The sequence below is a fragment of the Ranitomeya imitator genome, chromosome 7 (assembly GCF_032444005.1).
Source record: "Ranitomeya imitator isolate aRanImi1 chromosome 7, aRanImi1.pri, whole genome shotgun sequence".
NCBI classification, from domain to species: domain Eukaryota; kingdom Metazoa; phylum Chordata; class Amphibia; order Anura; family Dendrobatidae; genus Ranitomeya; species Ranitomeya imitator.
This window is the reverse complement of record NC_091288.1, coordinates 45,684,731-45,756,819: the sequence shown is the minus strand read 5'-3', so window position 1 is coordinate 45,756,819 and position 72,089 is coordinate 45,684,731. Positions and strand designations below refer to the sequence as shown.

General features: G+C 43.0%; 2 protein-coding genes across 2 annotated transcripts in view; both read left to right on the top strand.

The window, feature by feature from the left end:
• The window catches only part of LOC138644604 (acetylcholine receptor subunit alpha-1-A-like), a 20,782-nt gene extending 1,064 nt beyond the window's left edge, over window positions 1–19,718 (top strand). Inside the window, exons 2-9 of the mRNA XM_069733181.1 lie at window positions 2,353–2,498; window positions 3,214–3,258; window positions 8,603–8,712; window positions 9,061–9,256; window positions 14,252–14,489; window positions 16,275–16,498; window positions 18,376–18,615; window positions 19,050–19,718. Of these exons, the coding sequence (XP_069589282.1) occupies window positions 2,353–2,498; window positions 3,214–3,258; window positions 8,603–8,712; window positions 9,061–9,256; window positions 14,252–14,489; window positions 16,275–16,498; window positions 18,376–18,615; window positions 19,050–19,181 (1,331 nt within the window). The 3' untranslated portion in view covers window positions 19,182–19,718. The remainder of the gene's footprint in view (window positions 1–2,352; window positions 2,499–3,213; window positions 3,259–8,602; window positions 8,713–9,060; window positions 9,257–14,251; window positions 14,490–16,274; window positions 16,499–18,375; window positions 18,616–19,049) is intronic.
• Window positions 19,719–28,492: 8,774 nt separating this feature from the next.
• Window positions 28,493–71,316, top strand: LOC138646081 (acetylcholine receptor subunit alpha-1-B). Its single transcript, XM_069735550.1, has 9 exons — window positions 28,493–28,609; window positions 32,843–33,043; window positions 33,131–33,175; window positions 52,522–52,631; window positions 53,190–53,385; window positions 60,993–61,230; window positions 62,786–63,009; window positions 66,959–67,198; window positions 70,233–71,316. The coding sequence occupies exons 1-9, from the start codon at window positions 28,493–28,495 to the stop codon at window positions 70,362–70,364; spliced, it is 1,503 nt and encodes a 500-aa protein (XP_069591651.1). The 3' UTR covers window positions 70,365–71,316.
• The last annotated feature ends 773 nt before the right edge of the window (window positions 71,317–72,089 follow it).

The following is a 72,089-nucleotide window of genomic DNA, read 5'->3' as shown; positions in this document are numbered from 1 at the left end:
GTGGATGGGGTTTTCAGAATCTCACACCCACTGTTTTTTTTATTTTTCTTACGCAGCGTGAACCTATCTGTGGTGCATGTTTCCTATCTGCAACATGTGAATTTCTCTTGCGGGTACGCTGAGTTTTATGTTCAAATTTTCCCCATAGAATTGGATTTTATTAAAGTCAAATACAGTCACTTAGCATTGTATGTTTTGGCCGTTTTCTCTTTCCTACTTGTGCTTCCACTGTTTTCATGCATCGAGGTGGGCTACGGTCCTTATTCTCGTTTCTGCTATCTACAGGGATCAATGTTATTATATTGTTTTGAGAAAAAAAATCAAAACTACAAAATCACTTTTTTTGGCAGCTGCAACATTGCGTTATAATGCAATAAGAGGAGATTGAAACATTGTATCTACCCCAAAATGGTATCAGTAAAAACATCAGATCAGGACGCAAAAAATGGAAACCGTCATAGGTCTCCAAAAATGGCAACAAACCCAATATTTAAAAAATAAAAATCCTTAATTAATAATAACTAAAAAAAAATTATACATGATTAATATCTGCATAGTCGTACTGATCTGGGGAATCATATTTCCAGCTCAGTTTTACTATATAATGAACAATGTAAAGAAGAAACTCAAAAAACAATTGTGGAGTTGGACCCTTTTTTTTTTTTTTTTTTTTTTTTTTGCAATTTCAGCACACTTGGATTTTTTTCCCCACTTTCCTGTACACTATGTGGTGTCATTCAAAAGTACAACTCGTCCTGCCAAAAAAAATGAGCCCTTATACAGCTATATTGATGGAAAAATAAAAAAACATGCTATGGATTTTGGAAGAAGATGAGGAAAAAAACAAAAGCACGAAAACAAAAATTCGCCATGAAGGGGTTAGTGGTAAGGAATGTGTTGGCTGATACACAATTGTGACTTTTCGTAACTTTTTACAAATCTATCTGGACGCCAGGGTTGTGTCGTGTGGAGCGTACAAGGAACCACTTGACGGGCAGCTGCAGGTGAATGCTCGGGATAGTTTTAGTCATCCGTCCTCACTTTGAAACACGAGTCGTTGGCTGGTTCTGCTATATGTAGAGTGATTGGGAAACATTCAGCAATGAGACAGTCCGAGTGCCGATCTCCTACTTGTGCAATGTTACACGTTTGGTCACACTGAGACCAATCTGTTGTGTTTTCCCGGATAGAACAATAAGGGGAACAATCTCCTTTCCTAAGAGAAGTGAATCTACAGATGGCTCCTTAGTGCTCTGTATATAGATGATCTCTGATGATCCACGTCTCCTCCATGGCACAGCTAATCCCATCTACACATGTGCATTGGACGCTCTATAATTGGCCTTGATTGCAGATGTTTCCAATAAATGCATTTTGTACTTAGTGGGGTCTGTCAGGCATTGCTGGTAACTGTTCTTCTACAGATTCAATCCTACGTTGCCTTAAAGTCTCCATACAAAAATAGATGAACGTCTGTCAAGCTCGCTAATTTTAGCAGGACAGGCCAACCATCCGATGTATACGGGGTCCTCGCCGCTCTCCCCCCACAGATGACATCAGAGGAGAGAAGGAGCAGTCACTTAGAATTTTAATTTCCGATAATTTTGTTTTCTGGGAGGATAATTTGCTGCCAGTTCGATGTAGCATAGCTTTCTCTATTCCCCCTGTTGAAAATTGACATTTCAGAACTGATTTTAATTATTTACTGTCTTTAGCTTCTGGCTTTTATTTGCACATTATATTGGAGTTTTGAACTGATATTTTTGCTTTAAAAGTATAACATTTTAATTGTATAAAACTTCCAGCTAAAAGAAGCTATGATTGCTCTAGTACAAAAGGTCTGAATATAAAATTAAAGGCCATGACTATTTTTTTTTTTTTGTACTAAGGTTGAAATATCAAACAGGCAGGTAGTTGCTAACAGGGGCAATTACCTGCCTATTCTACCAAGGGCCGGTTCGGCAATTCATCTGTCTCACGTCAATAGAGCAGATCTTCTTCCAGGCTGCTCTGTCGACAACACCTGACTGCTGACATCATGCTGATTCACAGCCGGCTCCCCGCAGTTAGGAAGCAGGGAGCCGGCTATCGATCAGCATGACATTGGAAGCCACGTCCCATCAACAGAACAGAGCGGAAGAGAAGCCGCTGCTCTGTCGACGTGATGTCAGTGGAATCCGCTGAGTCTCCAGCAGGAGCCGTCTGTGACCATTTCTGTGCCGGCAGAGGTCGGTGTCAGGTACAACAGGCAGGTAGTTAGAAACAATCTGCCTGTTAGTTCTTAGGCTCGTAGAAAAAAAATATAGTCCTGGATAAACCCTTTAATATTGCTATAACTTTCCTTCTGTGTAGCTGGAACCGTTCTCTCTTCAGAAGATGAATCTCGCCTTATTAAGGACTTGTTTCAAGACTACAACAGCGTTGTCCGTCCCGTAAAGAAGTTTAAGGATGCCGTTGTGGTGACTGTCGGTCTCCAGCTCATTCAGCTCATTGATGTGGTAGGAATATTTCTTTAAAAATACATTGGGTCAAAACAACTAGTCAGTGGTAAATGGTACAAAATAATAAAAGGTGGCTGTCTCTGGGGACTGTTTCTTCTTTACTTACATGCATTTATTGGGGGTTAAAACTCATTTTTCAATTGGGTTTAGTTAAAAATTTTACATTAATTAGATTTGACAGACTTCTTTTTTCCGCATATTCTAATGTGATGTGGTCTATGGTCATAAATCAACTAAAAGAAACTCAGAAAAAAAGATTGAAAAGAGTTACAAACTCCACATCAGACTGTCATAGCTGTGACAGATGGATTCTCAGTTAACTCATTCTGCAGCCAGCAATAATCAGCGTCATAAAGAGGCTATAGAATGCAAGCGGTTGCAACATTTTCAATGAAAATCAACAACAAAAATTATTTTTAGCACAAAATACATGAATATAAGTAAGAGAAGAAAATTTGTCCCGAAGGTGGACCACCCCTCCAAGCTTTTGGGCCCTAAAAAATAAACTATACCAGAGCTGTTTGTTTATATGACGGAGTGGCCTTCTTGGGCGCCAGGGTGAGAAAGCAATCTCTGCCCCACCTTCAGTTTTGCCCCATCTCTAGAGGATATTATTGTGGTAACCTCCAAGCTATTACTACATATAAAGGAATGAATGGAATCGATGTTTTATGTTCTCTTTATGTTTAATTTTCTGTTTTTTTATTTCAAGGATGAAGTCAATCAAATTGTGACCACAAACGTTCGCCTCAAACAGGTTTAACTTTTTAATATCTTTTACATTTGTGAATTTATAGTGTATTCTGTAAAATTTGGCAGAAAATAGTAGGTGTTACATCTCCTAATACATGATGTCTGATTTCTTCTATAAGCATCACCTCTTTTGTCCATTGGTCTAATATTTCCGTTCATCCCTATTCAACTGAATATATAATATAATATAATAGTTTCATCCCATGAAGTCATAACAAAAAATGTACAAGTAAAAAAAACCACAATTATGGAAAGACATTTAATGCATTGATTTTCAGTCATTATAGGGAATCTGTTAGCAAGATTTCTCCCCCAAAACTATATGTGCACATGGCTTTTTCAAAGACAAGTCCAGCAATACTTTTATATGGCCAGTGCGTTCCTCCATTACTGAGAAATCAGTATGCAAAATTAGGCTGAAGAGCTATCGTAGATCTGAAGCCTCAGTCACTCCAGCTCTATTCCCCGCCCACCCAGCGCTGCATCCTCCTGCATGACTGATGACTCCTTTGCCTGGACTTATACAGCATAAAGGATGTCTGTCAAGCAGAATTAGGTAGTGCTGGGCAGGCAGTAGAGCCGGAGTGACGCAAACTTCAGATCTACAATAGCTCTTCAGCTTAATTTGTATATCAATTGAAATGCTGAATTTTCCATAATGGAGGAACGGACTGTCCATGTAATGGTATCACTGGTCTTGTCTTTGAAAGAGCTGCTTACACAAATCTTACTGACAGATTAACTTTTCAGCAAGATTTATAAAAAATAATATACAAATTAGAATTTTCTCCGAAAGAAAGAAAACGACTACCTTGCAACTTGTTTTTGGCAGAAACTAACTACCGTATATACGTGTGCTGAAAACATCCCCCACCCCCCACATGAGTCACGGTACAGAAAGCCAGCAGGGGTGGGGGCCAGCGGTTTCCAGCACACATCATACTCACCTACCTGCGCACCTTCTGTGCTGGCACTGCATCTCGTTACAGCCACCGGCGTCTGCAGCTCTTCCTGCCGAATGATCACATGGTACCGCTCATTAAGGTAATGAATATGGACGCGTCTCCACTCCCATAGGCACATATTCCTTACCATAATGAATGATACCACGTGACCGCTGAGCACATGAAGAGCTGCTGGCAGGCACCGGTGGCCGGAACGAGATGCAGTGCCAGTACAGAGGGTGCGCAGGTAGGTGAGTATGATGTTTGTTTTTTTTCAATAGGAAACATGCACACAGGGATAGGGGATAAGGAGGCATGCATACAGGGATGGAACGGGGGAGGCATTCATACCAGGACAGGGAAGGGGGAGGCATGCATACAGGGACAGAACGGGGGAGGCATGCATACCAGGACAGGGAAGGGGAGGTATGCATAAAGGGACGGAATGGGGGAAGCATTCATACAGGGATAGGGAGGGGAGGCATTCATACAGGGGCAGGGAAGGGGGAGGCATTCATACAGGGGCAGGGAAGGGGGAGGCATTCATACAGGGAAGGATAGGCATGCATACAGGGACGGAACAGGAGAAACATGCATACAGGAATGGAACAGGGAAGGCATTCATACAGGGGCAGGGAAAGGGGAGGCATTCATACAGGGACAGGGAAGAGGAGGCATGCATACAGGGATGGAACGGGGAAACATGCATATAGGGGCAGGGAAGGGGGAGGCAATCGTACAGGGACAGGGAAAGGGGAGATATGCATACAGGGGCGGAATGGGGGAGGGATGCATACAGGGACAGGGAAGGGGGAGGCATGCATACAGGGATGGAACGGGGGAAACATGCTTACAGGGGCAGGGAAGGGGAAGGCATTCATACAGTGAAAGGGGAGATATGCATACAGGGGAGGAACGGGGGAGGGATGCATACAGGGAAGGGGGAGGCATGCATACAGGGACAGAACGTGAGAGGCACTCATACCAGGACAGGGAAGGGGGAGGCATGCATACAGGGACGGAACGTGAGAGGCACTCATACCAGGACAGAGATGGGGGAGGCATGCATACAGGGACGGAATGGGGGAGGGATGCATACAGGGAAGGGGGAGGCATGCATACAGGGACGGAACGTGAGAGGCACTCATACCAGGACAGGGAAGGGGGAGGCATGCATACAGGGACGGAACGTGAGAGGCACTCATACCAGGACAGGGAACCGGGAGGCATGCATACAGGGAAGGGGGAGGCATGCATACAGGGACAGAACGTGAGAGGCACTCATACCAGGACAGGGAAGGGGGAGGCATGCATACAGGGACGGAACGTGAGAGGCACTCATACCAGGACAGGGAAGGGGGAGGCATGCATACAGGGACGGAATGGGGGAGGGATGCATACAGGGAAGGGGGAGGCATGCATACAAGGACGGAACGTGAGAGGCACTCATACCAGGACAGGGAAAGGGGGAGGCATGCATACAGGGACGGAATGGGGAAGGCATGCATACAGGGATGGAACGGGGGAGGGATGCATACAGGGACGGAACGTGAGAGGCACTCATACCAGGACAGGGAAGGGGGAGGCATGCATACAGGGACGGAATGGGGGAGGCATGCATACAGGGATTGAACGGGGGAGGCATGCATACAGGGACGGAACGTGAGAGGCACTCATACCAGGACAGGGAAGGGGGAGGCATGCATACAGGGACGGAATGGGGGAGGCATGCATACAGGGATGGAACGGGGGAGGCATGCATACAGGGACGGAACGGCGGAGGCATGCATACAGGGACGGAACGGGGGAGGCATTCATACAGGGACAGGGAAGGGGGAGCCATGCATACAATGACAGGGACAGGGGAGGCATGCAGACAGGGACAAAGATTGGGAGGTATTCATACCAGCTCAGGGAAGGGGGAGCCATGCATAGCAGGACAGGGATGAGGGGACAATGCATACCCCGCTTATACTCGAGTCAATAAGTTTACCCAGTTTTCCATGGCAAAAGTAGGTGCCTTGGCTTCTACTCGGGTCGGCTTATACTTGAGTATATACGGTAATTTTAAAGGCTATGGACACCTTTAACATGGAATTTTTTTTACATATGTTAGTGGTTACCTACATTTCAATCCTTCATTCATTTTCAGATGCCCTGATGTGCAGTTTGCAGCTTGATCCACGTTTCCATTTTTTTTTTTAATGAGGGATTGTTCCTCTCAGTAATACAGTCTTGGATACAAGCTCTTTTTGTATTCTGAGTTCTGTTATCTTCACTTGCTTTCATACAGTTAGGGCCAGAAATATTTGGACAGTGACACAAGTTTTGTTATTTTAGCTGTTTACAAAAACATGTTCAGAAATACAATTATATATATAATATGGGCTGAAAGTGCACACTCCCAGCTGCAATATGATAGTTTCCACATCCAAATCGGAGAAAGGGTTTAGGAATCATAGCTCTGTAATGCATAGCGTCCTCTTTTTCAAGGGACCAAAAGTAATTGGACAATGGACTCTAAAGGCTGCAATTAACTCTGAAGGCGTCTCCCTCGTTAACCTGTAATCAATGAAGTAGTTAAAAGGTCAGGGGTGGATTCCAGGTGTGTGGTTTTGCATTTGGAAGCTGTTGCTGTGAGCAGACAACATGCGGTCAAAGGAACTCTCAATTGAGGTGAAGCAGAACATCCTGAGGCTGAAAAAAAAGAAAAAATCCATCAGAGAGATAGCAGACATGCTTGGAGTAGCAAAATCAACAGTTGGGTACATTCTGAGAAAAAAGGAATTGACTGGTGAGCTTGGGAACTCAAAAAGGCCTGGGCGTCCACGGATGACAACAGTGGTGGATGATCGCCGCATACTTAATTTGGTGAAGAACAACCCGTTCACAACATCAACTGAAGTCCAGAACACTCTCAGTGAAGTAGGTGTATCTGTCTCTAAGTCAACAGTAAAGAGAAGACTCCATGACAGTAAATACAAAGGGTTCACATCTAGATGCAAACCATTCATCAATACCAAAAATAGACAGGCCAGAGTTAAATTTGCAGAAAAACACCTCAAGAAGCCAGCTCAGTTCTGGAAAAGTATTCTATGGACAGATGAGACAAAGATCAACCTGTACCAGAATGATGGGAAGAAAAAAGTTTGGAGAAGAAAGGGAACGGCACATGATCCAAGGCACACCACATCCTCTGTAAAACATGGTGGAGGCAACGTGATGGCATGGGCATGCATGGCTTTCAATGGCACTGGGTCACTTGTGTTTATTGATGACATAAGAGCAGACAAGAGTAGCCGGATGAATTCTGAAGTGTACCGGGATATACTTTCAGCCCAGATTCAGCCAAATGCTGCAAAGTTGATTGGACGGCGCTTCATAGTACAGATGGACAATGACCCCAAGCATACAGCCAAAGCTACCCAGGAGTTCATGAGTGCCAAAAAGTGGAACATTCTGCAATGGCCAAGTCAATCTCCAGATCTAAACCCAATTGAGCATGCATTTCACTTGCTCAAATCCAGACTTAAGACGGAAAGACCCACAAACAAGCAAGACCTGAAGGCTGCGGCTGTAAAGGCCTGGCAAAGCATTAAGAAGGAGGAAACCCAGCGTTTGGTGATGTCCATGGGTTCCAGACTTAAGGCAGTGATTGCCTCCAAAGGATTTGCAACAAAATATTGAAAATAAAAATATTTTGTTTTGGTTATGTTTATTTGTCCAATTACTTTTGACCTCCTAAAATGTGGAGTGTTTGTAAAGAAATGTGTACAATTCCTACATTTTCTATCAGATATTTTTGTTCAACCCTTCAAATTAAACGTTACAATCTGCACTTGAATTCTGTTGTAGAGGTTTCATTTCAAATCCAATGTGGTGGCATGCAGAGCCCAAATCGCGAAAATTGTGTCACTGTCCAAATATTTCGGGCCCTAACTGTATATCAGCCCAGCTTTAATACTGTTTTTATCTCTTCTTTATATATTTTCCTCTTTTTCTACAGCCTGTTTTCTCTACTTTCCAGAAAATGTAAGATATTTCATCCTCTCGCTACTGTACAATGTGTGTACAAAACCCTACCTTCTGTGATCTCTAACACTGAGAACAGAGATTATTATATATTTTTTTGTAGATCACTCATGTAGATAAAAAATGTACAGACAATCTAAAGAAGGAAGATGGTAGAAAATTCATGTGGTCTCAAACAAAAGACTCAGAGCAAATAAGTAAAACTTAATATGCAGCCTCCAACTTATTAGAAACACCAATAGGGGTCATTCTGGTGCCAAGACAAAAAAAATTAGGACAGAATCATCAAATATATTTGTAAATCATAAATAAACCTGCCTGCAAATTGGTTTGATGATTTTATATCTTTTTGGTGGTCTTTGTTTCTTTTAGCAATGGATAGACGTTAATTTAAAATGGGACCCATCGAGTTATGGAGGAATAGAGAAAATCCGCATTCCCTCTGGTGGTATTTGGCGACCTGATTTAGTCCTGTACAACAAGTACGTTTTTCTTTTATCTTTTGCATGTACAGTATATATATAGTTCTAGAGCTGCTTGTCAGTGTTCTCTGGTTTATGGAAAGAGACTCTGATCAAGAAATTCATAATACAGTACGTCCACATAATAGAGCAAGCATAAGCACATGGTGCAGGGGCGGACATGCCATGGGGGCAACCTGTGCACCTAAGAAGTAAGGGGGCCATTACCACCTCCAAAGCAGCAAGTAGCTTCTATCACAGACACATAAAGAGGAACGTTATGATGAGCCTATTTAACTGTAAACGGCCCATAAAGTGTTCTTGCCTATCTGGGTCTCCGGCCCTGACATGGTGTTATCTCTTTTACAGTGCAAACGGTGACTTTGCAATTGTTCAAGAAACTAAGGCCCTTGTGGATTACAATGGAAAAATAGTATGGAATCCACCAGCCATCTTCAAGAGTTACTGTGAAATGATAGTCACGTATTTTCCCTTTGATCAGCAGAACTGCAGCATGAAGCTGGGGACTTGGACTTATGATGGGTCAGTGGTTGTTATAAATCCGGTAAGGAGTCAAAGTTAATTAGGTTGTAGTGTTAAAGCGGGGAAGACTTTGCGGTCCACATGCTTTATTCAAGCCGTATAGATAGTGGCGTAACTAGAATTCGATGGGTCTCGGTGAGAAATTTAGTTGTGAACTCCCACCCTTCCCTTATGTTGGTCACATGTATGGACCCTTGTAGCATTCTAAATCCTATAAGGACATACATGTTGTCCCCCCCCTCCTTCATTATTTAGTAGTGTTCCCCATCTGAACTAATGTTCCCCTTCCTGGGCTCCTTCCAGGTATATATATCCCCTATCCTGATATATATATATATATATATATATATATATATATATATATATATATATATATATATACATATATACATTGTATATATATATATATATATATATATATATATATATATATATATATATATATATATCCCATACTGGTATATATGACCCTCATCCTGATATATCTGTCCCTTTTCCTGGTATATATGTTCCCATCTGAGCTCAACCTGGTATTTACATCCCCTATCTGACCCCATCCTGGTATATACAGTGGGAAAAATAAGTATTTAATACACTGTCGATTTTGCGAGTTTTCCCACCTACAAAGAATGGAGAGGTCTGCAATTTTATCTTAGGTACACTTCAGCTGTGAGAGACAGAATCTTAAAAAAATATCCAGAAAATCACATTGTATGAGTTTTACATAAGTAATTTGCATTTTATTGCATGAAATAAGTATTTGATGTCATAGAACAACAGAACTTAATATTTGGTACAGAAACCATTCTTTGCAAGTACAGAGGTCAGACGTTTCCTGTAGTTCTTGATCAAGTTTGCACACACTGCAGCCGGGATTTTGGCCTACTGCTCCATACAGATCTTCTCCAGATCTTTCAGGTTTGGGGACTGTCGCTGGGCAACATTGAGTTTCATCTAAAGATTTTCTATTGAGTTCAAGTCTGGAGACTGGCTAGGCCACTCTAGGACCTTGCAATACTTCTTACGGAGCCACTCCTTAGTTGGCCTGGCTGTTTGTTTTGGGTCAGTGTTATGCTGGAAGACCCAGCCACAACCCATCTTCAATGCTCTTACTGAGGGAAGGAGGTTGTTAAACAAAATCTTGCGATACATAACCTCATCAATCCTCCTTTCAATACGGTGCAGTCATCCTGTCCCCTTTGCAGAAAAGCACCTCCAAAGTATGATGTTTCCCCCACCATGCTTCATGGTTGGGACACTGTTCTTTGGCTTGTGCTCATCATTCTACCTTAAAACACGGCAAGTGGAGTTGATACCAAAAAGTTCTATTTTGGTCTCACCTGGCTACATAACTTTCTCCCATGCCTCATCTGGATCATCCAGATGGTCATTGGCAAACTTCAAACGGACCCGGACATGTGCTGGCATGAGCAGGGATACCTTGCGTGCTCTGCAGGATTTTAATCCACGAAGGCGTAGTGTGTTACTAATGGTAATTTTTGAGGCTGTGGTCCCAGCTCTCTTCAAGTCATTGACCAGGTCCTCCCATCTAGTTCTGGGCTTATTCCTGACCTTTCTCAGAATCATCCTTACTCCACAAGGTGAGACATTGCATGGAACCCCCAACCGAGGATGATTGACAGTCATCTTGTGTTTCTTCCATTCTCTAATAATTGAGCCAGGGGTTGTTGCCTTCTCACCAGGCTGCTTGCCTATTGTCCTGTAGCCCATCCCAGCCTTATGAAGGTCTACAGATTTTTCCCTGCTGTCCTTAGACAGCCCTTTGGTCGTGGCGATGGTGGAGAGGTTGGAGTGTGATTAATTGAGTGTGTGGGGAGGTGTCTTTTAAACAGGTAACAAGTTCAAACAGTGGCGATTAATACAGGTAATGAGTGCAGAGTAGTAGGGCTTTTAAAAAAAAAAACTAAAAGGTCTGTGAGATCCAGAATTCTTGCTGGTTGGTAGGTGATCAAATACTTATTTCATGGAATAAAATGCAAATTAATTATGTAAAAATCATATAATGTGATTTTCTGGTTCTTATTTTTAGATTCTGTCTCTCACAGTTGAAGTGTACTTACAATAAAAACTACAGACCTCTCCATTATTTGTAGGTGGGAAAACTTGCAAAATCGGTGGCAGTGTATCAAATACTTATTTTTCTCACTGTATGCCCTGTATCTGGGCCAATCTTGGTATATATGCCCCCAAACCTGGTATACATATCTCCCATCCTGGTATACGTTACCCATCCTGGTATATTTCTACCACTGTTCTTTAACATACAAATAATCTATTCACCTATCCTCCACTTCCCCGCTGTGCAGCATCCTCTTCTAAAGCCGGCAGTTGACATCTGCGTGCAAGCGACAGGCAGCGTATGATGTCATTGCCATGCACAGCCTGTGCAGCCTGTGCCTGGCTTGCTGACTTCAGCTGCTGTCCTCTGATTGGCCCATCAGGTCTCTGCGCCTCAATACACTTCAACTAAATGTGCATTCTCAGATGGACATCCAGCTGAAGTACGCTCTGGTATCAGCGGGCCTCCCTCCCGCTCTGTTGCGACCTCTGCAATCGCGATCATTACATCCCTGTGTGCATACATACATACATACACTGCTCAAAAAAATAAAGGGAACACTTAAACATTAGACTATAACTCCAAGTAAATCAAACTTCTGTGAAATCAAACTGTCCACTTAGGAAGCAACACTGTTTGACAATCAATTTCACATACTGTTGTGCAAATGGAATAGACAACAGATGGAAATTATTGGCAATTATCAGGACACCCTCAATAAAGCAGTGGTTCTGCAGGTGGGGACCACAGACCACATCTCAGTCGCAATGCTGTGTGGCTGATGGTTTGGTCACTTTTGAATCTTGGTTGTGCTTTCACACTTGTGGTAGCATGAGATGGACTCTACAACTCACACAAGTGGCTCAGGTAGTGCAGCTCATCCAGGATGGCACATCAATGTGAGCTGTGGCAAGAAGGTTTGCTGTGTCTATCAGCGTAGTGTCCAGAGGCTGGAGGCACTACCAGGAGACAGGCAAGTACACCAGGAGATGTGGAGGGAGCCGTAGGAGGGCAACAACCCAGCAGCAGGACCGCTACCCCAGCCTTTGTGCAAGGAGGAACAGGAAGGAGCACTGCCAGAGCCCTGCAAAATGACCTCCAGCAGGCCACAAATGTGCATGTGTCTGCACAAACGGTTAGAAACCGACTCCATGAGGATGGTCTGAGTGCCCGACGTCCACAGATTGGGGTGGTGCTCACAGCCCAACACCGTGCAGGATGCTTGGCATTTGCCACAGAACACCAGGATTGGCAAACTCGCCACTGGCGCCCTGTGCTCTTCACAGATTAAAGTAGGTTCACACTGAGCACATGTGACAGATGTGACAGAGTCTGGAGATGCCGTGGAGAGCGATCTGCTGCCTGCAACATCCTGCAGCATGACCGGTTTGGCAGTGGCTCAGTAATGGTGTGGGGTGGCTTTTCTTTGGAGGGCCGCACAGCCCTCCATGTGCTCGCCAGAGGTAGCCTGACTGCCATTAGGTAACGAGATGAGATCCTCAGAACCCTTGTGAGACCATATGCTGGTGCAGTTGGCCCTGGATTCCTCCTACTGCAGGACAATGCCAGACCTCATGTGGCTGGACTGTGTCAGCAGTTCCAGCAAGATGAAGGCATTGAAGCTATGGACTGGCCCTCCCGTTCCCCAGACCTGAATCCGATTGAACACATCTGGGACATCATGCCTCGCACATCCACCAACGTCACGTTGCACCACAGACTGTCCAGGAGTTGGAGGATGCTTTAGTCCAGATCTGGGAGGAGATCCCTCAAGAGACCATCCGCCGCCTCATCAGGAGCATGCCCAGGTGTTGTAGGGAGGTCATACAGGCACATGGAGGCCACACACACTACTGAGCATCATTTCCTCATCTTGAGGCATTTCCACTGAAGTTGGATCAGCCTGTAACTTCATTTTCCACTTTTATTTTGAGCATCATTCCAACTCCAGACGTACGTGGGATATTACTTGTGATTTATGTTGATAATTTTTAGGTTTTATTGCTCTCAACACATTCCTTTATTTTTTGAGCAGTGTATATACACTATATTGAAAAAAGTATTGGGACACCTGCACATTACACCTACAGAAGCTTTTATGATCGCCCATTCTACAACCATAATATGGAATAGGTTCCCCTTTTGCTGCTATAACTGCTTCCACAATTCTGAGAAGACTATTTATAAGGTTTTGGATGTGTCTTTGGGAATTTTTTGCATATTTATTCAAAAAAGCATTTGTGAGATCAGACATTGATGTTAGATGAGGCGACTTGTATACTAATCTCCATTCTAGTGCATCATAAGTTGTTTGGTGTGAAATAGCTTGACCGGCCACATAGAGTCCTGACCTCAACCCCATCCAAATCCCCCAACCATGTCTTTATGGACAGAAACAGAAACAAGGCCCTCTCCAAACTGGAAACTTGAAAGCTACAAAAGTCGAAAATGTGTTGTATACTGAATCATTAAGATTTCACTTCACTGGAACTAAGTGTTCGAGATTGATTTCCGAAAAGCAAACCCATAGTATTCTTCCTCCTCTACCAAACTTTACAGTTGGCACAATGCAGACAGGTGGGTAACTTTTGCTTGACATTCCCCAAACCCAGACTTGTCCATCAGATGCCAGACAGGACATGTTACCACTGCTCCAGAGTTCAGCGACAGAGTGCTTTTACCTACTCCATCTGAAGCTAGTCAACGTGCTTGGTGATGTAAGGCTTGCACGCAGCTGCTCGGCCATGGAAACCCATGCCATGAAGCTCTGGTGCACAGTTTTTGAGCTCATGTTAATTGCAGAAGAGGTTTGATATAGTATGTACAGTATATATATGGCCATGGAATAGTGAGTATCTTATTCATATAAAGTTGTTAATTTTTAATAATGTATTTGGAATGTATTAAATGAATTGTATCTACATTTACCTCTTTTAGGAGAGCAACCGTCCTGATTTGAGCAGCTTCATGGAGAGCGGAGAATGGTTCATGAAGGATTACCAGTGCTGGAAGCATTTTGTGTTCTACGATTGTTGCCCTGATAAACCATATCTGGACATCACTTATCATTTCCTTTTGCAGCGCCTTCCACTTTACTTCATCGTCAATGTCATCATTCCATGCCTGCTCTTCTCCTTTCTGACCGGTTTAGTGTTTTATTTGCCGACAGGCTCATGTACGTAGACTATGACTTGATGTCACTAGGCAAGACTCTTCATAGGATTCCCATTCTCCTAATATGAGTGGGTCTCAGAGGTGGCATCACAATCTGTCAGACGTTATGACTAGAGATGTGCAAATTGTTTCCCAGGACCCTGATCCAGCGACAGCATCAGTTGTCCATGGCCACCAGAAAAGAGCTCTGCGAACTGCCTACTACCTGGTGGCATCCTAGTCATTAAATAGTGTGCGCGTCACATCAAAATGATGGCGTGATAACATGTCACAAGCAAAAGAGGGGCCAAGGATGCCGGCAGCTAGGTGATGGCTCACTGGGCTTGTGTCCAGTGGCCACCGAATACTGATGGTCCTGTGAATGAATTTGCTCATGTCTAATTATGACATACCGTATATACTCGAGTATAAGCTGACCCGAGTAAAAGCCGACCCCCCTAATTTTGCCACAAAAAAACTGGGAAAACTTAATGACTCGAGTATAAGCCTAGGGTGGAAAATGCAGCAGCTACTGGTAAATTTCAAAAATAAAAATAGATACCAATAAAAGTAAGATTAATTGAGACATCAGTAGTTTAAGTGTTTTTGAATATCCATATTGAATCAGGTGCCCCATATAATGCTCCATACAGTTTATGATGGGCTCCATAAGATGCTCCATATTAAAATATGCCCCATATAATGCTGCATAAATGTTGATTATGACCCCATAAGATGCTCCATACAGACATTTGCCCCATATAATGCTCCACAAATGTGGATTATGGCCTCATAAGATGCTCCATACAGATAATTGCCCCATACAATGCTGCACATGGCCCCATAAGATGCTCCATACAGATATTTGCCCCATATCATGCTGCACATGGCCGAATAAGATGCCCCATACAGATATTTGCCCCCATATCATGCTGCACATGGCCAGATAAGATGCCCCATACAGACATTTGCCCCCATATCATGCTGCACATGGCCGGATAAGATGCCCCATACAGATATTTGCCCCAATATAATGTTGCACATGGCCACATAAGATGCCCCATACAGATAACTGCCCCATATGCTGTTGCTGCGATTAAAAAAATTACAAACTCACCTCTCCGGCCCCCGGAACTTGCTATGCTCACCTTTCCCGTTCCACCGCTGACTGCCGCTGTGTCTTCCCATCCTCTGCGCCGACGTTCAGGCAGAGGGCGGTGCGCACTAATCGCGTCACTGCGCCCTCTGACCTGAGCGTCACTGTAGAGGGGACTCAGAAGACACAGCGGCGCAGACGGTGGCACGAGGAGCAGGTGAGTATCGCTCACTGCCCCGGTCATACTTACCTGCTCCTGGCGCTGTCGCTGCTCGTCTGTTCCCCGGCGCTGCATCTTCTTCCTGTATTGAGCGGTCACAGTTACCGCTCATTACAGTAATGAATATGCGGCTCCACCTCTATGGGAGGTGGAGCCGCATATGCATTACTGTAATGAGCGGTACCATGTGACTGCTCACTACAGGAAGAAGCTGCAGCGCTGGAAGAAGCAGGGACGTGCAGGGACTGCGCCAGGAGTAGGTGAGTATAATTAGATAGCCCCCGCTCCCCCTCCCCTGGATATGACTCGAGTATAATCCGAGAGGGGGGACTTTCTGCCCAAAAAAGTGGGCTGAAAATCTCAGCTTATACTCGAGTATATACGGTATGTAGTACCAAAGATGTCTTCTGTGTGAAATCACCCTTTAATTCTAGAATTACTCCATATCTATTTTTTATAAGTTACTTCTTAAATCTGTCCTTCATTGACAGGTGAGAAGATAACGCTGAGTGTCTCTGTCCTGCTGTCCCTCACCGTGTTTCTTTTGGTTATTGTGGAATTGATTCCATCAACTTCTAGCGCCGTGCCGCTGATCGGAAAATACATGTTATTCACCATGCTGTTTGTCATCGCTTCCATTGTCATCACAGTCATTGTAATCAATTTACATTTCCGTACCCCAAGTACTCATATTATGCCTGAATGGTTGAGGAAGGTGAGTTGCAAAACATCATACCTATTACAGAACAGAAAATCACCCTTAAAGGGGTTCTACTAGATTTGTAAGCTATCCCCAGTCCATGAGATAGGACTTATTATGTGCAAACTCTAGGACTTACAATTATCCTGAAAACATGCCCCTGCAGATCCACATCTGAATGGAGCGAAAGTCAAGCATGCACGACTCTTCTATATCGCAGGGGTGTTGAGAGGGTCCTAAACGATCAGGGGCCCAAGCCCCAAAGTGCATGCCTCCTCATGCTACATCCCCCCGAAATTCAAAAGAATATATGTACATATGTAATTATAGTATACCACTGTTGCTAACCTAAAATACATTATGCAAAGACCAATATTATCAAAATTACCATTATAAAAGGCCAAAATAATACGGCTACTCAATGCTCACTACCATCACCACCACACAGCGAATACATATATAATATGACCATTACCTCTACATAACAAAGCACTCTATACAAAGACCAATGATGCCACCATAAACCTGCTATATAATGACTGGAATAAATTAAGCGGTTACTAAATTCCTCCAAAAAATTAGTGTCCCATAGAAAGTATTAATGCCCCTAATGAGCTACCTAGAAAGTTATAAGACCCCGTATGCTCCTTTTCAATGTTATAATATCTCAAGTGCTCCCCTCCAGCAACAAACACTTTAAGTTGGCAGTCAAGGGTAACAATGCCCACCCTTAAAAATATAATAGTGCCATATGAGTGCCCCAATCAAAACTAATTATGTCCTCTAAGTGCCCCCACAGCTCTGTTTATACAGTATGATGGCCCCTAAAGCCCTTTATTCTACATCGAGGGCCCCAGAGCTCCCTATATATAGTAAAATGACTACAGAGCCCCTCCATATACAATATGATATACACACAGCTCTCTCTATATAGTATGATATCCCCACAGCCCATTTATATATATATATATATATAGTGAGGCCCTACAGTTTCCTATATATAGCATGATGGTGCCCACAGATCTTTACATATAGGATGATGTCTCCACAACCCAACAGATATAGTATGGTGGTCCCCACAACTCACTATTTATGGTATTATGTCCCCTAGAGCACACAATGTATAGTATCATGTCTCTTCAGCCTCTTATATGGAATATGATAACCCCACAGCCCCCTTATGATGGTCCCCTCAGTTACTCTATATATAGTATAGGAGGCCCCCACTGCCCCATACATATAGGATGACAGCCCAATTTCTCCACATATATGGTGGCACACTAAAGTTTGGTCCCCCTTGGTCATAATGACTGTTATTGTGAAAAGTAAAGCAAGTTGAAGATGAAATGATCTCTGAAAGTCCTAAAGTTAAAGATGACACATTTCCTTTGTATTTTACGGGAAAAAATATATATTGTATACTTGGCTCCCAGTTCAGTCATATAAATGATTTTAGGTAAGGGGGAGTTAATATTTCTGGTACTACAGCACCCGAATCATAAGGAATAGTGTAAGCCCTACTAATATAAGGTATGGGATGGTGCACTGAACCGTTCAGCTATGATAAGGTGGCACCAAGTTTCAACAGTCATTTTGTGCCAATCAGCTACTTTTCATTGTTAAACTCCCATGTCCTGCACGAATGATCTCAACCTGAATCTTCGTAATTTTTAATGGTCACCTTGAAAGCTCCTTGAAAGCCATCCAGGTACATGTGATTAATAGTTAATATCACTTTAACTGATCATATTTTTTTCTGGAATTAATGTATCAGCATCAACATTCTCTCTTTATATTGTAAGTTCCTCCTAGTCCTGAATGTACACTCCGTTAATTAATGGACACCCACGCGCACACATTCATGACATGCTGTCATATGTTCCCTTCATCAGGTTGTCATTGAAACTATTCCCAACATGATGTTCTTTTCTACAATGAAACGACCTTCACAAGGCAAAAAAGGAAATAAGATTTTCACTGAAGACATTGATATTTCGGATATCTCCGGAAAGCTGGGTCCTGTCGCTGACACCTACAAGTCACCGATCTTAAAGAACCCTGATGTGAAGAACGCCATAGAAGGGGTTAAATATATTGCAGAATCTATTAATTCAGACCAAGAATCCAATAAGGTAAAAGAAGCTCAAATCCATGATATATCCATTAAAAAAAAACAAACAAACAAACATAATTTGTGTTGAAGTGCTAATTATTATTATTATTTTTTTTTTTCAATATATCTTCATAGCATTTGGGGCTTATTTTTATGATGAAAACCAACAAATCCTCTGTATAAAGATTTAATAGTTAACATATCTGCAGCCACTATTTTTCACTTTGGAGAAGGTTATAAAAAAGCTTGATAAGTAATAATAGGCAGAGTATCCCCCAACGTCAAGAGTCCCTAAAGTGGCCTCCGTGCAATCCCATAGGATTTAACTGTATCGGTGTAATGTGGACGGACACTCACCTAGGGGGTCCATGTGGGCGCAGGTTGGCTTCCTTCCCTGGTAGCCGTGCTCCTGCACTGACCGAAGTCTACAATAATTTATTCTTGTACCTACAGGCTTCAGAAGAATGGATATTCTCCGCAATGGTGATTGATCACATTCTCCTAGCAGTCTTCATGTTAGTCTGTATAATTGGGACAGTGGCTATTTTTGCTGGACGGCTCATTGAGCTACATATGCAGGGCTAGGTTGCTACGAGTTGATCTTCTGAAGCCGTGAAGCTCTGGACCTGGATGAAGACTCATAATAATCATCACGATCAAGTGATATACAAGGAAACTCTCTGTAAATATTAAGGTCGCTGCCCATATTGATCATTAGAAATGTATTCCTGATTTTTCGCAAAACAAAAAAATTAAAAAAGTCTGATTAGGAAAATGTTTTATTCCTCTTGTGGTACCCTCAAAGCAAATAACAATTATTGCCCATTCTCGTTTTATAGAGTAGTTTGCATTTTATTACAGTTGTGATTAAACTCCAGTCGACACAATTGTTTCTTGTGGAAAAAAACGTCATATTCTTGATGCATATTAACCGTAGTCTTGAAATTATTATTATTTGTTTTAATAAAGTATTATGCATTTTTTTTATTCTATTTTTTGAGTGTACAAAATACAGAGTGGAGGAGAATAAAGCGCCTAAATAGCTAAAATTACAACATGTAATCAATGGAGTAAAGAGAATATAGCAGAATAAAGTGAGGACTAAGGTCCCAATTCATCGTTGCCTTTGAGCCTGTTTTTTTGTCTAGTTATGCACCTTTTTTTTTGTTTGCAAATAATTCATTATTCTATTTGCACCTTTTTTTAAGTCCATTTCATATGTACTCGCCTGTTTGTTTGTTTTTCCTGCTTTCTTGGTGAAGTTTGGCAGTTTCAGGCATTTTCAGCTGATTCATCAATTGTGGCTTTTTAAAATGTCACAAAATTTTGTGCAATTTCCCTCCAGTCCTCACCTGGTATATTTTCAAGTATACAATTTTTTCAACTTTTGGTAAAAAAATAAAAAATCAGGACAGGGAAAAAAAAGACCATTTTTGACTCTCAGCCAAAATCGTGAATCGAGTGTGCCATTTTGATTACCGTATATACTCGAGTATAAGCCGACCCGAGTATAAGCCGACCCCCCCTAATTTTGCCACAAAAAAACTGGGAAAACTTATTGACTCGAGTATAAGCCTAGGGTAGGAAATGCAGCAGCTACTGGTGAATTTCAAAAATAACAATAGATGCTCCATACCGTTCATTATTGCCCCATAAGATGCTCTGCACCGTTCATTATTGCCCCATAAGATGCTCCATATAAAGCTGTGCCGTATATAATGCTCCATACCGTTGATTATTGCCTCATAGATGATCCATATATAGCTGTGCCATATAGAATGCTCTGCACCGTTCATTATGGCCCCATAGATGCTCCATATAAAACTGTGCCATATAGAATGCTCTGCACCGTTCATTATGGCCCCATAGATGCTCCATAGAAAGCTGTGCCACATATAATGCTCTGCACTGTTCATTATGGCCCCATAGATGCTCCTTATAAAGCTGTGCCACATATAATGCTCTGCACTGTTCATTATGGCCCCATAGATGCTCCACATAAATCTGGGCCATATAGAATGCTCTGCACCGTTCATTATGGCCCCATAGATGCTCCATATAAAACTGTGCCATATAGAATGCTCTGCACCGTTCATTATGGCCCCATAGATGCTCCATAGAAAGCTGTGCCACATATAATGCTCTGCACTGTTCATTATGGCCCCATAGATGCTCCTTATAAAGCTGTGCCACATATAATGCTCTGCACTGTTCATTATGGCCCCATAGATGCTCCTTATAAAGCTGTGCCACATATAATGCTCTGCACTGTTCATTATGGCCCCATAGATGCTCCTTATAAAGCTGGGCCATATAGAATGCTCTGCACCGTTCATTATTGCCCCATAGATCCTCCTTATAAAGCTGTGCCATATATGCTCTGTACCGTTCATTAAAGCTGTGCAATATATAATGCTGCTGCTGCAATAAAAAAAAAAAATCACATACTCCCCTCTCTTGCTGCCCGCAGCTCCTCAGCGTCCCGTCTCTCCGCACTGACTGTTCAGGCAGAGGGCGGCGCGCAGATTAGTACGTCATTGCGCCCTCTGACCTGAACAGTCAGAGCAAGAGGACGGGAAGATGGAACGGCGCCCAGCGGGTGGAACGTGGACAGGTAAATATGTAATACTCACCTGCTCCCGGCGTCCCTGGCTCCTTATCCCGGATAGATGGTCTCCGGGTGCCACAGCCTCTTCCTCTGTCAGCGGTCACTGGCACCACTCATTAGAGAAATGAATATGCGGCTCCACCCCTATGGGAGTGGAGTCCATATTCATTACTTTAATGAACGGTCCCACGTGACCGCTTAACAGGGGAAGAGCTGCGGCACCCGAAGACCATGGGACAGGCAGGGGGAGCGCCAGGAGCCCTGGAAGCAGGTAAGTATATGACAGTCCTCTCCCCCTCACCCGCCGACCGTGACTCGAGTATAATCCGAGAGGGGCACTTTCAGCCCAAAAATTTGGGCTGAAAATCTCGGCTTATACTCGAGTATATACAGTAATTTGCTGTCAGAAACAGCAACTAATACCACATGACAAAAAAAAAAAGAGTGACTTAAAAAAAAAAAAACAAACCTGAAAATGATGAATCAGAGCAATAAGATCCAATTAATTATTGCACTTGCACTTTTTTTGTCTAATTTTTGGTGGTTTTAGCCTGTTTTTCATTTGCACCTTTTTCAAAGTCTATTTTAGGTATCACCTTTTTTTTTTTTAAATCATTGTGGATGGGATTTGGAATTTTTAGCTGATTCATCAATTTGCTAAATTTTTGTACAGATGCACTCCAGTCCTTCCCTGAAGGATTGCAAATTTTAGCAGAGCATTTGATTTTTTTAACTAAAAAGTTGCAAAAATAAAAAAAAATTGTGGCTGCTTCACACTCACTTCATTCGGACGTAACTGACTTTTGGAGGCAGCAGAAACTCTCACTTCTTCCGGGTGTCAGTTTTGTTTGCAGGAAGTGACAGTGAAAAAATGCTAATTGGCTGCAGTGGTCGCATGACATAATTCATGTGAGCCCTGGGAATGCCAGCACCGATACTGCTGCAGCTGCTGCCAGGGAGACAGTCTGCTCGCTGCTGTCCTCCCCCTGGTGTCCTCGCCCATGCCTCTCTCTCCTACACACTCACTGCAATATGTCCTGCTTTCGGTGTTATCTCTGTCCAGGAGCTGCAGCACTTTCTCGTGGCTGCACGGCCCCTCTGCTTCCTTTCCCTTTGTCTCTCTGACAGGAACGGACTGACTTTCCCTCCAAAACACAATTTATATAGGGGAGTCACCTAGGAATAGGATCATAATCTCCCACTTGTGGCCTGGAGTGTGAACATGTTCCATGCTTGTGTTTACCTGGTGAGAGTTATCCTTCCTTGCCTCCAAGTGTAACATCACTCTCCCCATGAGGAAAGCAATGCCAGTGTGATGACCAGGACCCTGGGGCGACACAAGTACAATTCACTTCCCATAGTATAATGCACTCCATAGTTCTTCATATAGTATAATGTATTCCCCATAGTCCTCGATACAGTATAATGCAGCCACCTCACAGAATATATTGTAACCCCCTGAGTATAATGTAACCTCCCAGAGAATATAATGCAGCCCCCTCATATCGTATAATGCAGTCCCTGCATATATAATATATGGTAGCCCCCTCATAGAGTATAATGCAGCACCACCCCATAGAATATAATGTAGCCCCTCCATAGAATACAGTGCAGCCCTCCTCATATGTATAATGCATTCCCTGCATATATAATATATGGTAGCCCCCTCATAGAGTATAATGCAGCCCCATAGAATATAATGCAGCTCCTCCATAGAATACAATGCCGCCATCCTCGTAAATTATGATGCAGCCCCCCATAGAATATAATTTAGCCCCCGCATAGAGTATGATGCAATCATCTCTCATAGAATGTAATAAATTTAATACATATAATACATTTGATACATAGAATATAATGCAGCCTACCTCCCCATGGAATATAATGTAGCCCCATAAAATAGCATGATGCAATCCTCCCTCATAGAATATAATGCATCCCCCATAGAATATAATGTAGCCCCCCATAGAATATAATACAGCCCCCATAGAATGTAATACAGCCCCCCATAGAATGTAATATAGCCCCCCATAGAATATAATACAGCCCCCCACAGAATATAATACAGCACCCCATAGAATATAATACAGTCCCCATAGAATATAATACAGCCCCACAGAATATAATGCAGCACCTCATAGATTATAATACAGCCTGCCATAGAATATAATACAGCCCCCCACAGAATATAATACAGCCCCCTATAGAATATAATACAGCCCTCCATAGAATATAATACAGCACCCAATAGAATGTAATACAGCCCCCCATATAATGTAATACAGCCCCCCATATAATGTAATATAATACAGCCCCCCATAGAATGTAATATAATACAGCCCCCCATACAATATAATACACCTCCCATATAATATAATGTAGCCCTGTAGAAGGGAAGTGCCCCAAAATGTATATCTTTACATAGAGATGTGTTTAGTGATATAATTCTCCCACGTGTTCCCAGAAGCCCCCTCCTCCAGCTTGCTGTAAAACAAAGCCGCCATGTGCTGGAAAAACAAGTTTCATTTAGGACTAAGGGGATGTATCTTAGTGGACAATAGACCGTGACCTCATCCCCGACACCTGGGGCTGGACACACCTCTTTTAGCTGGTCACATAAAGGGGACAAGATCATGTGGCTCTCTCTCTTTTGCCTTGCTGGCTTCCTGGGACAAGGATGGACTTACATGGTGGCTTAAGTATACTCTGTATCCCTTTTTCTTACTAGGCCCTGTACTCCTCATTAGGGATAGTAAGCTATAGATGGCAGGGCTGATATTGAATGTGTGATTTGGGCGATTTGGGTAATTTGGACAGTTAATTGTGGGTATTTACTGTGTCATATCTTAATTGTGGGTTTTTACTGTGTGATATTGTTGTGATATTACTGTATACTGAAGGGATATTACTGTATTAGAGTTATAGTATCCGTATATGTGTATATATATATATATATATATATATATATATATATATATATATATATATATATATATACAGTGGGGCAAAAAAGTATTTAGTCAGTCAGCAATAGTGCAAGTTCCACCACTTAAAAAGATGAGAGGCGTCTGTAATTTACATCATAGGTAGACCTCAACTATGGGAGACAAACTGAGAAAAAAAAATCCAGAAAATCACAATGTCTGGTTTTTTTTAACATTTTATTTGCATATTATGGTGGAAAATAAGTATTTGGTCAGAAACAAACAATTAAGATTTCTGGCTCTCACAGACCTGTAACTTCTTCTTTAAGAGTCTCCTCTTTCCTCCACTCATTACCTGTAGTAATGGCACCTGTTTAAACTTGTTATCAGTATAAAAAGACACCTGTGCACACCCTCAAACAGTCTGACTCCAAACTCCACTATGGTGAAGACCAAAGACCTGTCAAAGGACACCAGAAACAAAATTGTAGCCCTGCACCAGGCTGGGAAGACTGAATCTGCAATAGCCAACCAGCTTGGAGTGAAGAAATCAACAGTGGGAGCAATAATCAGAAAATGGAAGACATACAAGACCACTGATAATCTCCCTCGATCTGGAGCTCCACGCAAAATCCCACCCCGTGGGGTCAGAATGATCACAAGAACGGTGAGCAAAAATCCCAGAACCACGCGGGGGGACCTAGTGAATGAACTGCAGAGAGCTGGGACCAATGTAACAAGGCCTACCATAAGTAACAAACTACGCCACCATGGACTCAGATCCTGCAGTGCCAGACGTGTCCCACTGCTTAAGCCAGTACATGTCCGGGCCCGTCTGAAGTTTGCTAGAGAGCATTTGGATGATCCAGAGGAGTTTTGGGAGAATGTCCTATGGTCTGATGAAACCAAACTGGAACTGTTTGGTAGAAGCACAACTTGTCGTGTTTGGAGGAAAAAGAATACTGAGTTGCATCCATCAAACACCATACCTACTGTAAAGTATGGTGGTGGAAACATCATGCTTTGGGGCTGTTTCTCTGCAAAGGGGCCAGGACGACTGATCAGGGTACATGAAAGAATGAATGGGGCCATGTATCGTGAGATTTTGAGTGCAAACCTCCTTCCATCAGTAAGGGCATTGAAGATGAAACGTGGCTGGGTCTTTCAACATGACAATGATCCAAAGCACACCGCCAGGGCAACGAAGGAATGGCTTCGTAAGAAGCATTTCAAGGTCCTGGAGTGGCCTAGCCAGTCTCCAGATCTCAGCCCTATAGAAAACCTTTGGAGGGAGTTGAAAGTCCGTGTTGCCAAGCGAAAAGCCCAAAACATCACTGCTCTAGAGGAGATCTGCATGGAGGAATGGGCCAACATACCAACAACAGTGTGTGGCAACCTTGTGAAGACTTACAGAAAACGTTTGACCTCTGTCATTGCCAACAAAGGATATATTACAAAGTATTGAGATTAAATTTTGTTTCTGACCAAATACTTATTTTCCACCATAATATGCAAATAAAATGTTAAAAAAACAGACAATGTGATTTTCTGGATTTTTTTTTCTCAGTTTGTCTCCCATAGTTGAGGTCTACCTATGATGTAAATTACAGACGCCTCTCATCTTTTTAAGTGGTGGAACTTGCACTATTGCTGACTGACTAAATACTTTTTTGCCCCACTGTATGTATATATATATATATATATATATATATATATATATATATATATATAAATATATATATATATTTATAGTCGCCAGCTTGGGTATAAATATATATGTATGTTATAGACTGCAGACTTGTGTGTGTAAGAAAATATAGTTTATTGTTACACTGTTTTGTCTCAGTTAGTATACAGTATAAGGAAAAGATAATGTTGAGGCATATTTAGTGGATATTAATTATTAGTAGTCAAGTTTGGCGATAATAGTTAATATCGGACCTCAATAGAGGTGTAAGAAGAGTTCCTCCTTTCATAACTATTGGTAGGTAGTCATCTGACATGAACGGGTCTCTTTTTGAGGCTGCTTAAAGTTCGAAGTCCTTTGACGTGTGCGCATAATCTAATATCGTTTTCACTCTTCAGTCTATGACATGCGTGATAGTGCTCACGATTGTTCCTGATTCTAAATCTTCTGATTTGTGCAAGGAAATAGGCAGCCTGTCATGACATGCAGAGACATGTCTGACATTTAAGTTTCCCGCTAGCTTGGAGGTGGACAATTATGAACACAGAACAATGATTGGCTCAGATAATAACCATGATAATCACCATGATAATTTTAGATTAGGCTATAGTTGATTGGTGACTATAGCAATGCCATTACTTTTGGTCAATCTTATCAGTGAGGTCACAAACACAGGCTTGAAAAATCCCTTCCATTTGCTTTCTGCTCTTTATAACCACAGTCTCCTGAAGACGCCAGAAGGCGAAACATGTCGGGAAAACTATGTTCTTAAATTGCATGTGTGACTGCTATCTAATAGTAAAAATAAACTGATATACAGTACTGTAATAATAATGATACACAATCGTTCTAATGCCAGTACTTTTGAATGGCCATTAGGACCATGCGCAATAAATCAGAATTTCAACCTAGAATAGAATAAATGTGCTAATATATAGAATATTATTAAGTGCTGGCAATGTTCTTATAGTGTAAACAAATACAGACTCTGGATTAGGATCCAGGGTCAAGAAGCACAAACAATAATTAGAATAAAACCAATTATTTATTAATATTGTAAATTATAAAATAAAAAACAATCTGCCTCATGTCAAAAAAGGACACACCAGCATATATGGATTACAGATTCAAATTATATATAGATTAATTATTCATATGGTTAGCTCTAATACACAAATTCATATTATTTTTATTATACGATAATATATTCATGGTGTCAATGCAGTTCTGATAGACTTGGGTAAGTGTGGGAGAATTTACCTTCAACAAGTTCAAAAAAGTGCTTATTGCTGTCAATATAAGAATAATTTTTTTATTGAATACACACTATGCCTGACAGGCATTGATCTATCATTTAGCACTATTCACTTTGTGATCTAATTGTTTTGTTTATGCACTGTAAGATACCATACCATATTATACAACCCCTGGCAAAAATTATGGAATCACCGGCCTTGGAGGATGTTCATTCAGTTGTTTAATTTTGTATTAAAAAAATCAGATCACAGACATGGCACAAAACTAAAGTCATTTCACATGGCAACTTTCTGGCTTTAAGAAACACTAAAAGAAATCTAGAACAAAAAATGTGATAGTTAGTAATGGTTACTTACTAACCAAGCATTGGGTAAAAATTATGGAATCATTCAATTATGAGGGGAAAAATTATGAATCGCGAATCTGCATTGGGCAAGGTGATGATGCTGGAACTTTTGTTTGGTGCCGTTCCAATTAGATTTATAAAGATGACTGCCTGAAGAGAACATGCAAATTTCCACAGTCATTGATGATATGGGGCTGCACATCAGGTAAAGGCACTGGGGAGATGGCTGTCATTACATCTTCAATAAATGCACAAGTTTATGTTGATATTTTGGACACTTTTCTTATCCCATCGATTGAAAGGATGTTTGGGGATGATGAAATCATTTTTCAAGATGATAATGCATCCTGCCATAGAGCAAAAACTGTGAAAACATTCCTTGAAAAAAGACACATAAGGTCAATGTCATGGCCTGCAAATAGTCCGGATCTCAATCCAATTGAAAATCTTTGGTGGAAGTGAAGAAAATGGTCCATGACAAGGCTCCAACCTGCAAAGCTGATCTGGCAACAGCAATCAGAGAAAGTTGGAGCCAGATTGATGAAGAGTCCTGTGTGACACTCATTAAGTCCATGCCTCAGAGACTGCAAGTGGTTATAAAAGCCAGAGGTGGTGTAACAAAATACTAATGATGTTTTGGAGTGTTTTTTTTTTTTTTTTTTTTCTTTCATGATTCCATAATTTTTCCCCTTATAATTGAGTGATTCCATAATTTTTACCCAATGCTTGGTTAGTAAGTAACCATTACAAACTACCACATTTTTTGTTTTTTATTTCTTTTAGGGTTTCCTAAAGCCAGAAAGTTGGCATTTGAAATTACTTTAGTTTTGTGCCATGTCTGTGATCTGCTTTTTTTTATACAAAATTAAACAACTGAATGAACATCCTCCAAGGCCGGTGATTCCATAATTTTTGCCAGGGGTTGTATAATATGGTATGGTATGTTACAGTGCATGAACAAAACAATTAGATCACAAAGTGAATAGTGCTAAATGATAGATTAGATCAATGCCTGTTAGGTATAGTGTATATTCAATAAAAAAAGTTAAATGCTGCATCAATAAAGTTACCTACATGAAGGCCAAGGGAGATAAAAGTCCCAAAATGTTGGCAAATCTTCCAGGTTCCAAAAAGTCTCCTGGAACGTCCAAGTGGTTCCCCCTAAACTTTTTCATCACAAGGTACCTAGAAGTACATTCATGGGTGGAATTAGGGCATGGTATACTGCAATAAGGGTCTGATCGTAGACATCTAGAAATGGACAAACCTTGACCATGGATGGGTGCACCAGATGTGTCAGCCTTAGCTGCCAGAATGAGGCTCCAAGCTGGTACCACCTCAATGGGCTAAACATGTTCTAATAGTACGGTATATAGACACCATCTAAAGTAGGCAAGAATTTAAGAAGACTTTGGGCTGAAATGCTCAAACACGTGTATGTATAAATAGCTTTTTTAATTAATGGTGGAGCATAAATGAGAGAAGATAAAACTTTGATAATTCTACTTGAAGCCATAAGTTGTAAGAGACGTCTGCTCAATAATTTCTGAAAGCTCCCAGAGGCTCAGCTGTCCCCGAAAACAGGTGGAGAGCAATAATAGCCCAGTAGTCTCATTCCAATCCAGGCACCGGAAGCTGCAGTGTCCTCCACACCAGACGAGTTTCAACATTCTAAAATATCATTCCAGGCATCAAACCAAAGTGTAAGAGAGCTGGACGAAAAGGAAGGAAATGGGTTTGACTGTTGCACACGTTATTTTCTTCATATTATCAGGTACAATTACTACTTTTTTTCTTTGTGTATAAATGTTTATTCCTTTGTATATTTTTGGTGGGGAACGTAGTCCTAACTGCTAATAATAAATGTAAACTCAGTCATTTATACCTGGGCCTGAAAGTTTCGATATGTTCTAAAATTGTTGCAGTGAATTTTTCCATTTCTAATACATACATCGAAAATTTTGGGAGAACAATGTGTTCTCCAATAAGTTTTGTTGTGAGGCTCCTAGTATTTCATGTCGTAGGGGTCATACGGGTCTTTTACAGAAGTTCAGGGCAGAGGTACATTTGCTTGGAACTGTTATATAAGTCTAGAATACAGATAAAAAGTGGCAAAGAATTGCAGAAATGCAACAAATTGCTGCTGCTTGCCACATATAAAAACAATCATTCTTTAACAGATGAGTATCTTTGTAGAATTATTTTTTATCATTTTTATTAATTGTTCTAGAGCTATAATTCTGCTGTGTTATGGCCATATATTTTCTAAACGATAATTAATTTACAATGAACTGGAAATATCTGAATAGTTTATGGTTTATATGTTATTTGATGGCTGTCCATTTATAAAGTAAGAGTTTGTAGAAAAAAGGTTTTATAAATTTGGCGACAACCCCCTATGTACACAATAGTATCAAGAACCAAAAGGTGTCAGAACAAGAATAGGAATGTGTAAATTGTTCCAAATGTATTTTATACTATTTTCTTTACATTATATACACTGCCTGATCTTAATATGCCAGTTTACTATTATAGCCTTCCTTCAAATAATGCTTCCTCCATTGTACCCTTCACTGGAAACCTTTGGTGAAATGTAAGAAAAGACCGTGTTGGGGACGATTTCCACTTACAAATCACTGACTTTTTTTAAATGTAACAGGATTAATACTGTGCATAAATCTATTAATCGATGCAGCTAGCGTTCATGATATATTGTGTATATTAATGAACAATTCGGGTCACATTATTATATTAATTGAAATACATATTTACCAACAAGACAAAAAAAACCTCAGAAATTCCTATTACAGCAATTAAGTAACATGTCATTCTTGTATCCGTGAATATAGTAAAGGAAAACTAAACATACAAAATTTCCAAATAAAATTAAACAAAATCTATCTCTTAATTTTTTCTTTAACTTTTATCCTATTCTGTCGCATATTACATATATAATTAAGACGTATATAAAGGAGTTTTTGTTAGGTGTCCTGTCCCATGAATTAGCCTTTTTTCCTTTTTTTTTTGCCATTTTCTGTGTTTGTCAGTAAATCAGCTGCCTGCAGCAGGAGCTTCTCCCTCTGTTATGGTGCAGCAGGAGCCTCTACCTCTGTCTTGCTGCAGCAGGAGCTTCTTCCTTTGCTGTGCTGCAGGAGGAGCTTCTCCCTGTGCCTTGCTGAAGCAGGAGCTTCTCCCTCTGGCATGCTGCAGCAGGAGCCTCTTCCTCCACCTTCCTGAAGCAGGGGTCTCCCCCCTCTGCGGTGCTGCAGCAGGAGCTTCTCCCGATGCAGGTGGTTCTCATTTTGTCCTGCTGCAGCAGGAGCTTCTCACTCTGCAGTGCTGCAGCAGGAGCCTCTCCCTCTGCGGTGCTGCAGCAGGAGCTTCTCCCGATGCAGGAGGTTCTCATTTTGTCCTGCTGCAGCAGGAGCTTCTCACTCTGCAGTGCTGCAGCAGGAGCCTTTCCCTCTGCAGTGCTGCAGCAGGAGCCTTTCCCTCTGCAGTGCTGCAGTAGGAGCTTCTCTTTTTGTCCTGCTGCAGCAGGAGCTTTTCACTCTGCAGTGCTGCAGCAGGAGCCTCTCCCTCTGACTTCCTGCAGAAGGAGCCTCTCCCTCTGCCTTCTCTGCAGTTGGACACAAATATTGTTCCATCCCACTCTTAAATCTCTACTTCTTCAGTCCTTCACCAGCTGAAAGTGTAACAGATCAGAAAGTAACACGATGATGACAACCAGTGTGCGCACCTTCTCCCTGTGCATTCTGTGACCCTTAATTGGTAAATCCAATTAATTAGGAAGAGATTAGTTTGCATTGCTATTTGTCTGCACAACTGATTTGTCACAGAGATATTTAACTCCTTCATGACCTTGGGATTTTTCATTTTTCCGTGTTCGTTTTTCACTCCCCTCCTTCCCAGAGCCATAACTTTTTTATTTTTCCGTGAATTTGGCCATGTTAAGGCTTATTTTTTGCGGGACGAGTTGTACTTTTGAACGACATCATTGGTTTTAGCATGTCGTGTACTAGAAAACGGGAAAAAAATTCCAAGTGCGGTGAAATTGCAAAAAAAGTGCAATCCCACACTTGTTTTTTGTTTGGCTTTTTTGCTAGGTTCACTAAATGCTAAAACTGACTTGACATTATGATTCTCCACGTCAGTACGAGTTCATAGACACCAAACATGACTAGGTTATTTTTTATCTAAGTGGTGAAAAAAAATTCCAAACTTTGCTAAAAAAAAACAAAAAATTGCGCCATTTTCCGATACTCGTAGCGTCTCCATTTTTCGTGATCTGGGGTCGGTTGAGGGCTTATTTTTTGCGTGCTGAGATGACATTTTTGATGATAGCATTTTGGTGCAGATACGTTCTTTTGATCGCCCGTTATTGCATTTTAATGCAATGTCGCAGCGACCTAAAAAACGTAATTCTGGTGTTTTGAATTTTTTTCTCGCTACGCCGTTTAGCGATCAGGTTAATGCTTTTTGTAATTGATTCGATTCTGAGCGCGGCGATACCAAATATGTGTAGATTTTTTTTTTTTATTGATTTATGTTGATTGGGGTGAAAAGGGGGTGATTTAAACTTTTATATTTTTTTTATTTTTTTCACATTTTTTTTAACTTTTTTTTTTACTTTTGCCATGCTTCAATAGCCTCCATGGGAGGCTAGAAGCTGGCACAACGCGATCGGCTCTGCTACATAGCAGCGATCTGCTGATCGCTGCTATGTAGCAGAAATGGAGGTGTGCTGTGAGCGCCCACCACAGGGTGGCGCTTACAGCCACCGGTCATCAGTAACCATAGAGGTCTCAAGGACCTCTATGGTTACAATGGAGACGCATCGCCGACCCCCGATCATGTGACGGGGGTCGGCGATGACGTCATTTCCGGCCGCCCGGCCGGATGCGGTAGTTAAATGCCGCTGTCTGCGATTGACCCCGGCATTTAACTAGTTAATAGGTGCGGGCAGATCGCGATTCTGCCCGCACCTATTGCGGGCACATGTCAGCTGTTCAAAACAGCTGACATGTCCCGGCTTTGATGCGGGCTCACCGCGGAGCCCTGCATCAAAGCAGGGGATCTGACCTCGGACGTACTATCCCGTCCGAGGTCAGATAGGGGTTAAGTTGCTGACAACCCCTTATGGGAGCGTGAATGTTTTTTCTGTTGGTTGTCAGTTCAGCTTTCCTACTGACAGATCCGACAATGGGAAAAAGTGAAATCAAATTGTAAACAATATAACAGGAGATGGCAACTAAAGGACTAATGTAAACTACAGAAACCCATGGCATCACCCTACTGCAGGCCCCAATAAATACACAAGACATTCCCTTTAATGCACGTTCACCTCTGAGCCCACTAAGTGAGGGACCAGTGACCACCAGCTTTCCAGGGGGAGAATCCTGCCAACAGCTCCGTAGATCTTAGCTTCTTGGACCCTGTGATTGTGATATTCTTCCATATTTTCTTCCCTTCTCTACAGCTGGCGCCGTTCTCTCCTATGAAAATGAAACTCGTCTACTTAATGACCTCTTTGAAAACTACAATAAAGTTGTGCGTCCAGTAGAGACTTTCCATGATAAAGTTGTGGTCACGGTTGGGTTACAGCTCATCCAGCTTATTAACGTGGTACGGAGGTGAATCTTCTAAAAACAAAACTTTTTTTGAGTCCTTTTTTTTCTTATAATCACCTGATATTATCGCTCATGCTTGCAGGATGAAGTCAATCAAATTGTATCCACCAATGTTCGCATTAAGCAGGTTTGTGGTCGCTGTTCTTTATCATTTTTATACATAATCTTCTTTTTGGGAAATAAAACTTAAAGGGAAGGTGCCATCAAAAAAAAATTTTTTTCAGAAATTGTAAAAATGTAAAGAATTAATGATTACATTTTCTTAAAAAATATTATCATTTGTTTATAATTTAGTAAAATATGAAAAATAATTTGAAAAGTTTTGGAATTTCCACTTTTCAACACTAGGGGGAGCAGCTGCTGAAATTTCAGAAAAACCTAGTGTACAAATAGCTCACATTACTGCACTGCAGTAAATATGGGCGGAGTCTGCTGACGTGTGTGATGTCTCCTCCCCTTCTGGGTGTTTGCTAAGGGATTAGAGAGGATGATATTCAGGAACCCAGTGAGCAGCCATTTTGTTGCTGACTGCAGAGTATGGCTGCCGTCACACTATCAGTATTTGGTCAGTATTTTACCTCAGTATTTGTAAGCCAAAACCAGGAGTGGAACAATTAGAGGAAAAGTATAATAGAAACACGTCACCACTTCTGCATTTATCACCCACTCCTGGTTTTGGCTACAAATACTGAGGTAAAATACTGACCAAATAATGATAGTGTGAAGGCAGCCTTATACTGACAAGTAGACAGTCACCGAGGATGGCAGGCAGCAAGGATTCTGGGAGATATGTGGTGGAGGGAGCACGGTGACAGCAGCACAGAGTATTTCAGGAGAGCAGTGTGCTGGTCTATGGGGGCTCCCTGTTTGGTGCGCGGAGCAGCCAGGGATTGTACATAGGGCGCTGTCTTTTATACACATGGATGGACCGTCTGCTCCACAGAAATCCAGGAAACATTTCTGCGGATTGATGGCCTGTTCTGATCCAGACTTTTCATGCAGACCCCATTCCCCTCCTCAGATCCTGTCTTCTCCATCCTGTCCTGGCGATGTGTGAAAGCGAGGCGACAGGTGCAGTCCGGGGTGACGCTGGGAAGGAAATGTAGCCATATAGTAACGATAAAAATGAGACCCCTCTCTTCAGCTACCTCACCAGCCTTCCCCTGACTACACCTAACTGGAGGTCACGCTGTCCCCTCTATTACCCCAGACCCGCGTGCAGGTGCTCAGCCAGAACCACCATAGAATGGGTCCGCTTTCTGAAGATAATACTGCCATAGTGTTCTCGCATAATACCGCCATATAGATCACACACAATACTATCAAATAGATCACACAATACTGTCATACAGTTCTCACTGTAAGACTCATGCTGGTGTGGTAGATGGAGGCAGGTATATCTCGCCCAGGTGTTTGTCCTATGTGAATTAGGCCACTCAGTATCTTCAGGGTGCTAATGGGTTAATGATTGCAGGAATAAAAGATGACCAGCTGGGTGTTTCCAGTGTCTGCCTGGGGCACACAGATTGCCTGCCTGTGTGGGACAAACGTGAGTGAAGAGCTCTGCTCAAGATCTGTGCGATGTTAGCTGGGTGGGAGAAGCCCCCCCAGTTGTTGAGATAGCAACGTATTTGTTTAGTTAGTGCCGGACAGCCTAGGATTTATTTTTATGTTTTGTTTTTTGTGTTGCTTTCACGTTAATAAATCTGACCTGAGGTCAGCTTGCTCAGAAACCTGCTGTACGCCTCAGATTCAATGCACAAACCACGTGTCCTTTGACCCCAGCAAAGGCGATCCCAGAGTGTTTTGTCACATTGTGGTGGAGAACGCGGGCATACCGTGGCACAGGCGACAGCATGGAAGACGTGGTGAAAGCCTTAGTACAGTCCACTGCTGTACAGCAGCAGGCCACTGCCGCACAGCACGAAGCTAATCGCTTGATGGCCGCACAGCTGAAGGAGTTACTGGACATGACGGTTGCAGACCGCCAACTTTTCCAACAGGTGGCGCAGCGCCTGGTGAGCATGCCTGACGCTGACCCGGAAGCAGAGTCCAGAAGGATCCATGTGAGTCGATACTGGCAAAAGCTGACTGCAGAAGATGACGTCGAGGCATACCTGACAACGTTTGAGCGGACGGCATTGAGAGAGAAGTGGCCGAAGGCACGATGGGCCGATTTGATTGCCCCGTTTCTCTCCGGCGAGGCCCAAAAAGCTTACCATGATTTGGACCCGGAGGTCGCTCAGGACTTTGAGAAGCTGAAAGCTGAGATCCTGGCCCGGCTGGGTGTGACGACGGCTGTCCGTGCACAGAGGGTACATCAGTGGACATACCAGCAAGATAAACCAGCGCGGTCTCAGATGTTCGACCTGATCTACTTGACAAAGAAATGGCTGCAACCCGAGGTACTGACAATACCCGAAATAATCCAGCGGGTTGTCCTGGACAAGTACCTGAGAGTACTACCCCCAGCGCTGAAAAGGTGGGTAAGCCAAGGAAATCCCACGACAGCGGATCAACTTGTGGAGTTGGTCGAGCGTTATTCCGTGGCAGAAGGACTTCCCGACGACACCGCCAAACCCCGGTCTGTGCCTCTTCCTCGTGGAACCGGTAAGACTGTTCCAGGGACCACGGGTGAAGGAAAATCGCTTAAAACTGTGGGGGAGGAGTCCGGGACTGCTCGCACTCCGAGACCAAGAGTATTGGACGGTGGTCTCAGTAGGGGACCTGTTAGGTGTTTCCGCTGCCATGAGAAGGGTCATGTTTCTGCGAACTGTCCTGTTACCGCTGAACCCATGCAGTGCGACGTTATAGACTCTAGAAAACGCATGTCTTTGGTTACACAGCTAGTGAGTGTGAATGCGGGTCAAAATGATACAGTGAAACACCTGTGTGAATTATCTGTTGATGGGAAAAATGTTGTGGCATTACTAGACTCTGGAAGTGTGGTGACTCTGGTGAAAGCTAGTCTGGTGGCACTTCCATCTGGTCCGTCTGACAAGTTTTCTGTGACGTGTGTGCATGGTGACACCCGCTCGTACTTAACAGCGGTCATATGGATTTCTACTCCCTATGGGTCAGTGCAGCACAAAGTGGGACTCGTTCCCGCATTGTTACATGATGTAATCCTGGGCAGGGATTTTCCCTATTTCTGGCAGTTGTGGGAGAATCAGTTGCTCCGTCACGGTAGCTGTACCCGTGAATCTTCTCCCATGCCATCTGGAGGTCCCGAGTCCCTAGAGGAGACCCCACAGGAAGACGTTGCTGGGGAGGTTAGTGAATCTAACCTTCAGTACCCCTTCTCCGTCATGGCGGGGGAAACAGAGGAAACTGAGGAACCTCAGCGAGAGGCGGAGGCAGACAGCCATCCGGCACCCTGCCTGCCAGATTTGGGAGTCCAGGTGGATGACTTCCACAGCGAGCAAATGAAAGATCCTACCCTGACTCCGGCTAGGAAAAATGTAAAAATGATAGATGGGGTACCCGTAGAACCTGACACTAGGCTAGCGTACCCATATATGGTTCTTGAAAATGATTTGCTCTACCAGGTAGAAAAAAAAGGGGAAGACACAGTGCAACGGTTAGTGGTACCCAAACCTTATCGGCGGAAGGTACTGGATTTGGCCCACGGACATATAATGGGGGGACATCTGGGGGTACAGAAAACCACAGAAAGGATATTGCATTGTTTTGTGTGGCCTGGAATACATTGTGATGTGCGTAACTATTGTGAGTCCTGTCCAGAGTGCCAAATCGCGGCCCCTAAATCTCAGTTCCGTAGCCCTTTGGTACCCCTTCCTATCATCGGGGTCCCTTTTGAGAGAATTGGGATGGATTTGGTTGGGCCCCTTCCCCGATCCGCACGTGGGCACCAACATATCCTCGTCATCGTGGACTATGCCACTCGTTACCCGGAAGCCGTCCCTTTGCGTAACACAGCTACCAAGACGATCGCCAAGGAATTGGTACAAGTGTTTAGTCGGGTGGGAATTCCAAAACAGATACTCACCGACCAGGGGACTCCCTTTATGTCGAGGGTAATGAAGGAGCTCTGCAGGCTCTTACAAATAGACCCGTTGCGTACGTCTGTCTATCACCCTCAAACAGATGGCCTGGTTGAGCGCTTCAACAAAACCTTAAAACAGATGCTCCGGAAGGCGATAGACAAAGATGGGAAGAACTGGGATTACTTGTTACCCTATTTGCTGTTTGCCATTAGGGAAGTTCCCCAGTCTTCCACAGGATTTTCGCCTTTCGAACTGTTGTACGCCCGTCGTCCCCGGGGACTGCTGGACGTCGCAAAAGAAACCTGGGAAGGTCAAGTCACTCCCTTTAAAACTGTGATCGACCATGTAACACAAATGCAGGATCGTATTGCCGCTGTCATGCCCATTGTTAGGGACCATATGTTACAGGCCCAGGGAGCCCAGAGGCAAAGTTATGATAGAGGCGCTAAGGTCCGTACATTTGCACCCGGCGATAGGGTGTTGGTCCTAATCCCTACGGTGGATAGTAAATTCCTGGCGAAATGGCAGGGCCCATTTGAGGTCCGAGAAAGAGTTGGTGAAGTGAACTATAAAGTGTACCAGCCGGGTAAGAGAAAACCGGAACAGATTTATCATGTGAATCTGATAAAATCCTGGAAAGACCGCTCTGCCCTAACGGCGGATCTGCCCCGTCCGGTTTGTTCACCTACTGTACCAGAGGTGCGGGTTGCTGAGACTCTCTCAGAACGACAAAAATCTGAGGTTAAGCAATTTTTGTTACAGAACCGACAGTTTTTCTCCGAAAAACCTGGCCGGACTAAGTTGGTGAAACATGAGATTGTCACAGAGCCTGGCGTCACTGTTCATGTGAAGCCCTACCGGATTCCGGAAGCCCGCCGTGAAGCTGTCTCCCGGGAAGTGATGGCAATGTTGGACTTAGGAGTCATTGAGGAGTCACACAGCGCCTGGCCCAGTCCAATTGTGTTGATACCTAAACCGGATGGCTCCATCCGGTTTTGTAATGACTTTAGGAAACTGAATGCAGTTTCTAAATTTGATGCGTACCCTATGCCCCGGGTCGATGAGTTGATCGACCGGCTTGGTAAAGCCCGATACATTACGACCCTGGATTTAACAAAGGGGTACTGGCAGATTCCTCTGGCCGAGGCGGCCAGAGAGAAGACGGCATTTGCTACACCGGAAGGTCTGTTCCAGTATGTCTATATGCCGTTTGGACTTCACGGAGCTCCCGCAACGTTCCAGAGATTGATGGATCGAGTCTTGAGGCCTCACAGACAGTACGCTTCTGCCTACCTGGATGACATTGTAATTTACAGCATGGACTGGGAAACTCATCTCCAGAAGGTACAAGCGGTGATTGATGACCTGCGAGGTGCAGGTTTAACGGCAAACCCCAAGAAATGCCACATCGGGCTTGAAGAAGCCCGATACTTGGGCTACGTGATTGGCCGAGGAGTGGTTAAACCCCAGATCGACAAAATACAGGCAATTCAGGGCTGGCCACAACCAGTGAACAAGAAACAAGTGCAGGCTTTCCTGGGGATTGCCGGCTATTATCGCCGGTTCATACCCAATTTTGCAGCCATGGCTACTCCCTTGACGGATCTTACCAAGGGGAAGGGTTCCGTCATGGTAAAATGGACCTCAGCTGCTGAAGAGGCCTTCCACAGCCTGAAACGGGCTTTGTGCTCTCAGCCCGTACTAGTGACTCCTGATTTCAGCAGCGAGTTTGTGGTACAAACTGATGCCTCTGATACTGGTGTCGAAGCTGTACTTTCCCAGGTGAGGGACGGAGTCGAACACCCGGTCCTCTATCTCAGTCGGAAACTGAATGTACATGAGCAAAGGTATGCGGTGGTTGAAAAAGAGTGCCTAGCCATTAAATGGGCTCTCGACTCCCTCAAGTATTACCTGGCTGGTAGGAAGTTTAGGCTGGTCACAGACCACGCCCCTCTCAAGTGGATGCACCTCCACAAGGACCGTAATAGTCGGGTAACCCGGTGGTTCCTTGCCCTGCAGGCTTACTCTTTTACGGTGGAGCACCGACCTGGGGTGCAGATGGAGAACGCCGATGCCCTATCCCGAGTGCACTGTTTCAAAAGTGTTCTTGCTCGACCGGAGTGGTCTGAGCAAGGGGGGGGGGATATGTAAGACTCATGCTGGTGTGGTAGATGGAGGCAGGTATATCTCGCCCAGGTGTTTGTCCTATGTGAATTAGGCCACTCAGTATCTTCAGGGTGCTAATGGGTTAATGATTGCAGGAATAAAAGATGACCAGCTGGGTGTTTCCAGTGTCTGCCTGGGGCACACAGATTGCCTGCCTGTGTGGGACAAACGTGAGTGAAGAGCTCTGCTCAAGATCTGTGCGATGTTAGCTGGGTGGGAGAAGCCCCCCCAGTTGTTGAGATAGCAACGTATTTGTTTAGTTAGTGCCGGACAGGCTAGGATTTATTTTTATGTTTTGTTTTTTGTGTTGCTTTCACGTTAATAAATCTGACCTGAGGTCAGCCTGCTCAGAAACCTGCTGTACGCCTCAGATTCAATGCACAAACCACGTGTCCTTTGACCCCAGCAAAGGCGATCCCAGAGTGTTTTGTCACATCACATAATACCACCATATAGATCACACATAATACCGCCAGTGTTCTCACATACCGCCATATAGATCACACAATACTGCCAGTGTTCTCACATACCGCCATATAGATCACACATAATACCGCCAGTGTTCTCACATACCACCATATAGATCACACATAATACTGCCAGTGTTCTCACATACCACCATATAGATCACACATAATACCGCCAGTGTTCTCACATACCGCCATATAGATCACACATAATACTGCCAGTGTTCTCACATACCGCCATATAGATCACACATAATACCGCCAGTGTTCTCACATACCACCATATAGATCACACATAATACCGCCAGTGTTCTCACATACCACCATATAGATCACACATAATACCGCCAGTGTTCTCACATACGCCATATAGATCACACATAATACCGCCAGTGTTCTCACATACCACCATATGCTTCTCACATAATACCGCCAGTGTTCTCACATACCACCATATAGATCACACATAATACCGCCAGTGTTCTCACATACCACCATATGCTTCTCACATAATACCGCCAGTGTTCTCACATACCACCATATAGATCACACATAATACCGCCAGTGTTCTCACATACCGCCATATAGATCACACATAATACCGCCAGTGTTCTCACATACCACCATATGCTTCTCACATAATACCGCCAGTGTTCTCACATACCACCATATAGATTACACATAATACCGCCAGTGTTCTCACATACCACCATATAGATCACACATAATACCGCCAGTGTTCTCACATACCACCATATGCTTCTCACATAATACCGCCATATAGATCACCCATAATGCCGCCACATAGATCTCACATGTATTGTAAATAAAGACTCGGCCAGAATAAAGTCCTTTATTAATCTTTTTTATACCATACCGAACGCATAATCCTCGACTCCCTCATCTCCCACAACAAAAATAATAAACCACAATGGGGAAAGACACGCAGGGGGGAGAGGAGTGCATAGGAGAGGATTAGATACTGACTGCTGAGCCGTGTATCTAATCCTGTCCTGTGTGATACTGTGCTGCGCCGTGTATCTAATCCTATCTTGTGTGATACTGTACACAGGACAGGATTAAGGTACCGTCACACTAGACGATATCGCTAGCGATCCGTGACGTTGCAGCGTCCTCGCTAGCGATATCGTCCAGTGTGACAGGCAGCAGCGATCAGGCCCCTGCTGTGCTGTCGCTGGTCGGGGAAGAAAGTCCAGAACTTTATTTGGTCGCTGGACTCCCCGCAGACATCGCTGAATCGGCGTGTGTGACACCGATTCAGCGATGTCTTCACTGGTAACCAGGGTAAACATCGGGTAACTAAGCGCAGGGCCGCGCTTAGTAACCCGATGTTTACCCTGGTTACCATCCTAAAAGTAAAAAAAACAAACAGTACATACTTACCTACCGCTGTCTGTCCTCCAGCGCTGTGCTCTGCTCTCCTCCTGTACTGGCTGTGAGCGTCGGTCAGCCGGAAAGCAGAGAGGTGACGTCACCGCTCTGCTTTCCGGCCGCTGTGCTCACACAGCCAGTACAGGAGGAGTGCAGAGCACAGCGCTGGAGGACAGACGGCTGTAGGTAAGTATGTACTGTTTGTTTTTTTTACTTTTAGGATGGTAACCAGGGTAAACATCGGGTTACTAAGCGCGGCCCTGCGCTTAGTTACCCGATGTTTACCCTGGTTACCGGCATCGTTGGTCGCTGGAGAGCGGTCTGTGTGACAGCTCTCCAGCGACCAAACAGCGACGCTGCAGCGATCCGGATCGTTGTCGGTATCGCTGCAGCGTCGCTTAGTGTGACGGTACCTTTAGCTACACAAGACTAGATTAGCTACACAAGACTAGATTAGCTACACAAGACTAGATTAGCTACACAAGACTAGATTAGCTACACAGGACAGAGGTAGCAGTGGTAGATGGTATATAGAGGCAGGCAGCAGTGGTAGATGGTATATAGAGGCAGGCAGCAGTGGTAGATGGTATATAGAGGCAGGCAGCAGTGGTATATAGGGGCTGGTAGCAGTGGTATATAGGGGATAGTAGCAGTGGTATATAGGGGCAGGTAGCAGTGGTATATAGGGGCTAGTAGCAGTGGTATATAGGGGCTAGTAGCAGTGGTATATAGGGGCTAGTAGCAGTGGTATATAGGGGCTAGTAGCAGTGGTATATAGGGACAGGTAGCAGTGGTATATAGGGGCTGGTAGCAGTGGTATATAGGGGATAGTAGCAGTGGTATATAGGGGCTAGTAGCAGTGGTATATAGGGGCTAGTAGCAGTGGTATATAGGGGCAGGTAGCAGTGGTATATAGGGGCAGGTAGCAGTGGTATATAGGGGATAGTAGCAGTGGTATATAGGGGCTAGTAGCAGTGGTATATAGGGGCTAGTAGCAGTGGTATATAGGGGCAGGTAGCAGTGGTATATAGGGGCAGGTAGCAGTGGTATATAGGGGCTAGTAGCAGTGGTATATAGGGGCTAGTAGCAGTGGTATATAGTGGCTAGTAGCAGTGGTATATAGGGGCTAGTAGCAGTGGTATATAGGGGCTAGTAGCAGTGGTATATAGGGGCTAGTAGCAGTGGTATATAGGGGCTAGTAGCAGTGGTATATAGGGGCTAGTAGCAGTGGTATATAGGGGCAGGTAGCAGTGGTATATAGGGGCAGGTAGCAGTGGTATATAGGGGCTAGTAGCAGTAGTATATAGTGGCTAGTAGCAGTGGTATATAGGAGCAGGTAGCAGTGGTATATAGGGGCTAGTAGCAGTGGTATATAGGGGCTGGTAGCAGTGGTATATAGGAGCAGGTAGCAGTGGTATATAGGGGCTAGTAGCAGTGGTATATAGGGGCTAGTAGCAGTGGTATATAGGGACAGGTAGCAGTGGTATATAGGGGCTAGTAGCAGTGGTATATAGGGGCTAGTAGCAGTGGTATATAGGGACAGGTAGCAGTGGTATATAGGGGCTAGTAGCAGTGGTATATAGGGACAGGTAGCAGTGGTATATAGGGACAGGTAGCAGTGGTATATAGGGGCTGGTAGCAGTGGTATATAGGGGCTAGTAGCAGTGGTATATAGGGGCTAGTAGCAGTGGTATATAGGGACAGGTAGCAGTGGTATATAGGGGCTAGTAGCAGTGGTATATAGGGGCTAGTAGCAGTGGTATATAGGGACAGGTAGCAGTGGTATATAGGGGCTAGTAGCAGTGGTATATAGGGACAGGTAGCAGTGGTATATAGGGACAGGTAGCAGTGGTATATAGGGGCTGGTAGCAGTGGTATATAGGGGCTAGTAGCAGTGGTATATAGGGACAGGTAGCAGTGGTATATAGTGGCAGGTAGCAGTGGTATATAGGGGCTAGTAGCAGTGGTATATAGGGGCTAGTAGCAGTGGTAGGTGGTATATAGGGTCTGGTAGCAGTGGTATATAGGGGCTAGTAGCAGTGGTAGGTGGTATATAGGAGCAGGTAGCAGTGGTATATAGGGACAGGTAGCAGTGGTATATAAGGGCTGGTAGCAGTGGTATATAGGGACAGGTAGCAGTGGTAGATGCATAAGAAAATAAAAACTCTGTACTTACCTTCAGTCCTCCCCCAGGAAGTGCTGAGTCATGTTCAGGGCAGAGCAGTGTGACAATCTCCCTGCTCTGAACAGGTCGGCAGTGAGCAGTGATTGCAGCCTGTGCTGTAATACTAAGTACAGGCTGCAATCACAGCTCCTGGCTGCAGATACTCACCCTGAACCTCGCTCCCAGCAGCAGCTTCTCCCTGGCAGCTCCTGCTATGATCGCACACACTGAGCTGTGTGTGCGATGACAGAGGAAAATAAAAAAACAAAATGGCGGCGATCTCCTCTCACAGCTGTGACGTAGCAGCCCAGGGGGCGTGCCCAAGTCACAGCTGAGAGGCAGGAGGAGCGGTCGGAGCCCGACTGTTGGCTCCTATGCCCATGGCTGCCGTAAGTGAGGTGTGCAAGTGTCGTGTTCAGACACTTACACCCACACTAATGAAAATGGCGGCCTCCAGTGGCAAAAGTAAAAATGAATAAATAAAAAAGTATTAAAGTACTACATTTACTTTTGTATTAAAAATAATTGATTATATAATCAATAATTATTAATACAAAAACTAAAATCACGGCACCCTCCCTTTAAAGAAGCTCTCCTCCTCTTCTTCCTTTTCCTCCTCCTCCTCCTCCCATCCAATTTTTTTTTTATAATTTAGCATATTGTAATCATCATATTATATAGCACTGTGTACTTACAATTGCTAATTTTGCCTTTCTACCCAGCTACTTCTCCTATTTTTCATTAGGTCTATTACATCACTTGATTAATAACTGACGAGCTGAATCCTTCTAGGCTCCATGTAGAAAGAGGAGGTCAATTTTCTCTGCATGAGTGATCACTGCAAAAGTCTATGGTGGGGGAGAGGGAGCAGCTGGGTCAGGAGTTGAAGAGGAGAATGATTTCTGCAGGGACAAGAGACTTCCTGTTTCTAGCTGATAAAAGAGAAGAATTAGCTGTGTAGAAAAGCAAAATGAGCAATTGTAAGTACTCAGTGCTATATAATATGATGATTGCAATATAGTAAGAGGATAAAAACTTTGGAGGAGGAGTGCTTCTTTAAAAGGAGTTTTCAAAGGCTTATTCATTGACAACCTCTCCTTAAGATAGGCCATCGATATTTCTTCCGTGGTGTTGTGATCCTGGGATCCCCACTGTTAAAGGAGTTGTCTGGGATTGAACAATTGATCACTTTGCCTGCAGGACAGGTCATCAATAAGAGATTGGTAGGGGACCGACATATGGTACCCCACAATTTACTGTCTGTAATTTTCTGTGGTGGACACACGGAAAGTTTGGGGTGGAATAAAGCAGCTCCGTGAATAGTTTAGTGTCCGCTGCCCCTTATCCGGAAACCATTGGAGCATTTAGCCGATTGAGGTCAGCCCCCCTATTACTGATGTCCTATCCTAAGAAGGAGGGGACCATAGCACTCCATCACATGCCGCTTTCTTTTCATTTTGCACACAGACATATCGATTCAGCTGTATTGGGTAGCAATAGTATACAGATTAAAACGTGGACATCTTGGCAGCCGTCCAAGACCCAAAGCTCCGGGGGTGGCCATGTCTGCCTAAAGAGACCCTGATCTAATCTGCCACTTGAAAGTATTTCTCATCAGCGAGCTTTTAGGGTATGTGCACACGTCCGGATTTCTTGCAGAAATTTCCTGAAGAAAACCGGAAATTTTCTGCAAGAAATCCGTATTTTTTTTTTGCGTTTTTTTCCTGTTTTTTTTTTAGCATTTTGCAAGCGAAATTAGCTTGCAGAATGCTAAAGTTTTCCAAGCGATCTGTAGCATCGCTTGGAAAACTGACTGACAGGTTGGTCACACTTGTCAAACATAGTGTTTGACAAGTGTGACCAACTTTTTACTATAGATGCTGCCTATCCAGCATTAATAGTAAATGATAGAATGTTTAAAAATAATTTTAAAAAATTAAAAAAATGGTTATACTCACTTGGAAACAGCCGATCTCCTCAGCGGCGTCCGTTCCTATAGATGGTGTGTGTGTGCAGGACCTTCGATGACGTTGCGGACACGTAAGCGGTCACATGAGCGGTCACGCGACCAATCACAAGGCGGCGACGTCATCTCAGGTCCTTCACACAGAGCATCTATAGGAACGGAAGAGAGAGCGTGCACCGATGAGAGGCGGGAAGACTCCGGGGCCATCAGAGGGTGAGTATATGACTATTTTTTATTTTAATTCTTTTTTTTTTTTACCAATTATATGGTGCCCAGTCCGTGGAGGAGAGTCTCCTCTCCTCCACCCTGGTTACCAACCGCCCATAATCTGCTTACTTCCCGCATGGTGTGCACAGCCCCATGCGGAAAGTAAGCAGATCAATGCATTCCTAGGTGTGCGGAATCCCCGCAATTCCGCAAATTTAATGAACATGTTGCTTTTTTTTCCGCAATGCGATTTTTTCGCAGAAAAAAATGCAACATTTGCACAAGAAATGCAGAATAGACTGTAAATAATAGGAGGCATATGTAAGCTTTTTTTTGCGTTTTTATAGCAAAAAAACGCGAAAAATACTGCACATGGCCTAACAGTTTCCTCCTATGGCTTAATGGGAATCTGTCACCAGGTTTTTGCTATGTAATCCGAGAGCAGCATGACGCATGGTTGAGACACTGATTCCTGTGATGTGTCATTTATTGAACTGTATGTTGCTGTTTCAGTAAAGTCAGTGTTTTATCAGCAGGAGATGATCACTAAAGGACTAGAAGTCTTGTGCCTCCTGGTCCACCTTCAACACCGATTGGCAACTTTCTGTCAATGAACACAAAAAAGCCGCCAATCAGAGATGTGGTCAGGGTTATACACAGCTCGGTATTCAGAGAACTGTCAGATCTGCAGCAGAGGAATCGAGGATTGAATCAGAATGACAGCAAGCAGCCCAAAAAGTGATACATAGCTGGAATCAGGGTCTCTGTCCCGACATCATGTTGCTCTCAGAATACATAGTAAAACCTGCTGACATATTCCATTTAAGCATCACTTATATAAGTGATGGCGCAGTAGGGATGATGCGTTGCTCACCATTACGACTAGTGATTTGCTGCAGTGGTCACACGCCGGCCCCACCAGAGATGAAGCTTGAAGGCCGACTAGAGCAGTGTTATGGAGGAGTATTAGGGGATTAGTAGGTGACAATGCTTTCTTTTTATTTGCATATTTTTGGGCTTAACTTTAGAAATAAAAGGGTTGAACAGCCCTTTAAGTACCAAAGAATCCATTTAAGGGGAATTTTCTCTAAGTGCGTATTTTGGGTATAATGATTCATCCAATAATCCCGAACATTAGACCACTCTGCCCCATCAATGTCTCATTCTCTGGCTGCCATTTCAATGCAATGCCCCTCAGTCTACCCATGGTGAATGCAGGGCATTGTAGCCATCTCATTCTTGTCTGCAAAGATCATACCAGAAGATTAGACATGGTGGGAAACGTGCGCGCTCCAATCAATGCTTCTACTTGTATCGGTGGAGATAAGACATGGCAAAGAGACAAATGCTAGTTATGGAAACACGACATCCAAAGTTATTAATAAACCAAGTATGGACATTGTTATCCTCATAGCCGATCACATGCAGACAGACCGCCAATAATTAGTATTCATTATTACCTCAATAAAGTGAATATAATACAACACATTATATACATGAGGTGAAGATTATTATCTAGTCGTTTGCTGAGAAGAAACAATGAGATTAAATTGTACATGCGGTATAAAATCTACCATTATGGCAGAGAACATCTCTGCTACTGCGCCAATTATCTGATCATTAATACATGTTGTTAAAGCTTTGTCATAGGTTATACCCACATCCTCCACTAGAGGGGGCTCACTACATCAACACACTGACTCTCTATACAAATGAAGCTAGCACCTCCTAGTGGTGGATGCAGGTATATATAATGATTGATCAAGTCAGGAAAACAGATAACCTACAGTATATATATCAATTATGATACAAAAACGTATTGTACCAGTAATAAATTTTATATGTCTCTGTTAGATCACACAAAAATTACTCAATGTTTTAGCTGAAATTATTAAAAAGGCTACCTACCACAACGTCTATCTAATGTGTCCAGTATTGGATGTCACATCTGCAAAAAAATCTTGGTTAAGTCACTCAACAATATACAGTATATATATATATATATATATATATATATATATATATATATATATATATATATATATATATATATATATATACAGTGGGGCAAAAAAGTATTTAGTCAGTCAGCAATAGTGCAAGTTCCACCACTTAAAAAGATGAGAGGCGTCTAATTTACATCATAGGTAGACCTCAACTATGGGAGACAAACTGAGAAAAAAAATCCAGAAAAATCACATTGTCTGCTTTTTTAACATTTTATTTGCATATTGTGGTGGAAAATAAGTATTTGGTCAGAAACAAAATTTCATCTCAATACTTTGTAATATATCCTTTGTTGGCAATGACAGAGGTCAAACGTTTTCTGTAAGTCTTCACAAGGTTGCCACACACTGTTGTTGGTATGTTGGCCCATTCCTCCATGCAGATCTCCTCTAGAGAAGTGATGTTTTTGGCTTTTCGCTTGGCAACACGGACTTTCAACTCCCTCCAAAGGTTTTCTATAGGGTTGAGATCTGGAGACTGGCTAGGCCACTCCAGGACCTTGAAATGCTTCTTACGAAGCCACTCCTTCGTTGCCCTGGCGGTGTGCTTTGGATCATTGTCATGTTGAAAGACCCAGCCACGTTTCATCTTCAATGCCCTTGCTGATGGAAGGAGGTTTGCACTCAAAATCTCACGATACATGGCCCCATTCATTCTTTCATGTACCCGGATCAGTCGTCCTGGCCCCTTTGCAGAGAAACAGCCCCAAAGCATGATGTTTCCACCACCATGCTTTACAGTAGGTATGGTGTATGATGGATGCAACTCAGTATTCTTTTTCCTCCAAACACGACAAGTTGTGTTTCTACCAAACAGTTCCAGTTTGGTTTCATCAGACCATAGGACATTCTCCCAAAACTCCTCTGGATCATCCAAATGCTCTCTAGCAAACTTCAGATGGGCCCGGACATGTACTGGCTTAAGCAGTGGGACACGTCTGGCACTGCAGGATCTGAGTCCATGGTGGCGTAGTGTGTTACTTATGGTAGGCCTTGTTACATTGTGTCCCAGCTCTCTGCAGTTCATTCACTAGGTCCCCCCGCGTGGTTCTGGGATTTTTGCTCACCGTTCTTGTGATCATTCTGACCCCACGGGGTGGGGATTTTGCGTGGAGCCCCAGATCGAGGGAGATTATCAGTCATCTTGTATGTCTTCCATTTTCTAATTATTGCTCCCACTGTTGATTTCTTCACTCCAAGCTGGTTGGCTATTGCAGATTCAGTCTTCCCAGCCTGGTGCAGGCCTACAATTTTGTTTCTGGTGTCCTTTGACAGCTCTTTGGTCTTCACCATAGTGGAGTTTGGAGTCAGACTGTTTGAGGGTGTGCACAGGTGTCTTTTTATACTGATAAGTTTAAACAGGTGCCATTACTACAGGTAATGAGTGGAGGAAAGAGGAGACTCTTAACCCCTTCATGACCGGGGGATTTTTCGTTTTTCCGTGTTCGTTTTTCGCTCCCCTCCTTCCCAGAGCCATAACTTTTTTATTTTTCCGTCAATTTGGCCATGTGAGGGCTTATTTTTTGCGGGACGAGTTGTACTTTTGAACGACATCATTGGTTTTAGCATGTCATGTACTAGAAAACGGGAAAAAAATTCCAAGTGCGGTGAAATTGCAAAAAAAGTGCAATCCCACATTGGTATTTTGTTTGGCTTTTTTGCTAGGTTCACTAAATGCTAAAAATGACCTGCCATTATGATTCTCCAGGTCATTACGAGTTCATAGACACCAAACATGACTAGGTTATTTTTTATCTAAGTGGTGAAAAAAAATTCCAAACTTTGCTAAAAAAAAAAAAAAAAAAAAATTGCGCCATTTTCCGATACTCGTAGCGTCTCCATTTTTCATGATCTGGGGTCGGTTGAGGGCTTATTTTTTGCGTGCCGAGATGATGTTTTTAATGATAGCATTTTGGTGCAGATACGTTCTTTTGATCGCCCGTTATTGCATTTTAATGCAATGTCGCGGCGACCAAAAAAACGTAATTCTGGCGTTTCGAGTTTTTTTCCCGCTACGCTGTTTAGCGATCAGGTTAATACTTTTTTTTATTTGATAGATCGGGCAATTCTGAGCGCGGCGATACCAAATATGCGTAGATTTGATATTTTTTTTATTGATTTATTTTGATTGGGGCGAAAGGGGGGTGATTTAAACTTTTATGTTTTTTTTATTTTTTTCACATTTTTTTAAACTTTTTTTTTTAACTTTTGCCATGCTTCAATAGCCTCCATGGGAGGCTAGAAGCAGGCACAGCACGATCGGCTCTGCTACATAGCAGCGATCTGCTGATCGCAGCTATGTAGCAGAATTGCACGTGTGCTGTGAGCGCCGACCACAGGGTGGCGCTCACAGCGACGGGCAATCAGTAACCATAGAGGTCTCAAGGACCTCTATGGCTACAATGGAGACACATCGCCGACCCCCGGACATGTGACGGGGGTCGGCGATGACGTCATTTCCGGCCGCCCGGCCGGAAGCGGTAGTTAAATGCCGCTGTCTGCGTTTGACAGCGGCATTTAACTAGTTAATAGGTGCGGGCAGATCGCGATTCTGCCCGCGCCTATTACGGGCACATGTCAGCTGTTCAAAACAGCTGACATGTCCCGGCTTTGGTGCGGGCTCACCGCGGAGCCCTGCATCAAAGCAGGGGAGCCGGCATCGGACGGTATAGTACGTCCGATGCCGGTAAGGGGTTAAAGAAGAAGTTACAGGTCTGTGAGAGCCAGAAATCTTGATTGTTTGTTTCTGACCAAATACTTATTTTCCACCATAATATGCAAAAAAAATGTTAAAAAAACAGACAATGTGATTTTCTGGATTTTTTTTTCTCAGTTTGTCTCCCATAGTTGAGGTCTACCTATGATGTAAATTACAGACGCCTCTCATCTTTTTAAGTGGTGGAACTTGCACTATTGCTGACTGACTAAATACTTTTTTGCCCCACTGTATATATATTTATTAATTATATGGACAATATATACTGTATATTATTATTTATATATACAGTATATCATTATATATATATATACAGTGGGGCAAAAAAGTATTTAGTCAGTCAGCAATAGTGCAAGTTCCACCACTTAAAAAGATGAGAGGCGTCTGTAATTTACATCATAGGTAGACCTCAACTATGGGAGACAAACTGAGAAAAAAAAATCCAGAAAATCACATTGTCTGGTTTTTTAACATTTTATTTGCATATTATGGCGGAAAATAAGTATTTGGTCAGAAACAAACAATCAAGATTTCTGGCTCTCACAGACCTGTAACTTCTTCTTTAAGAGTCTCCTCTTTCCTCCACTCATTACCTGTAGTAATGACACCTGTTTAAACTTGTTATCAGTATAAAAAGACACCTGTGCACACCCTCAAACAGTCTGACTCCAAACTCCACTATGGTGAAGACCAAAGAGCTGTCAAAGGACACCAGACACAAAATTGTAGCCCTGCACCAGGCTGGGAAGACTGAATCTGCAATAGCCAACCAGCTTGGAGTGAAGAAATCAACAGTGGGAGCAATAATTAGAAAATGGAAGACATACAAGACCACTGATAATCTCCCTCGATCTGGGGCTCCACGCAAAATCCCACCCCGTGGGGTCAGAATGATCACAAGAATGGTGTGCCATCCCAGAACCACGCGGGGGGACCTAGTGAATGAACTGCAGAGAGCTTGGACTGATGTAACAAGGCCTACCATAAGTAACACACTACGCCACCATGGACTCAGATCCTGCAGTGCCAGACGTGTCCCACTGCTTAAGCCAGTACATGTCCGGGCCCGTCTGAAGTTTGCTAGAGAGCATTTGGATGATCCAGAGGAGTTTTGGGAGAATGTCCTATGGTCTGATGAAACCAAACTGGAACTGTTTGGTAGAAGCACAACTTGTCGTGTTTGGAGGAAAAAGAATACTGAGTTGCATCCATCAAACACCATACCTACTGTAAAGCATGGTGGTGGAAACATCATGCTTTGGGGCTGTTTCTCTGCAAAGGGGCCAGGACGACTGATCCGGGTACATGAAAGAATGAATGGGGCCATGTATCGTGAGACTTTGAGTGCAAACCTCCTTCCATCAGCAAGGGCATTGAAGATGAAACGTGGCTGGGTCTTTCAACATGACAATGATCCAAAGCACACCGCCAGGGCAACGAAGGAGTGGCTTCGTAAGAAGCATTTCAAGGTCCTGGAGTGGCCTAGCCAGTCTCCAGATCTCAACCCTATAGAAAACCTTTGGAGGGAGTTGAAAGTCCGTGTTGCCAAGCGAAAAGCCAAAAACATCACTGCTCTAGAGGAGATCTGCATGGAGGAATGGGCCAACATACCAACAACAGTGTGTGGCAACCTTGTGAAGACTTACAGAAAACGTTTGACCTCTGTCATTGCCAACAAAGGATATATTACAAAGTATTGAGATGAAATTTTGTTTCTGACCAAATACTTATTTTCCACCATAATATGCAAATAAAATGTTAAAAAAACAGACAATGTGATTTTCTGGATTTTTTTTTCTCAGTTTGTCTCCCATAGTTGAGGTCTACCTATGATGTAAATTACAGACACCTCTCATCTTTTTAAGTGGTGGAACTTGCACTATTGCTGACTGACTAAATACTTTTTTGCCCCACTGTATATATATATATATATATATATATATATATATATATATATATATATATATATATATATATATATATATATATATATATATATATATAGTCTAATATATAAATAATATATAAATAGTATAATATATATTATTTATTTATTTTTAGAGCACCATTGATTCCAATGTGCTGTACATGATAATATAGATAGATTAGATTGCGCAGTTTTACTTGTCCCCCTTCATCTGTCAGGCTACCATTTCATTTGCTGTTAGTTCCAATAATAATTAAGGGGTTAGCAAGTTAATTAGTAAGGTACCCATTTACAGACACTGGTTGCAGAAATATACTGTATATGTAAGATCTTGTTTGTGAACTTTCACAATGAAATTGACTTATTATTAACATTTACTGTATGTATGATATGCACACACTAATAATAATAATAATAATAATAGTAAATTTTTTTAAAATATTTTATTTGTTTAGCAATGGGTGGATGTCAACTTAAAATGGAACCCAGCAAAATATGGTGGGATACAGAAAGTACGAATTTCTTCCAGTAATATTTGGCGACCCGATTTTGTTCTTTACAACAAGTAAGATGTCTATCCCTTCATTATGAAGTTAACTCAATGTTTTATAATATATATATATATATATATATATATATATATATATATATATATATATAAATAATATTCATCAAAATATAAAATTGCATAATAGTATACCAATAAACATAAATATAATTTAGTCTTAGTTTCTCTCTTTTATACTGCTTACAAAGCCATAGATTTCATGATACACTTTGCATAGATTAGTAAACTTACTTATAGACTTCTTATCAAAATTAGTGTATGCTCCTGGCTTTGGCTTGAAAACGATAATTTAAATATCAGGGTAGAACCTTTCAAATAGAATTACCGTATACGGCCATTCTGACATGGATTTTCATAATAAGTACACCAGGCTCATCAGGTATAAAAAGAAATCTACATGTATGCAGTTTGCATTGTGAACTCTGGGACAGATACATGTAAGTAACCCAACATTTCCTAATATATTATTACATTGTTAATTGTCTAGAGTTTAGCTGATGAAAATAAGTCGAAACATTTGAAGGAATTAACTTTTTATCTTTTACTTCATCACAGTGCCGACGGAGACTTTGTTATTGTAAAGGATACAAAGGTCCTCCTTGATTATACAGGAAAAATTATATGGACTCCTCCGGCCATTTTTAAAAGTTACTGTGAAATTATAGTCACATACTTCCCATTCGACCAGCAGAACTGCAGCATGAAACTGGGAACCTGGACCTATGATGGCTTGTTAGTAGTTATAAACCCGGTAAGGAATCTTTGCATGAGTTGATGGCTGAATGCCTTGTAAATATATCCTGCAGTTTTTATAATCTGCACTCACAATATTATTATGGTTTTATACCAAAATGTATTTCTGTATCTACAGTATACTAGCAGATATTTTTGACACCCTATTAGGAATTAGCGAGCACTAAAATGCTCAGGTGCTCGTTACTCGAACCGAGCAATTCCTAATGCTCAGATGCTTGTTTCGAGTATTGAGTATAATGGGAGTCAATGGGAAATCCGAGCATTTTTCCAACAGATCCTACAAGGAGGTCTGGGGGGGCAGATGGATGGAAAAAGTGCTCAGTGGAAGGAGAACATGGTGGGGAAGACCCCTGGAAGCATCTCTGACTTTTAGATCGCTGCTGAGAACAATGGTGTCACACTTTTACTCCACTTAAGGACTGAAAAAAAACCATTCAAAATCGACGAGAAATTGGAGTTTACAGGAAAAAAAAATGTTAAGAAACGTTTTTCCCTATATAATGACTTGTATATAATTAAACATTTAAAAAAGTTTTTAAAAATGATAATTTAAGAAAACCAAAACTGAAATCTTTATTAAAAAAAAATTGGAAATGTCAGTGTAATTTATGAAGGAAGCAAGAACTGCCAAAAATTTGATTTGAGGAGAACTTAAGCTTTAGTCACCCTAAACGACTTACCAACGATCACGACCAGCGATACGACCTGGCTGTGATCGTTGGTAAGTCGTTGTGTGGTCGGTGGGGAGCTGTCACACAGACAGCTCTCTCCAGCGACCAACGATCAGGGGAAAGACTTCGGCATTGTTGAAACGGTCTTCAACGATGCTGAAGTCCCCCTGCAGCACCCGGGTAACCAGGGTAAACATCGGGTTACTAAGTGCAGGGGCCGCGCTTAGTAACCCGATATTTACCCTGGTTACCATTGTAAAAGTAAAAAAAAAAAAAACACTACATACTCACATTCCGATGTCTGTCACGTCCCCCGCCGGCGTCCACAGGGTTAAAACTGCTTTCAGCAAGAGCGCTGCTAATGCATGCGCTGCTGCCGAGAGCTTCCCTGCACTGACTGTGTCAACGCCGGCAGTAACAGCGGTGACGTCACCGCTGTGCTCTGCTTTACGGCCGGCGCTGATACAGTCAGTGCAGGGAAGCTCTCGGCCGAAAGTGCATTAGCAGTGCTCCTGCCGAAAGCAGCTTTAACCCTGTGGACGCCGGGGGACATGACAGACATCAGAATGTGAGTATGTAGTGTTTTTTTTTAAACTTTTACAATGGTAACCAGAGTAAATATCGGGTTACTAAGCGCGGCCCCTGCGCTTAGTAACCCGATATTTACCCTGGTTACAAGTGAACACATCGCTGGATCGGTCTGGTGTCTTATTCCTTTCAATAACTTTTCCGAGGTGTGCAGTTTCTCTCCTAGATAAATTAGCTTCAGCAGAGCCTGTTGTCGCTTCACTAAGGCAGTGCTGCAGAGCTTCTATCTTCCGGATGTGGACGACATACCCTGAGCTACCAAATCAGAGATTGAGGAAGAGGAGGAGCAGGAGGGGGTAAAGGAACTGATGTAGGAGGCGGAGGAAACTCTGATAGAAGTAGGGCCAGCAATCCGCGGTGTCAGTAGCAAATGCGCCATGCCAGGGTGGGACTCAGCTCTAGCCTCCACGATGTTCACCCAGTGTGCCATCAGGGAAATGTAGCGACCCTGACAATAAGCGCTTGTCCGCGTGTCAGTCGTTAAGTGCACAATCCCCCTTTACTGTGTTGGAAAGGGCACAGGTGATGTTCCTGGGCACGTACTCGTACAAGGCGGGGACGCCATACCAGGAGAAATAGTGGTAGCTGGGGTCCGAGAAATCTCCAAGTCGACCTGTCATTGGTTACAGCAGAACAAAGAGAAAGTTCTGGAGTGGCCATCTCAGTCTCCTAACCTCAATATCATTGAGCCACTCTGGGAAGATCCCAGCGCACAGTTCATGCTAGAAAGCCCAGGAATTTACAGAAACTGGAGGCTTTTGTTAAGAAGAGTGGGCAGCTTTACATCTGAGAAAATAAAGAACCTCATCCACCACTACCATAAAAGACTTCAAGCTGTCATTGATGTTAGCGGGGCAATACACGGTATTAAGATATGGGGTATGTGAACATTTGATAAGGGTCATTTGGATGTTTTGGGTTGTCATTATGATTTAAAAAGAGACAACACAGTAGTTTGACAACAAATGTCTTCACCCAACCACTAGCCATGAGTGGAAAAAAAGTTTTAGTGTTATCATTCATATTCTCTGAAAAAAGGTCAAGAAAATAAAAATTCTGCCAGTGTATGTAAACTTTTGAGCTCAACTGTAATCTCCATGGACATGGACAGCAGAAAAAAATTGATAAAGGTTGCAATGCTGGATAGTCCAGATGGTGAATAAGTAGCCCTAATCAAGTTCCAAAGAAATTCAATCTGTCCTGCAGGCTCATGGTACATCAGTGTCAGCGTGAACTATCTGTCGACATTTAAATTAAATAAAACGCTATGGCATGAGACCCAGGAGGACCCCACTCTTGACATCAAGATCAAGACTCTAGTTTGCCAAAATGAACGTGAGTGAGCCAAAATCCTTCCAGGAAAGTGTGTTGTGGACAGATAAGACCAAAATAGAGCTTTTTGATAAAGCACATCATTCTTCATTTTGCTGAAAATGGAATAAGGCCTATAAAGAAAAGAACACGGTACCTACAGTCAAATATGGTGGAGGTTCAAAGATGTTTTGGTGTTTTTTTGCCTCTGGCACTGGATGCCTTGACTGTGTGCAAGGCATCATGATAATTGAAGATTACCAAAAGATTTTGAGTCGCAATGTAGTTCCCTGTGTCAGAAAGCTTGATTCCTAGGTTATGGGTCTTTCTGCAGGACAATGATCTCAAACATATCTAAAGTAGCACCCAGAAATGGATGGAAGCAAAGAGCTGGAAAGATCTGAAGTGGCTACCAATGAGTCCACATCTAAATTCTATTGAACAGCTGAGGACAGATTTTAAAATTGCCGTTGGGAGGCACCCTTCAAATATGAGAGACCTGGATCGGTTTACAAAAGAAAATTGGTCCAAAATTCCAGTTGAGAGGTGTAAGAAGCTTGTTGATGGTTATAGGAAGTGATTCATTTCAGCTATTTATTCCAAAGGGTGGCAACCAGATATTAAGTTAAGGGTGCCAACAATTTTGGCTGGCTCATTTTTGGTGCTTTGTGTGAAATTATGTCCAATTTGCCTTTTTCGCCTCTGTTTTTTTTTTCTAATACACAATGTTGTGTTGTTTAATACACACAGAGGAAATAAACGTGTGTAACAAAACATGTGTAATGGCAATAATATTCTGGGAGAAATACTTAATTTTCTGGAACCATTTTAGCGGAGCAGTGCTAGTGTCACCACCCGGCGCACCCAGGCAATGCCGGATTCCTGGATGAACGGGGGGCCCCCTCGCTGTCAGGGACAGTGGCGTGCTATGGGTCCCATGAGTCGTCGGAGCCTGGTGCCAGCGCTGGCACCAGCCCTCCTCCAATACTCACCTCTACCTGTTTCCCAAAGCTACGGTATCTTTAGCATCTTCTGACTCTCTGTGATGTCTCAGGGCAGAGGACGTGATGACCTCACTACAGCATGCCCTCTGATGAGCAGTGCAGAGTGCCAGAAGACAGTGAGGAGAGGGAAGCAATGGGAAAAGAGGAGAGGTGAGTATTTGATTAATTATTTTTTATGTATGGAGCTCTATATGGGGCCCATTATACTGTATGGAGCACTATATGGGGCGATTATTCTGTATGGAGCAATATATGGGTCCATTATACTGTATGGAGTATTATATGGGGCCATTATATCGTATGGAGCACTATATAGGGCCATTATACACTATATGGAGCATTATATGGGGCCATTATATTGAATGGAGCATTATATGGGGCCCATTATACTGGATGGAGCATTATATGGGCCCATTATATACCATATGGAGCAATATATGGGGCCCATTATACTGTATGGAGGAGTATGTGGTGCCATGATGTCCCAGATGTGCTCGATTGCATTCAGGTCTGGAGATCGGGCAGGCCAGTCCATAGCATCAATGTTTTAATCATGCACTTCAGCCACATGAGGCCTAGCATTGTCATGCATCATAAGGAATCCAGGGTCCACTGCACCTGCATATGGTTTCACTATAGGTCTGAGGTTCTCATCCCAGTACCTAATAGCAGTCAGGGTACCTCTGGCTAGCACATAGAGGCCCTACAAAGAAATGCCTCCCCACGCCATTACTGACCCACTGCCAAACTGATCATGCAGGAGGAGGTTGCAGGCAGCAGAACGTTCTCTACATCATCTCCAGACTCTGTCACGTCTGTCACATGTGCTCAATGTGATCCTGCTCGTGGTGCCAATGTCGAATCTGCCAATCTTGGTGTTTCTGGAGTCTGTTTCTGACAGTTTGAGCAGACACATGGATGTTAACGGCCTGATGAAGGTCATTTTGCAGGGCTCTGGCACTGGTTTCTCCTTCCACAAAGGAGGAGATAGAGGTCCTACTGCTGGGTTGTTGCCATCCTACGTGCTCCTGGTGTACTGGCCTGTCTCCTGGTATCTGCCGCTTGTTCTGGACACTGCTGACAGACACAGATACCCTTCTTGCTACAGCTCACATTGATGTGCCATCCTGGATGAGCTGCACTAATTCAGCAACTTCTTCCTCATGCTACTGTACCTCTAGGGGTGAGAGTGATGACAACATACAAAAGTGACCAAAACAACAGCCAAAAAGGATGAGAACAGAGAAATGGACTGTGGTCAGCACCTGCGGAACCACTCCATTATAGGGGTTGCCTTGCAAATTGCCTATCATTTCTACCTGTTGTCTGGTCCATTTGTACAATAGCAGTAGAAATTGATTCACAATCGGTGTTACTTCATAACTGGACAGGTTGAATTCACAGAAGTGTAATTGACTTAAAGTTACAATGTGTTGGTTAAAGGGAATCTGTCATCTAATGGGACGTTATATAACCTATTAATATGGGCATACAGGTGATAGAAATGTTATACTAGTCCTACCTGTATGCCTCATATTAGTGGTATTGTTGTTGAGAAAACTTATTTTATTTCTTTATGCTAATGATTTCCTCCAGACTCCAGGGCGTATGGTGCCTGGAAAAAATGCCAGCCTCCTGTCTTCATTATAATATTACCCCCCTTCCATGTGGTGCCTGAATCCCGCACCTGCCTCCGGCACGCCCTCCGCAATCCATACCTTTTCCTTTCTTCTATGGGCAGTGTATTCAGGGATCTTCTGTGCAGGTGCCGGCGAGTCACTGCAACTATATATTATTATACACATAGATGCTAGCGAAGAGTATGCAGGGAGGAAGTGGGGAGAGCACCTTAACTGTAGGCAATGTTTGGTCAACCCAAATATTGATTTCACTTAAATCCTCTTTGGTTTTGTCACTTTGCATTTTGTTAATTGATAAAAATAAACTATTAACAATTCTAATTTTGTAAACTTCATACTTTTCAGCTATTATTCTTTGCTAACAATGCAGTACCTCCCGAGGCAGTGGTGGTCACAGAAAGAAGAAGGCCCCTATGCAAGAAAAATATATGGGCCCTGTGAGGGACAAGGGAGAATCCATTTTGATTTTTAAGTCTCCCTCCACTTCTGAAATGTGCCCTCACCCTTGGGATTCCCCAGGCTCTTTGTTTTCTTTTAATTAAATGAGCTAGGACAAGCTCTTTTGAAGTTGTTAACACATGGGTGCGAACTGTTTGGCAGCTGTGGAAATCTGAATCTCTTTGTGTGACCAAGCACATGGAAAAGCAAGGCTAGGAGGTATTGAATATGGGAAATGACTTATAATAACATAATGCAATATGTCTAGGATAAACCAAGCACATATTCTGAATCGGCATGCACATATTAGTTAGCCACCTGCAGCACTCTGAATCATGGAGTTATAACACATAGCTAGCAATAATTACATACGGTAGTCATATTTAGTCTCTATGTGCAGATAAAATCCAGCAGAATCCAGTGGCGGTACAACCACCCCGTTCAGAGCTTCGGGCGTAAAGATATGGGCCAGACACGGTTCTAGGCAGAAAATAATATTTTCAGACATGGGAGGAGAAAGGCTGCACCACCCAGGGGTGGGAGCAGATGTGTGAGGTAGCAGCCTAAGAAATATAAGGCAGCGCCTCATTTTGGTCAGTGGTTTTCTGATGGCCGAAGGATAAGTTTGCTGACACAGCCCGGAAAGCCTGTAACTAAGATTTGGACCTGTGATCCATCAGCGCCTTCCTGTGATCACATGCTACATATCACGGTAATTGCAACCTATCTATACCCTATCCTTGTAGGGTATAGCTGTATTTTCTAGTGCGCCTCTTCGGCGATTAAATATAAAATAAATCTTGGGCTGCTCTTTTATCTCGATCCACGAATCCCCACGTCCGCACGCTCCGTTGGTTATATCATACGCTACCCCACGGTTAATTCCTGACCCGATCTAAGTTTGCTGTCGAACAGGGCTTATTTTAAATGAGGAACTGGTGGCAGAATACCGTATTGTTTTAGTGAGGAACTCTGGCAGTGACGGCCAGGAGGTTTATATATATATCGCCAGCCTGAACTGGTGATATATATTCCCCCTCATTGGGAGCGCCTCACTAACTCGTACCTATAAGGGAAGCCTTTCCGGGGACTATTTGCCCTCGGTGCAGTTCCCTGACTGACCTGAGGCAAGTGGTGGCACAGAGAGCCGACCCCTGCTGGGCCCTTCTCTCCCCTCCCTCGAGGTGAGCGAAGTCGATGCTCCCTTCCATCGGGAGACCCCTTACAGTCCAATAGCTCATAATAATGCACAATTCCACCTGCTTTTGAGGTGGTGGTGGCACCTCTACTGCACGGGTTCTTCAATAGTATGTCCACCCCTGTCTGATGGTGTGAGTCTTGTACATGTGTTTGCCAACCATTAGCAGAGAGGATGGGACCATCCAGAGATGGGCCCCTCTATACCAAGGCACCATTGAAAAAGACATGGTACGGCATTCATATTTGGTGACAACCCTACATTATTTTGTGTAGTCGTAGCTACATCAAGTATAGAAAACAGTGAAGCTGGGCATATACATAAGATAACGTTCATTCAGCAAACCGTTCGTCTCAGCTGAGTGTTCCTGATATTTCAGTAAAGAGAGAGGAGAACACTCCTACCAGTCACTTATGGTGGTGGCTAATTTTTAAACATTGAAATTGACCGATCCTTCTTTCCCTGACATCATCTGTTGAGGAGAGAGTCAGGAGACCCTCAAACATCAGATGGTTGACTGATCTTCTTGAAATTGTCGAATCTGCCTGAGATAGGATTACAGTTGCAGCCATCATTGCTATAAGACTTGTATAAAAGATGCACAAGTCCAAGTACTGCAAGCAATGTGTACAAGGACAAGGGGTAAATAACCTCCCCACAATGTTCTTCATCCAAGAGTGCAATGTGCTGGTGGCATTTAATAGAGAATACATTGACTAAATGATTGATATATTTAATATTCTGCTTTCAAGGAAAGTGACCGTCCAGATCTCAGTAACTTTCAGGAGAGTGGAGAGTGGATGATGAAGGATTACCGCTGCTGGAAACATTGGGTCACATATGCCTGCTGCCCCGATGTCCCATACTTGGATATCACCTACCACTTCGTCTTACAACGTCTCCCTCTTTACTTCATTGTGAATGTCATCATTCCCTGTCTGCTTTTCTCTTTTTTAACTGGCTTAGTTTTCTACCTACCCACTGATTCAGGTATGGAGTATACTGGGTTCATAAACAGGGGAGTACTAATAGGGGTTGTAGTTGCATCTGGGCCCTGTAATCAAGTGGGGCCCAAAAGGTCATTATAAAAAAAACAATACTATTAAAGACCAGTGATAGTTTGGGACTCTGTTGGGGTATTTGCATTGGGACCAGGAGCTTCAAATTATGCCACTGATGATAACTAGCATTGCTTGCAGAAATCATGAGTGTGGCTGTGCTACTTCTTCCAAAAATTATCAGTATTTTTCTTAATGCGTGTTTTGAAGTTTTCAGGGTGTATATGAAATGTTGTGGTTTTTATACAGGCTTCTTATAAAGTCCTGATTTCTCCAGAAAGACCCCCTGGACGATTTTGACCTATTACTATGGGCATACAGGTAAGAGAATGGTTACACCAGTCTTACCTGTATGCCTCATAGCTGTGGTGTAGATCTTAAAAAATTCATGTGATTGCCTACCTGCGCAGAAGATCAATGCAGACACTGCCCATAGAGGGTCGGACAGAGTTAGCATAACCGTGTGTGCGCATAGCACATGTGCGGGATTACAGCGCCAAACAGGTCAGTATGACGCTGATGGGAGATAATGAAGTCAGGAGGCAGTGATTTCTTCCAGGTACTGCATGCCCCAGAGCCTGGAAGAAATCATTACCCTAAAACATAGTAAATTAATTTTTCAAGATCTACACCGCAGCTATGAGGCATACAGGTAAGACTGTTTTAACCATTCTATTACCTGTATGCCCATAGTAATAGATCAAAATCATCCAACAGGTGACATATTCCCTTTAAGTCAGGTTTTTATTGTACCGTAAATTGATTTATTTTTATTTTTTTAAATGTTGGCTCTTTTTGTATTTTAAAATTAGTATGTACATACAAAAATGTGCAATGGGCCAAACTTAAGGACTAAAAAGGGGGATACAGTTCACCAGTCTGGCAGCCTGTGCATTAGGGTAAAGTCACAAAACCGTTTTTCTCTCTATTCTATAGAAAAACAGTCCAATCATTCTGATCAGAGTGTCTGATCAAAGTGGCATCAGTTTTTCTTGGATGTTGAGAGAAAAAAAAAATGTTTTTAACCCTTATCTTTTATGTCAGTCAATGAAAATCAGACCACACTCGGATGTCATCTAAGTGCGGTCCGATAGTTTCATAAAACCGTAGACTTGCATTGCCAATTTTGATCCGACACTCGGATCAAAATCGAACATGTCTCCAATTTTTCCTTTGGACCCGCTCTGCCTGAGGAAAAAAAATCAGACGTGTGCATAGCCCCATAGAACATCATGGGTATCAGTGCTATCCATGAAAACCACAGACAGCACTCGTTCAAGGTTGTGTGCACAAGCCCTTAGATGGACTGAAATAATGACCCCAGTATCAATGCACGGAATCTCCTGAACCACAGAGTAGTGGTAGTAAATTCAAAAAGGTGATAAAATTCTAAAATTCCCAAACCTTTGGCCATAAAGTATAGTTAATCACGCATATACTTTATAACATTATGTGCTGATTTATTTATATTTGTGTGTGTTTTACAGGGGAGAAAATGACTCTAAGCATCTCTGTCCTGCTGTCCCTCACCGTGTTTCTTCTGGTTATCGTTGAACTGATCCCGTCAACTTCTAGCGCCGTGCCGCTGATCGGAAAATACATGTTATTTACAATGGTGCTTGTTATAGCATCAATTATTATTACTGTTATCGTAATTAACACTCATCATCGCTCGCCAAGTACTCACACAATGCCGCCTTGGGTGAGGAAGGTGAGTTAAGAAGACCCAGGGGCATTGCTAGGATCTTTAAAGATCAGGGGCACAATCCCCAATGCATGTGTCCTCCGCCACTTAAAAAATGATGTACATAACATATAGTCATTATATCTCACTGTTAATGCAGTGCCAGGACTGTGGTGAACAAAACACTATACAAAAACCATTACCACCAATAATACCATGGTACAAAGCCAAAACAATACTGCTGCATGATGACCACTAACATTACCATTGCATACTGAATATATATTATTATCAAAGCACACACTACAAGACCAAAATTACCAATAGTACCATTATACACCTACCACTATATAATACCGAAATTGTTCCGTCAAATTGACACTAAATAAAAAAATATATTAAAAAAAGACCACCATATAATGCTAGACTGCAGACTAAATAATGGATTACAGTTCAGGTAAATCCCGTGACTTACAGATAATGTTCTTTCTGATTGAAGTCGATCACTTTTCCTGTCTTTTCCATCTGGCCCAGACCGCCATGACAACTTCTTCAAGCCCAGACTAATCTTCAGAATTTATTATAGACGCATTTGACGTCTCACTTTTCCACTACCATCTCCAACTCTTTCCAACCTACACCAACTCCCCATTTTGCTGCTCCCCTTACTTTTGTACCTGCTGCTCCCTATTTGCCCCATAACTGCACATACTTTGCGGCACAGTGGCCCAATAGTTAACAAAATTGAATCACTACTATAATTACCTTCCAAGAAATGCTACCTGAAAACAATAGTGCTCCTAAAAATATTAGTGCCAGACAGCAATAGTGTCCCACACAGCAATAATAATTTTCCCAGTTCCTCCAAATTGTAATAGTGACCCCTTAGTGCTACCATACAGTAATAATTAACAAAAAAAAAAAGTGTCTACCCAATCTTGAAAATGGCACTTCAAATCAAATATAATCACATATTTTAGTACCTAATACCAAAATTTAAGAAGCGATCCATAGAAAATTTTAAAATTAATAAAACTTTATTGACAATTAAATAAAAAAATAATATTAAAAATAACATCAATTTCTAAAGATATGAGTCACTATAAGTTGAGTGAGTCCGTGTGTAAGATGGAAGACAGCAAAAATCAGACTAAATGGTATTTAAAAATTAATTAAAAAACCAGAGGGGGAGAGAAGTGAAACAATTCCTAAATCACATCTATTTTCCAATATAAACCCCCTCAAGTAAATCATCAATCATCATAGTCATAATACTGCCATCTGTGAATCTACTAAGAAAGACAATCTCCACAGCCAAAGACTTGAACCCACTCATGGTGGACGGAGTTACATTTAAAACAATTAATGCCATATAACTGTACCTCAGGTTATAGGAACGTGGACTCCCCACACCCCGACGCGCGTTTTGCCACTCGCTTCTCCCGGGGGCATGGCTATATGCATTGGGGGGTTCTCAACTATTTTCTGTATGGCTCAATATTTTATGGATGCATTATTTTAACTCCTCCGCTCTGGTGGTCTCCCTCCGAACCGTAACTGACGACCCCTTTTTCACCAACCACTGTTGCAATAGTAATAATGCCTCTTTTGTCTCCTAAGAAAGTAATAGTGCCTCCACTATGCTCCTTAGAGAGTAATAAGACCTCACATGTTCATATTACCAAGTAATTGTGCTACCCTATTGACCCTAGACTCTTTATCAGCAAGGACAATATTCTAATATAACCCGTATAGTCTACAGATACAAACAGCTGGTTAGAAAATACTATTTAAAACATAGCTTTTATTATTATACGCTAAAACCACTATATTACCACATAGATACAAAGTGCCGGTGCTCACAACATAGTGCAAAATAAAACCAAAAGACAATATTGGCAAACCACACATATGCCTCCTCTCTGGGATAATTAAATTTTAGCCCTTTTCTAGGTATAGCAGATAGTGGAGATTCTACATCAGTCCCCTTTATTACTGCTTATCATCTCTGTGGGGCGTTTTTTCAGCACCTTCCCTGAACACGGAGAGAAAGCTATAAATGTCACCCCACGGTCCACTTAATAATGTGACCAAAGTCCGTCTGGTTTAGACCAACAAACAAATACACATGCTGGCATATGCCAAGAAAAAACAGCGGATCCCCTTACTGTCACTTATTACTGCATATGGTGCTTACACATAAAACGCAAGCTCCAAAATATAACAGAGGGATACAAGAACCTCTCTTATGTTTTAAACCATAGATACTCCCGGAATACATATATACCCTTCTTCATACATTGATATGTATATGTTCAATTGGTGTATCAAATGGATTTATATCAGAATATATTAAGGTTTATACTCATCCATGGGACCGGGTCTTCCCAGCGGTGCCTTTTCATTGCTCACCGATGTATGCTGATAAGATGTCAGTACCCCCCTGATGAATATGATTATGAAACGTTGGGAGACATCAGCTCTAAAGGGATTGAGGAACGGAGTGCTACGTTGCACCTACCAAACATAAAGATCCCTGGCACTCTGACCCTAGACACTAAAAATGCCTGTGTTCGCCTTTTAAGGGTATAATGCCCCTAACTCCCCCTTAACGTAATAATACCCCCGGAGTGCCCTGTAAAGTAATGATTACACTCTGCTAACTTTAATAATAATAATGCCATCTCTATAACTCTGTTGTAGCTGTTTCTTCTGACTCAGTCAGATTACGGGACCACCAGTAAGGCCAAATTGTGGGACTCGGCCCTCTCTCTGTCATGAGCACTCGAATAAAAGAAATGCATACCGGTCGTGAGCATAAACAATACTGTTTAGTATCCTGTGAGCAGTTTTCTTATTCCATATATGCATTGGAAATTTCCATCAGCCACCTCCTTCTGACAAACATGTTATGAGACTTTTAGCTATGATGTCTTTCCCAGCGTACCACCTATAACACACAGTTTCTCATAGCCTTTGTATGTCAGACAGAAACATATTAGGCTAAATATGAAACCTAAAGAAAAATCTTTAAAATATTATGAGAGTATAAGACTAGTAAATACTAAAAAAAAGTAGAATTTAGAAAAATACTAACACTTCTATATCACCCCAGTTAAAAAAAAGCTTATACTCCCCTAATCCTGACTTTTCTTGGACGAGTCCAGTGTCACGGGGCTACCGCGACAGAGAGGTTCCAGAGAACCGCAGCACTCTGGGCCTCGTTCACACACAGTGAACAGAAGCTCTTCATCTGTATTCTGATCTGGCTGCTTTGTGCCAGCAGTGCAGGAGTTAACCTTATTGCTGAGAGCCGGGTCTCTCAGCTGAAGTGGATTTTGTAATCTGATCCTCTATATAGACTCAGTCCTGACTTCAGCTATTGTCAGTGATCAGTTCTACTGACTGGCTGGAGGTTGAAGGAGCGTAGTATTGGTGTTGGAGGTTTATTTACAGAGATTGGTGGTCTGCTGTTTTGGTTGCATGTTAAACTTGTTTTCCTTCCTAGTTTTTTTTCCTTCTCTTCCCTTCTCTGTGTTTCCTCTGTGGTTGTGTGAGCATTTGGTGAGTTTGAGACTATTAGTTACCTTGTCTGTATACCCTGTTATTTGTTGTATTGTTATACTGGTGCAGTCCACCTCCCTTGAGGGGAGAGGGGGCCACTGATAGGGTCTGCACAGGAGACAGGGATACGCCGGCGGCTCAGGTCTCCTAACCATCATAGGTACCCCTGAGATAAGGGAAAGCCAGGGCCCCATTATAGTGGCAGGGACAGGTGCGGGTCCCAGTACGCCATCCTGCCCCTTTATCGCCGTTAACAGCGTGACATCCAGTCTGTAGGAACAATTGCAGTTCTCTATGGTGAACAGAGGGAGGGAGAGGGTTCTAATCCAAAAAGATAGGGGGATTTGGTGTTGTCTTCTTGGATTGTCGTAATTCAATCTGCAATAATTGTAAATACTTTCTTTGCATTCAGATTTTTATCGAAACAGTACCGAACTTGATGTTTTTCTCTACCATGAAACGACCTTCACAAGAAAAACAAGGGCAGAAAGTCTTTGCAGAAGACATGGATATTTCAGAAATTTCTGGAAAACTGGGCCCTGCTGCCGTGATTTACCAGTCACCGATCCTGAAGAACCCTGAAGTGAAGAGCGCCATTGAAGGTGTTAAATATATTGCAGAAACCATGAAATCGGACCAAGAATCTAACAAGGTAAAATAGGTTGTAAGTCCCAAATTATAACTTTGACAATTTGAAACTTCCCTCAATTAACCGAAGAAACTGCAGGATGAAAACATTGAAGTGGTCACTTTGGATCATCTCCCTACATAGTGCTACTCCCAAAATGGGGATTTTGTATGAAAACATATCCCCATTTACTTCTATGTGTTTCCACTCCTTATATAACCACAGGACAGGTGCTGCCCTGAGCAGCCAGTTTGTTCTAAAGATAGTAGGGGGTCCTGGTGGAAATGGCAAAACAGAAGTTCTTTGTCACAAGTTGGATCTGAAATAATAAATAGTACTACCGGGATTTTAAAAGAAATACTGCCTTAAAATTCCTATTTAGGCTCTCATTTTTTTAAGGATTTTTCACAGCACAAATGAATAGTCTGCACTGCAGTCCATCTATGTGACTGCACACTGCAGGCAGGATCATGACAGTATATCTTGTGCACACTGTCATGATTACCCCGTATGAGTGGGCGGTCATGTGACCTCATGCATGGAATTTCCATATTTTTGGTCACGTACCAACTAGTCTTATCTGGCTTCTCACAATACTAGAGAACTGAAAGAAGCACTGAAGTGTAGTTGGCATGTAATCGCAAGTATGCAAATTGCATACATAAGGGCACATGACCGGCCACTCACATGGGGAATATGGGGTAATTGTGACAGTGTTAACAGTGCACAATGTTATGATTCAACAGTGTGACTGCAGACTTGAATTGGAATTTGGGCGTATGCGCTGATAGGTTCATTGACTATAATTATGCAGCTGGGGTCACAGTGTGCTCTGTTATGCATCATTTTTGGTCATATGTGCTTATTGGAGTCTACTAGATCTTGCTGTCCACCTCACTTAGGCATATACAGCTGAAAATGATGCACGACAGATCATATGGTGACTCAGTCTGCATCACTATAATCAATGGTCTCGTCTGCCCATAACCCCGAATCCTTATTTTGCCCCCCTGACGTGGGCCACTGAACATAGAAAAATGTAATGTGAAAGGGCCCTAAGGATAGAGGCCAGGTCTCATGCCAAAATACAGATCGGACTAGTTTTATAGGGTGATGTTAGTTTTGTGAATCATATACAGCTTGTATCATATCCCTGTTCTTGCTGTTATGATCCAGTCTGGAGTTTGTTTTCTGCTTTCCTCTCTCTGGACTGGTCATGCGGGGGTTAACCCCACTGCCTTGCTTTGGAGCTGGCTGGGCTTTTTCAGTCCTCTGCAGTCTGCTGGCCAGCGTCAGTGATAGTTCATGCTTCCAGACTAGAGCAGCTGACCCATATTCCCTGATGATCCTTCTGCCTCTCACTTCCCGTATCTGTGTGAGACCCGTTCCCTATCCCTGACTTAGTGTTCGTCTGGTGGTTTTCCTTACAGTGTATGACTCGGCCTGATCTCTAAACCCCGCCTCTTGCTTTCCGTCTCTGTTACTCCATTCCCCGACTGGATTGACTTCTGGCTTGTACCCCGACTTCGTCTTACATCTCATGTTTTGGATGCAGCGCTCCTGTTTGGCTCTGACTTCTGGCTTGCCTCTGAATTTGTGCATTGCTGTGACCTCTGGTACTTCTGCTCCTGACAGTTTCTGACTCTGCTTGTCTGACCACTCTTTTGTCACCTGTACGGCTGCTCAGTGTTGCTGCGCTGTGAGTGTGCAACCTCCCTTCCCTCACCAGCACCCCCTGTTGGAGGTTGCGCTAAACTGTGCTGCAGCTGCATCATACTTGCAAATTGGACTTACCCATATTTTTCGGACTATAAGACGCACCGGACTATAAGGCGCACCCAGGTTTTAGAGGTGGAAAATAGGGAAAAAAAATATTTGAAGCTAAAAAATGTGGTAAAATATTTAATAACATAAATGACATACTATTATATGTGGTGTTATTATATATAATAGTATGTTATTATGTTGGAAGCTGCGGGACCAGTGTGGTGTCTGTAAAGCACTATATGAAGATGCTGGAGGGTGAGTATAAGAATGGGGGCACAGGGCTTATATTTAAAGCACCACTCCAGCACTGCAAAATAACACTGGAGTGCTGCTTTAAAATCCCATGGGAGAACTATAACTCCCAGCATGTCCTGCAGATCCTATGACATGCTGGGAGTTATAGTTCACCAAAGGAGTGGCAGAGTGCTTTATTGTGTTTTGTAAAGACTAACCTCTTAAATGTGGCAGCCAGCCACATTGTGGTGAGGTTAAAGCTGGAGCGTCCCATGACTGCACACAGAGCCTTCCCTCTTTCCTTTCCACAGCACAGGTTGAGGAAGCTGCAGATTCTAGTGGAGACTGGAGAGCCTGAAGGACCTGTGATGATGTCAAGAAGAGGGAGGGCTCTGAGCTGCCATGTGATGCTCCAGCCTGCCCACTCCTGACATCATCACAGGTCCTCCTGCACAGAACTCAGCGTCCAGCCCAGGCATGGCAGGCAGGTATGCCGCGATCTCCTCTCTCCCTTGGCCCCTGCTGCTGCCTCCTCTCCCCCAAACACACAGACCTGCCCAGCTGCTGCAGCAATCAGCGCTGGAGAAGCCATGTGTGTCCCTGCTTAAGCATTTGCTGCTCCCGGCTCACCACTCAGCTGATAGGTGGGCGGGGAGCCGCTAATGAATATTCACTGCACTTAATCATCGGGAGCACATGGTTTCTCCAGCTCTGATTCTGGGCAGCGGGGACATCCTGAAGTGGGATAACAGTGCGATCCCACTCACTGCTGCCCCCCTCCCCACATGCTACATCCGTACCATAAGACGCACCCACACTTTCCTCCCAAATTTGGAGGAAAAAAAGTGCGTCTTATGGTCGGAAAAATACGGTATATGGTGGATCAAGTTGGAGCCCAACCCAAAACACTCATCAACCTCACCTGGTGCACATACTTGGATACACCCCATACTGATCCTGCACTCATGACTTTTCCTTTTGCACAAGTACTAACACTTTTATTCTGAGGACACTGAAATTTCTCAAGTTTATGCTGTTTCTCATGTCACTTCTGCAGGCTTCAGAAGAATGGAAGTTTGTCGCGATGGTGCTAGATCACATTCTACTTGCATTGTTCATGATCGTCTGTGTCATCGGAACAACGGCTGTTTTTGCCGGCCGTCTGATTGAACTTAATTCACAGGGTTGATTTCAACTGGAATTTAATTTCATTATTATGTCAACACAATCAGTAAAGAAGCAAAAATGGAACCAGACCGTATCTTTATCTGATGCTGCTGAAATGCTGTAGCCTTATCCTGCCACAATCTCATGATGGAGATGGTGATCTATTATTCCGCAGGAAGGATACTCGGCGATGATGACATATTGTAAAATAACTACTCTGACTTTGGATGATGGACTATTTCCAGGAGCTGGTACTTTGAACATTATCTGTGCCATTGTGAGGTTGCTTAAAAGGAGCTTGTGCATGAATATATCAGCATAAAGTTTTTCCTTTTTTTTTTTTAGTAAACGAACAATATGTAACATTGTGTTAAAGAAGCACTCAACCCATCAAAGTTTTTATCCTCTTAATATATTGCAATCATATTATGATAAAATACTGTGTACTTACAATTGCTCATTTTGCCTTTCTACCCCGTTAATTCTTCTCTTTTCCATTAGATCTATGATATTGCGTGATTAAAACTGACTAGGTGAAGCCTTTTAAGCTTCATGCGGAAACAAGAGGTCAGTTTTCCCTGTGTGAGTCATACGTCACTGCAGAAGTCCCTGGCAGGGGGAGGAGGGAGCAGCTGGGTCAGGAGGTGAAGAGTGGGATGATAAATTCAGGAAAAAGAGATTTCATGGTTCTACATAGAGCAGAGAAAAGAGAAGAATTTGATTGGTAGAAAGACAGAATGAGCAATTGTAAGTACACAGTGCTATATAACATGACGACTGCAATATATTAAGAGGACATACATTTTGATGATAGGAGTGCTTCTTTAAGCATAGTTGGGCATGCAAGGGTGAGAGGTGCACAACACTGTTTTATTTTTCCTTGGTGATCTTTGGATATCCCAACAGTTTGGTGTTTTATTATTTGATGGTCCTACACCTTGAATGTATATTATAAGCACAAAATTATTGGGACACCTTCACATGACTCCTGCTGTGAATTCTGTGGCAGAGCTCCCTCCTGTGGTCACAAGTGGTACTTCGGCTGATTCTCTCTGTGAGCTTCCGTTGGTGGAGGAGAGTGGTACTGCGGCTTCTGAGTTTCCTTCCTCAGGTGATGTGGTGAAGTCATTAGGTGCTGCTCTATTTAACTCCACCTAGTGCTTTGATCCTGGCCTCCAGTCAATGTTCTAGTATTGGACCTGTTTCCTCCTGGATCGTTCCTGTGGCCTGCTGCTCTGCATAGCTAAGTTCCGCTTTTGCTATTTGTTTGCTGTTTTTTTTCTGTCCAGCTGGCTTATTTGTTTTTTCTTGCTTGCTGGAAGCTCTGGGACGCAGAGGGTGTACCTCCGTGCCGTTAGTTCGGTACGGAGGGTCTTTTTGCCCCTTTGCGTGGTTGTTTGTAGGGTTTTGTGTTGACCGCAAAGTTACCTTTCCTATCCTCGCTCTGTTCAGAAAGTCGGGCCTCACTTTGCTAAATCTATTTCATCTCTACGTTTGTCTTTTCATCTTAACTCACAGTCATTATATGTGGGGGCTGCCTTTTCCTTTGGGGTATTTCTCTGAGGCAAGGTAGGCTTATTTTCTATCTTCAGGCTAGCTAGTTTCTCAGGCTGTGCCGAGTTGCATAGGGAGCGTTAGGCACAATCCATGGCTGCCTCTAGTGTGGTTGGAGAGGGTTAGGGATTGCGGTCAGCAGAGTTCCCACGTCTCAGAGCTCGTTCTATGTTTTTGGGTTATTGTCAGGTCA

Bases quoted from the DNA above. Each gene is read 5' to 3' on its own strand.
- LOC138646081 (XM_069735550.1), top strand. From the start codon at position 28,493: ATGAAGGCCAAGGGAGATAAAAGTCCCAAAATGTTGGCAAATCTTCCA. The intron at 28,610-32,842 runs GTACATTCATGG...CGTAGATCTTAG, and splicing joins TCATCACAAGGTACCTAGAA to CTTCTTGGACCCTGTGATTG. The intron at 52,632-53,189 runs GTAAGATGTCTA...ACTTCATCACAG, and splicing joins GATTTTGTTCTTTACAACAA to TGCCGACGGAGACTTTGTTA.